Raw genomic sequence first — 70,885 nt, forward strand, 5'->3', positions numbered from 1 at the left:
TTAGATTAGATTAAACTTTATTGATCCCTTTGGGAGGGTTCCCTCAGGGAAATTAAGATTCCAGAAGCATCATTACAGATAAACAGAGAATAGAAATAGAGAAAATTTCTACATAAATTAAAATAAATTAAGTATTTACATATACAAATATAAAAGAATAAGATATGGGGAAGCAGGAAAGATATTGCACTTTATATTGCACATTATATTGCACATTGTCCAGTATTGCTTATTGTTAGGGTAGGCTACTGCTCTTTCCCTTCCTCTGTCCTCCTGTTACCCCTCCTCCCCCCCAGAGAGGAGTTGTACAGTCTGATGGCGTGAGGGACAAAGGAGTTTTTGAGTCTGTTCATCCTGCACTTGGGAAGGAGCATTCTGTCACTGAACAGGCTCCTCTGGTTGCTGATGGCAGTGTGCAGAGGGTGACTGGCATCGTCCATGATGTTCAATAGTTTGGCCATAGACCTCTTCTCTGACACCGTCACCAGAGAGTCCAGCTTCACGCCGGCCACAGAGCCGGCCCGCCTGATCAGTTTGTCCAGCCTGGATGTGTCCTTCTTGGATGTGCTGCCCCCCCAGCACACCACGGTGTAAAACAGGACACTGGCGACCACAGACTGATAGAACATCCACAGGAGTTTCCTGCAGATGTTAAAGGACCGCAGACTCCTCAGGAAATACAGCCTGCTCTGTACCTTCCTGTATTGGTGATTGGTGTTGCAAGTCCAGTCCAGCTTGCTGTCCAGCCACAGCCCGAGGTACTTGTTGGAATTCACAGCCTCCACCTTGACTCCCTCGATCAGAACTGGTCGTGACCTTGGTCTGGACCTCCCAAAGTCAATGACCAGCTCTTGGTCTTTGAGGTCTTGAGCTGCAGATGGTTCCTGTTGCACCACACAGCAAAGTCCCTCACCAAGCTCCTATACTCCTCTCTGTCATCACTGATACACCCAACGATGGCTGTGTCATCGGCAAACTTCTGAATGTGACACAGCTCCAAGTTGTAGCAGAAGTCCGCAGTGTACAGGGTGAAGAGAAGAGGGGCCAGCACCGTGCCCTGGGGTGCTCTGGTGCTGCTAATTACAGTGTCAGACATGATGTCCTTCAGCCTGACGTACTTTGGCCTGTCAGTGAGGTAGCTGGAAATCCAGGTGACCAGGCAGGGGTCCACTCGCATCCTGTTCAGTTTGTCCTGAAGCAATAGGGGCTGGATGGTGTTGAAGGCACTCGAGAAGTCCAAGAAGAGGATCCTCACTGTGCCATTTCCCTTATCCAGATGCAAGTGGGTTCGGTGTAGCAGGTAGAGGATGGCGTCTTCCACACCAACACCTGCCCGGTACGCAAACTGCAGACAGTCCTGGGCATGTTGCACCTGGGGTCTGAGGAGGCTGAGGAAGAGCCACTCCAACGTCTTCATCAGATGTGAAGTGAGTGCCACCAGTCGGAAGTCGTTCAGCTCACTGGGCCGATTCTTTTTGGGAACTGGAACGATACATGATGTCTTCCAGAGGGTTGGCACTCTCCCCAGCTGCAGGCTGAGGTTGAAGATGCATTGGAGTGGTTCACCCAGTTCAGCAGCGCAGAATCCTAGAGGTTCACATACTTTTGTCACTCACAGATATGTAATATTGGATCATTTTCCTCAATAAATAAATGACTAAGTACAATATTTTTGTCTCATTTGTTTAACTGGGTTCTCTTTATCTACTTTTAGGACTTGTGTGAAAATTTGATGTTTTAGGGTCATATTTATGCAGAAATATAGAAAATTCTAAAGGGTTCACAAACTTTCAAGCACCACTAAAATACAAGAATAAAAGTTACAGTGCAGGGCAAGGAATTAATCAAAAGCTTCAAATGTGATTTAATAAAAGGCAAAGAAGAAAGTATTCAGCCTTGATTTAAAAGAACTGAAAGATGCAGCAGACACAAAGTACTTTGTATTGATGAATATGGGAAATATGCTCAGTATAATATGTATTTATCACAAAAATACATGCGTGTATTTATTATTTTGAAAACCCACCAGCCAACTGATCTGGCACGTTTTAATTGTGCAACAGTAATGATGTAAATAACGGCGTGGCAGAGTAGTGTCCCAAAGTGGTGTTTTTTGGATTTTTTTTTTTAATTTGATCAGAATGAGTTCACTATATAGTCCTCTATATAGAATTCCCTAGATAGTGAGTAGGGAATAGTGAATGAGTGAGTGATTTCTGACACAGCCACAGTCACTCACTCACAAGGAAGTTTTACATCCCCGATGTGTGACGTCATGTTGTCTTGACAACCATGCAATACCGTAAACCATATTCAATGCTCATTCTCCATTGGGTCGAGTGATGTAATACACATAGGATAAGCGATATGCAAACAATGTTGTATGCTATCAAAGCAAATGAATGAAGCCTGATAGAAGGGAATAGAACACATGTTTTTATTCCATAGAAAAAGTATCCTGTTTGTAGAGTATTTCCCAATATTTCACTCCAATTACATCACTCCCAGTGTTTTCCCACTGAATTGATGTGCGTTGTTAAAATGGTGAACCTGTTCCATCCATCCATTATCTGTAGCTGCTTATCCTGTTCTATGGGTGAGAGGCGGGGTACACCCTGGACAAGTCACCAGATCATCACAGGGCTGACACAGACACAAACAACCAGTCACAACTACGGTCAATTTAGAGCCACCAATTAGCCTAACCTGCATGTCTTTGGACTGTAGGGGAAAGCAGAGCACCTGGAGGAACCCCATGCAGACACAGGGACAGGGGTGGAGCTAAAGGGGTGGGTGGGCGGGGCCATTGCCCCTGGGCCTTGGGCCCTCCCCCTAGCCGTACAGGGCCTCACCCTTTGACATTCAGGCCCTCCCAATAAATGTGCCTTATGCGATTTCATTGGAAATTCCTTGCAACCTACAAGTTTTCACATGATTACAGACTAGTTGACCTATATATCTCTCATTTTTGCTACACATTCTTATCATGGTTAAAAAAAATTAAATTTAAAAAAACCCTGTGAAATCAGGATAGTTGAGGCTTTTCTTGGATTTGAGATAACTGTGAACGCATCCGCTTCTGAACTGGAGGGCTGAATTATTAGCTGCATTGAAGGGAATGCCTTAGATCTTTCCAGATGCCGTGGACAGGGTTATGACGGCGCAGCGAACATGAGCGGAATTTATTCTGGTGTTCAGGCGAGAATAGCGGAGCGGGAGCCCCTTGTTTGTACATGCACTGTGCGGCTCATTGTCTGAATTTGGTACTGAATGATTGTCAAAACTATCCCAGAGATTAGACAGTTTTATGATGTGGTTGCCAACAGTGTTAAGAGATGGGCATTACTTGGCGACTTATTGAGCCCAGAGAGCAGGGACATAACCTTGAAACACCTCTGCCCAACCTGCTGGTCCTCCCGCTACGATGCGCTTGTTGCGTTAAAGTACAGATATGGAGACGTCATTAAAGCTCTCACTTACAAGCAAGAAAACAAATGAACGAGATGAGGCAGATGCACTTAAAAAGGCCATTACTAAATTTCAGTTCATATTTTTAATCAGCCTTCAGACAAAGATTTTGGAGTGCAATAATGCCATCTCAAAGTTACTGCAGGAGAAGACCACTGATCTCCTCAAAGCGTCTGCATTATTGCAGAATGCTGTACGAACTCTACAGGAGTACAGGGAGCAGTTTGATGAGGCAAAGGCTTCCACTCTGGCATTGGCTGTGAAATGGGGCAGTCAAACGCAATTTGTAGCCACCACGTTGAAAAAAGTGAAGCGCCACTTTGATCACCTTCCGATGCAGAACATTATTTTCAGGTGAATGTGTTCTATGCATGCCTTGATGTAATCATTTAGCAGCTCTCACAAACGTTTGTCAGTTTAAATCGGACTGCTCATTTGTTTGAGGCTATTCATCCAAATACGCTCCAGCATGCCAAGGACGAGGAGCTATATGAAGTGGCCCGTCGACTGTGTGATCACTATAGTCGGGATATTGACTCCAGCTTTCCTGGTCAACTAGTATCATTTAGGGCTTGTTTCAAGGAGCAGATAGCAAGACACACATCTGTACTTAGCCTGGCCAGATTGCTGGTAGTAGATCATCCAGCAGTAACTTCAACATTTAGTGAGGTGTGCACGGCCTTCTTGCTTTTTCTCACTCTTCCCGTCTCAGTTGCGACAGTAGAGCGCTCTTTCTCATCTCATTATCTCTAGTCACTTTATCCTGTTCTACAGGGTCGCAGGCAAGCTGGAGCCTATCCCAGCTGACTACGGGCGAAAGGCGGGGTACACCCTGGACAAGTCACCAGGTCATCACAGGGCTGACACATAGACACAGACAACCATTCACACTCGCATTCACACCTACGGTCAATTTAGAGTCACCAGTTAACCTAACCTGCATGTCTTTGGACTGTGGGGGAAAGCACAGCACCCGGAGGAAACCCACGCGGACACGGGGAGAACATGCAAACTCCGCACAGAAAGGCCCTCATCGGCCGTGGCGCTCGAACCCGGACCTTCTTGCTGTGGGGCGACAGCGCTAACCACTACACCACCGTGCCGCCCAAGCGCTCTTTCTCCAAATTAAAATTGATAAAAATTATCTCAGGAGCACAATGGGTCAAGAGAGACTCTATGGATTAGCCATTTTATCAATTGAGAATGAGCAAGCAAGAGCGCTTAACATCCTTCAAATAGTCGACGAATGCCTTTTTAATGACGAACGCAGTTTTCCGTGTCGGCTTTGTAGTTGAAGATGTGCTTACACAATGAGGGTGCATCATTCATGATTGCTGGATTTTGTTGTTGTTGTTGTTTAGTGTCCATTTGGAACATAATAAAAAATGAATGGAAAATACAGGCTATGTAGGCCTATAAAAAAAAAAAATAGAATAATAATAATAATAATAAAACAATTTGAGCAAGTTCTGTTCTAATATAGCCTGATTATATGCCACAGGCCTTCTGTTTGTTTGCAATTTCGCCATGGCTAGGTCCAAAGGCTATGTTCTTAAAAACTGCTTTTTGTTAGATATAGCCTGAGTAGGCCTATATGCCGCAAGCCTTCTAATTTGTTTGTTTGCAATTTCACCATGTGGGGGCCCTGATTGGTGTTTTGCCCCGGGGCCTTGTGTGCAGTTGTTCCGCCACTGCATGGGGAGAACATGCAAACTCCACACAGAAAGGCCCTCACTGGCTGCTGGGCTCAAACCCAGGACCTTCTTGCTGTGAGGCAACAATGCTAACCACTACACCACCGTGCCACCTGCAAACCGGTTCAAAATGAAAATTATTTTGCTTAACTTGCAGGTTTGTTTGTTTGTGGATGTGTCTATATAATATAAAGAACATTACATGGTGGGACAAAGATATGAAGTTCTCATGTTAAAAATGCTTTGTTCACTCATGAAATATATTCACCACTCAAAGACAAACTCCACACCTTCGTGCAACTGTGTAATATTCTCTTTGTAGAAACTTGTTTATTTCCTTTCTATACAATTACAGGGGACATTCCACCGAATGGGTGCCATTTGCTTGTTGTACCACTCCCAAATTAAACTTAATTTGTTATATCTTTTCAACACTGATTATAATAACACACATTTAACTATTCAAAATGTGTATTGGTCAACCTCAGGCTACGATATTTATTTTTTTTTACAAGGTTTGGAAGTCAAAGATGGCTGCATACTCTTTATATGAGTAACAGGACTGAAAGTAACAGGACTGAGTTTTTACCCTAGGATTAGCCAATACATGGAATTAAGCCACATGGCATCATCGCTAACAGCATGACCACACTTGGCACATTCTAGTGATTTACCAAAAATCTGTATTTTTAAAATAAATAAATATCATCTAAGAAATAATATAAGTAACAGGACAGTATGTTGACATTGACCTTATCAGTCAAAGTTAAAAAATCATCAAATATACAGAAAAGTAAATGAGAGAACTAACTGTTGGTCTTCCCATGGCCTTCAGAAGACACAACTGATGTAACTTCTTGTTGAGCATGTGATTTATGGAATGTTCCAAATTTGTCAGATGGGGTAATATGTTTGGGTAACAGGACTGAGTGAAAACCCAGGGACACGACTAAAATGTGTATTTTAACTAAGATATTGTGGATTTCTTCTCATCTCATTATCTCTAGCCGCTTTATCCTTCTACAGGGTTGCAGGCAAGCTGGAGCCTATCCCAGCTGACTACGGGCGAAAGGTGGGGTACACCCTGGGACAAGTCGCCAGGTCATCACAGGGCTGACACATAGACACAGACAACCATTCACACTCACATTCACACCTACGGTCAATTTAGAGTCACCAGTTAACCTAACCTGCATGTCTTTGGACTGTGGGGGAAACCGGAGCACCCGGAGGAAACCCACGCGGACACGGGGAGAACATGCAAACTCCACACAGAAAGGCCCTCGCCGGCCCCGGGGCTCGAACCCAGGACCTTCTTGCTGTGAAGTGACAGCGCTAACCACTACACCACCGTGCCGCCTATGGATTTCTTATGAAAAAATATATTTAAACTATGGATAGGATATGGAGTCACACAACAGTGCAAAAGAAATACTGTTTCTGAAGGATTTTAATAATAATATTTCATAGTTAAGTATAAAGTTAGAGTGTGGGGACAGGTAACACATGCTATTTTTCAGTGTTTTAGGTAGTTTTTATTAATCCTTACAATTATATATCTTAAATTTGAAATCAGATCAATGTGCAGGACATTCTGCGTAATAAGGAAATGTATTTTAAAGTACATTTTTATGTGCATTTATACATATAATTTTCTAGGGACGGAAATGGCACCGATTCGGTGGAATGGCTCACAGACAGACTTTATTGATCCTGAATGGGAAATTTGTAGAAAATATGAGTGAACTCCACCTCAGAGCTGTCAGGCCACAACTCTCTCTGGTTTACTGTTCTTTTTGAAACACAAAACCCCTCTTTAAAAAAAAAAAATCTTAACGTTACCTTGTTTGCAGGTGCAATACTCCACTCTCTCTCTCTACACTGAACCATTTTTCTTTTGACTCAGAACCGACTCTCGGCTCCCAAGAAAATGACTCACATGTCAATGAAATGTCCACTGTAATAACAAAACAAACACTGCATTGACTCGTGTTTTACTGATTGACGCTGTAACACAGGTGTGCGCACAACTGGTGCGTTTTTTATTCGAAAACACGTTGAAAAACGATCGTTTCAAAAAAAAATCGACTCACTTCTGAGTGACAAATCATCAAAATTCAGTCAAATGGAACCCGATGACGCCGAAGAGTTGCCAGGCAACCGCGGTGCGTAATAGAGCTGAGAGCGTGGGTGATGTTTTATTGTATAATAAGGTGTTTTTGGAGGAAGAAATCATCACTCAACTGAGAGATAACACGGACAATGACCACAGAAATTACTTCTTCACAGAGACATGTAAGCTCAGAAAAATTCAAACCAATTGAACATATAATCCATAGCGCGAATAATGGCATCTATAATTATTAGTAGTAGTAGTACTGCTGCTGCCGGCATTTCCTCGGACTCGCTTGCCTTCTTAAGTGCGCATGCGCGTGGACGCTTGCTAAGTTCACAGCGAAGTTTTTATTGATTGATGAGGAAATATAAATAAATAGATAGATAGATAATTTAAAATAAAAAAACAACATAGACATGTTATTTATCTAATTGTTGAGGAAAACAACACAAACTGGGCGTGTTATTTATCTAATTGTTGAGGAAAACAACACAAACTGGGCGTGTTATTTATCTAATTGTTGAGGAAAACAACACAAACTGGGCGTGTTATTTATCTAATTGTTGAGAAAAACAACACAAACTGGGCGTGTTATTTATCTAATTGTTGAGGAAAACAGCACAAACTGGGCGTGTTATTTATCTAATTGTTGAGGAAAACAACACAAACTGGGCGTGTTATTTATCTAATTGTTGAGGAAAACAACACAAACTGGGCGTGTTATTTATCTAATTGTTGAGGAAAACAACACAAACTGGGCGTGTTATTTATCTAATTGTTGAGGAAAACAACACAAACTGGGCGTGTTATTTATCTAATTGTTGAGGAAAACAACACAAACTGGGCGTGTTATTTATCTAATTGTTGAGAAAAACAACACAAACTGGGCGTGTTATTTATCTAATTGTTGAGGAAAACAGCACAAACTGGGCGTGTTATTTATCTAATTGTTGAGAAAAACAGCACAAACTGGGCGTGTTATTTATCTAATTGTTGAGGAAAACAGCACAAACTGGGCGTGTTATTTATCTAATTGTTGAGAAAAACAGCATATACTGGGCGTGTTATTTATCTAATTGTTGAGAAAAACAACACAAACTGGGCGTGTTATTTATCTAATTGTTGAGGAAAACAACACAAACTGGGCGTGTTATTTATCTAATTGTTGAGAAAAACAGCACAAACTGGGCGTGTTATTTATCTAATTGTTGAGGAAAACAACACAAACTGGGCGTGTTCTTTATCTAATTGTTGAGGAAAACAACACAAACTGGGCGTGTTATTTATCTAATTGTTGAGGAAAACAACACAAACTGGGCGTGTTATTTATCTAATTGTTGAGGAAAACAACACAAACTGGGCGTGTTATTTATCTAATTGTTGAGAAAAACAACACAAACTGGGCGTGTTATTTATCTAATTGTTGAGGAAAACAGCACAAACTGGGCGTGTTATTTATCTAATTGTTGAGAAAAACAGCACAAACTGGGCGTGTTATTTATCTAATTGTTGAGGAAAACAACACAAACTGGGCGTGTTATTTATCTAATTGTTGAGAAAACCAGCATATACTGGGCGTGTTATTTATCTAATTGTTGAGAAAAACAACACAAACTGGGCGTGTTATTTATGTAATTGTTGAGGAAAACAACACAAACTGGGCGTGTTATTTATCTAATTGTTGAGAAAAACAGCACAAACTGGGCGTGTTATTTATCTAATTGTTGAGGAAAACAACACAAACTGGGCGTGTTATTTATCTAATTGTTGAGGAAAACAACACAAACTGGGCGTGTTATTTATCTAATTGTTGAGGAAAACAACACAAACTGGGCGTGTTATTTATCTAATTGTTGAGGAAAACAACACAAACTGGGCGTGTTATTTATCTAATTGTTGAGGAAAACAACACAAACTGGGCGTGTTATTTATCTAATTGTTGAGGAAAACAACACAAACTGGGCGTGTTATTTATCTAATTGTTGAGGAAAACAACACAAACTGGGCGTGTTATTTATCTAATTGTTGAGAAAAACAACACAAACTGGGCGTGTTATTTATCTAATTGTTGAGGAAAACAACACAAACTGGGCGTGTTATTTATCTAATTGTTGAGGAAAACAACACAAACTGGGCGTGTTATTTATCTAATTGTTGAGGAAAACAACACAAACTGGGCGTGTTATTTATCTAACTGTTGAGGAAAACAACACACACTGGGCGTGTTATTTATCTAATTGTTGAGGAAAACAACACAAACTGGGCGTGTTATTTATCTAATTGTTGAGGAAAACAACACAAACTGGGCGTGTTATTTATCTAATTGTTGAGGAAAACAACACAAACTGGGCGTGTTATTTATCTAATTGTTGAAGAAAACAACACACACTGGGCGTGTTATTTATCTAATTGTTGAGGAAAACAACACAAACTGGGCGTGTTATTTATCTAATTGTTGAGGAAAACAACACACACTGGGCGTGTTATTTATCTAATTGTTGAGGAAAACAACACAAACTGGGCGTGTTATTTATCTAATTGTTGAGGAAAACAACACAAACTGGGCGTGTTATTTATCTAATTGTTGAGGAAAACAACACAAACTGGGCGTGTTATTTATCTAATTGTTGAGGAAAACAACACACACTGGGCGTGTTATTTATCTAATTGTTGAGAAAAACAGCACAAACTGGGCGTGTTATTTATCTAATTGTTGAGGAAAACAACACAAACTGGGCGTGTTATTTATCTAATTGTTGAGAAAAACAACACAAACTGGGCGTGTTATTTATCTAATTGTAGAGAAAAACACAAACTGGGCGTGTTATTTATCTAATTTTTGAGGAAAACAACACAAACTGGGCGTGTTCTTTATCTAATTGTTGAGGAAAACAACACAAACTGGGCGTGTTATTTATCTAATTGTTGAGGAAAATAACACAAACTGGGCGTGTTATTTATCTAATTGTTGAGGAAAACAACACAAACTGGGCGTGTTATTTATCTAATTGTTGAGAAAAACAACAAACTGGGCGTGTTATTTATCTAATTGTTGAGGAAAACAGCACAAACTGGGCGTGTTATTTATCTAATTGTTGAGAAAAACAGCACAAACTGGGCGTGTTATTTATCTAATTGTTGAGGAAAACAGCACAAACTGGGCGTGTTATTTATCTAATTGTTGAGAAAAACAGCATATACTGGGCGTGTTATTTATCTAATTGTTGAGAAAAACAACACAAACTGGGCGTGTTATTTATCTAATTGTTGAGGCAAACAACAAACTGGGCGTGTTATTTATCTAATTGTTGAGAAAAACAGCACAAACTGGGCGTGTTATTTATCTAATTGTTGAGGAAAACAACACAAACTGGGCGTGTTCTTTATCTAATTGTTGAGGAAAACAACACAAACTGGGCGTGTTATTTATCTAATTGTTGAGGAAAACAACACAAACTGGGCGTGTTATTTATCTAATTGTTGAGGAAAACAACACAAACTGGGCGTGTTATTTATCTAATTGTTGAGAAAAACAACACAAACTGGGCGTGTTATTTATCTAATTGTTGAGGAAAACAGCACAAACTGGGCGTGTTATTTATCTAATTGTTGAGAAAAACAGCACAAACTGGGCGTGTTATTTATCTAATTGTTGAGGAAAACAACACAAACTGGGCGTGTTATTTATCTAATTGTTGAGAAAAACAGCATATACTGGGCGTGTTATTTATCTAATTGTTGAGAAAAACAACACAAACTGGGCGTGTTATTTATGTAATTGTTGAGGAAAACAACACAAACTGGGCGTGTTATTTATCTAATTGTTGAGAAAAACAGCACAAACTGGGCGTGTTATTTATCTGATTGTTGAGGAAAACAACACAAACTGGGCGTGTTATTTATCTAATTGTTGAGGAAAACAACACAAACTGGGCGTGTTATTTATCTAATTGTTGAGGAAAAACAACACAAACTGGGCGTGTTATTTATCTAATTGTTGAGAAAAACAACACAAACTGGGCGTGTTTTTTATCTAATTGTTGAGGAAAAACAACACAAACTGGGCGTGTTATTTATCTAATTGGTGAGAAAAACAACACAAACTGGGCGTGTTATTTATCTAATTGTTGAGGAAAACAACACAAACTGGGCGTGTTATTTATCTAATTGTTGAGAAAAACAACACAAACTGGGCGTGTTTTTTATCTAATTGTTGAGGAAAAACAACACAAACTGGGCGTGTTATTTATCTAATTGTTGAGAAAAACAACACAAACTGGGCGTGTTATTTATCTAATTGTTGAGGAAAACAACACAAACTGGGCGTGTTATTTATCTAATTGTTGAGGAAAACAACACAAACTGGGCGTGTTATTTATCTAATTGTTGAGGAAAACAACACACACTGGGCGTGTTATTTATCTAATTGTTGAGGAAAACAACACAAACTGGGCGTGTTATTTATCTAATTGTTGAGGAAAACAACACAAACTGGGCGTGTTATTTATCTAATTGTTGAGGAAAACAACACAAACTGGGCGTGTTATTTATCTAATTGTTGAGGAAAACAACACAAACTGGGCGTGTTATTTATCTAATTGTTGAGGAAAACAGCACAAACTGGGCGTGTTATTTATCTAATTGTTGAGAAAAACAGCACAAACTGGGCGTGTTATTTATCTAATTGTTGAGAAAAACAACACAAACTGGGCGTGTTATTTATCTAATTGTTGAGGAAAACAACACAAACTGGGCGTGTTATTTATCTAATTGTTGAGGAAAACAGCACAAACTGGGCATGTTATTTATCTAATTGCTGAGAAAAACAGCATATACTGGGCGTCTTATTTATCTAATTGTTGAGAAAAACAGCACAAACTGGGCGTGTTATTTATCTAATTGTTGAGAAAAACAGCACAAACTGGGCGTGTTATTTATCTAATTGTTGAGGAAAACAACACAAACTGGGCGTGTTATTTATCTAATTGTTGAGGAAAATAACACAAACTGGGCGTGTTATTTATCTAATTGTTGAGGAAAACAACACAAACTGGGCGTGTTATTTATCTAATTGTTGAGGAAAACAACACAAACTGGGCGTGTTATTTATCTAATTGTTGAGGAAAACAACACAAACTGGGCATGTTATTTATCTAATTGTTGAGGAAAACAACACAAACTGGGCGTGTTATTTATCTAATTGTTGAGGAAAACAACACAAACTGGGCGTGTTATTTATCTAATTGTTGAGAAAAACAACACAAACTGGTCGTGTTATTTATCTAATTGTTGAGAAAAACGACACAAACAGGGCGTGTTATTTATCTAATTGTTGAGAAAAACAACACAAACAGGGCATGTTATTTATCTAATTGTTGAGGAAAACAGAACAAACTGGGCGTGTTATTTATCTAATTGTTGAGAAAAGCAACACAAACTGGGCGTGTTATTTATCTCATTGTAGAGAAAAACACAAACTGGGCGTGTTATTTATCTCATTGTATAGAAAAACACAAACTGGGCGTGTTATTTATCTAATTGTTGAGAAAACCAACACAAACTGGGCGTGTTATTTATCTCATTGTAGAGAAAAATACAAACTGGGCGTGTTATTTATCTAATTTTTGAGGAAAACAACACAAACTGGGCGTGTTCTTTATCTAATTGTTGAGGAAAACAACACACACTGGGCGTGTTATTTATCTAATTGTTGAGGAAAACAACACAAACTGGGCGTGTTATTTATCTAATTGTTGAGGAAAACAACACACACTGGGCGTGTTATTTATCTAATTGTTGAGAAAAACAACACAAACTGGGCGTGTTATTTATCTAATTGTTGAGGAAAACAACACAAACTGGGCGTGTTATTTATCTAATTGTTGAGGAAAACAACACAAACTGGGCGTGTTATTTATCTAATTGTTGAGGAAAACAACACACACTGGGCGTGTTATTTATCTAATTGTTGAGGAAAACAACACAAACTGGGCGTGTTATTTATCTAATTGTTGAGGAAAACAACACAAACTGGGCGTGTTATTTATCTAATTGTTGAGGAAAACAACACAAACTGGGCGTGTTATTTATCTCATTGTAGAGAAAAACACAAACTGGGCGTGTTATTTATCTAATTGTTGAGAAAACCAACACAAACTGGGCGTGTTATTTATCTCATTGTAGAGAAAAATACAAACTGGGCGTGTTATTTATCTAATTGTTGAGGAAAACAACACAAACTGGGCGTGTTATTTATCTAATTGTTGAGGAAAACAACACACACTGGGCGTGTTATTTATCTAATTGTTGAGGAAAACAGCACAAACTTGGCGTGTTATTTATCTAATTGTTGAGGAAAACAACACACACTGGGCGTGTTATTTATCTAATTGTTGAGGAAAACAGCACAAACTGGGCGTGTTATTTATCTAATTGTTGAGAAAAACAACACAAACTGGGCGTTATTTATCTAATTGTTGAGAAAAACAACACAAACTGGGCGTGTTATTTATCTAATTGTTGAGGAAAACAACACAAACTGGGCGTGTTATTTATCTAATTGTTGAGGAAAACAACACAAACTGGGCGTGTTATTTATCTAATTGTTGAGGAAAACAACACAAACTGGGCGTGTTATTTATCTAATTGTTGAGGAAAACAACACAAACTGGGCGTGTTATTTATCTAATTGTTGAGGAAAACAACACAAACTGGGCGTGTTATTTATCTAATTGTTGAGGAAAACAACACAAACTGGGCGTGTTATTTATCTAATTGTTGAGGAAAACAACACACACTGGGCGTGTTATTTATCTAATTGTTGAGAAAAACAGCACAAACTGGGCGTGTTATTTATCTAATTGTTGAGGAAAACAACACAAACTGGGCGTGTTATTTATCTAATTGTTGAGAAAAACAACACAAACTGGGCGTTATTTATCTAATTGTTGAGAAAAACAACACAAACTGGGCGTGTTATTTATCTAATTGTTCAGAAAAACAACACAAACTGGGCATGTTATTTATCTAATTGTTGAGAAAAACAACACAACCAGGGCATGTTATTTATCTAATTGTTGAGGAAAACAGCACAAACTGGGCGTGTTATTTATCTAATTGTTGAGAAAACCAACACAAACTGGGCGTGTTATTTATCTAATTGTAGAGAAAAACACAAACTGGGCGTGTTATTTATCTAATTTTTGAGGAAAACAACACAAACTGGGCGTGTTATTTATCTAATTGTTGATGAAAACAACACAAACTGGGCGTGTTATTTATCTAATTGTTGAGGAAAACAACACAAACTGGGCGTGTTATTTATCTAATTGTTGAGAAAAACAACACAAACTGGGCGTGTTATTTATCTAATTGTTGAGGAAAACAACACAAACTGGGCGTGTTATTTATCTAATTGTTGAGGAAAACAGCACAAACTGGGCGTGTTATTTATCTAATTGTTGAGGAAAACAACACAAACTGGGCGTGTTATTTATCTAATTGTTGAGAAAACCAACACAAACTGGGCGTGTTATTTATCTAATTGTTGAGGAAAACAACACAAACTGGGCGTGTTATTTATCTAATTGTTGAGGAAAACAGCACAAACTGGGCGTGTTATTTATCTAATTGTTGAGGAAAACAGCACAAACTGGGCGTGTTATTTATCTAATTGTTGAGAAAAACAGCACAAACTGGGCGTGTTATTTATCTAATTGTTGAGAAAAACAACACAAACTGGGCGTGTTATTTATCTAATTGTTGAGGAAAACAGCACAAACTGGGCGTGTTATTTATCTAATTGTTGAGGAAAACAGCACAAACTGGGCGTGTTATTTATCTAATTGTTGAGGAAAACAACACAAACTGGGCGTGTTATTTATCTAATTGTTGTGGAAAGCAGCACAAACTGGGCGTGTTATTTATCTAATTGTTGAGAAAAACAACACAAACTGGGCGTGTTATTTATCTAATTGTTGAGAAAAACAACACAAACTGGGCGTGTTATTTATCTAATTGTTGAGAAAAACAGCACAAACTGGGCGTGTTATTTATCTAATTGTTGAGAAAAACAACACAAACTGGGCGTGTTATTTATCTAATTGTTGAGGAAAACAGCACAAACTGGGCGTGTTATTTATCTAATTGTTGAGAAAAACAACACAAACTGGGCGTGTTATTTATCTAATTGTTGAGAAAAACAGCACAAACTGGGCGTGTTATTTATCTAATTGTTGAGAAAAACAACACAAACTGGGTGTGTTATTTATCTAATTGTTGAGAAAAACAACACAAACTGGGCGTGTTATTTATCTAATTGTTGAGAAAAACAGCACAAACTTGGCGTGTTATTTATCTAATTGTTGATGAAAACAACACAAACTGGGCGTGTTATTTATCTAATTGTTGAGGAAAACAACACAAACTGGGCGTGTTATTTATCTAATTGTTGAGAAAAACACCACAAACTGTGCGTGTTATTTATCTAATTGTTGAGAAAAACACCACAAACTGGCGTTATTTATCTAAATGTTGAGAAAAACAACACAAACTGGGCGTGTTATTTATCTAATTGTTGAGGAAAACAACACAATCTGGGCGTGTTATTTATCTAATTGTTGAGGAAAACAACACAAACTGGGCGTGTTATTTATCTAATTGTTGAGGAAAACAACACAAACTGGGCGTGTTATTTATTTAATTGTTGAGAAAAACAACACAAACAGGGCATGTTATTTATCTAATTGTTGAGAAAAACAACACAAACAGGGCGTGTTATTTATCTAATTGTTGAGAAAAACAGCACAAAATGGGCGTTTTATTTATCTAATTGTTGACGAAAACAACACAAACTGGGCGTGTTATTTATCTAATTGTTGAGGAAAACAACACAAACTGGGCGTGTTATTTATCTAATTGTTGAGAAAAACACCACAAACTGGGCGTGTTATTTATCTAATTGTTGAGAAAAACAACACAAACTGGCGTTATTTATCTAATTGTTAAAAAAAACAACACAAACTGGGCGTGTTATTTATCTAATTGTTGAGAAAAACAACACAAACTGGGCGTGTTATTTATCTAATTGTTGAGAAAAACAACACAAACTGGGTGTGTTATTTATCTAATTGTTGAGGAAAACAACACAATCTGGGCGTGTTATTTATCTAATTGTTGAGGAAAACAACACAAACTGGGCGTGTTATTTATCTAATTGTTGAGGAAAACAACACAAACTGGGCGTGTTATTTATCTAATTGTTGAGAAAAACAACACAAACTGGGCGTGTTATTTATCTAATTGTTGAGGAAAACAACACAAACTGTGCGTGTTATTTATCTAATTGTTGAGAAAAACAACACAAACTGGGCGTGTTATTTATCTAATTGTTGAGAAAAACAACACAAACTGGGCGTGTTATTTATCTAATTGTTGAGAAAAACAACACAAACTGTGCGTGTTATTTATCTAATTGTTGAGAAAAACAACACAAACTGGGCGTGTTATTTATCTAATTTTTGAGGAAAACAACACAAACAGGGCGTGTTATTTATCTAATTGTTGAGAAAAACAACACAAACTGGGCGTGTTATTTATCTAATTGTTGAGAAAAACAACACAAACTGGGCGTGTTATTTATCTAATTTTTGAGGAAAACAACACAAACTGGGCGTGTTATTTATCTAATTTTTGAGGAAAACAACACAAACAGGGCGTGTTATTTATCTAATTGTTGAGAAAAACAGCACAAACAGGGCTTTATTTATCTAATTGTTGAGAAAAACAGCACAAACTGGGCGTGTTATTTATCTAATTTTTGAGGAAAACAACACAAACAGGGCGTGTTATTTATCTAATTGTTGAGAAAAACAGCACAAACTGGGCTTTATTTATCTAATTGTTGAGAAAAACAGCACAAACTGGGCGTGTTATTTATCTAATTGTTGAGAAAAACAGCACAAACTGGGCGTGTTATTTATCTAATTGTTGAGAAAAACAGCACAAACTGGGCATGTTATTTATCTAATTGTTGAGGAAAACAACACAAACTGGGCGTGTTATTTATCTAATTGTTGAGGAAAACAACACAAACTGGGCATGTTATTTATCTAATTGTTGCGGAAAACAACACAAACTGGGCGTGTTATTTATCTAATTGTTGAGGAAAACAGCACAAACTGGGCGTGTTATTTATCTAATTGTTGAGGAAAACAGCACAAACTGGGCGTGTTATTTATCTAATTGTTGAGGAAAACAGCACAAACTGGGCGTGTTATTTATCTAATTGTTGAGGAAAACAGCACAAACTGGGCGTGTTATTTATCTAATTGTTGAGGAAAACAGCACAAACTGGGCGTGTTATTTATCTAATTGTTGAGGAAAACAGCACAAACTGGGCGTGTTATTTATCTAATTGTTGAGGAAAACAACACAAACTGGGCGTGTTATTTATCTAATTGTTGAGGAAAACAACACAAACAGGGCGTGTTATTTATCTAATTGTTGAGAAAAACAGCACAAACTGGGCGTGTTATTTATCTAATTGTTGTGGAAAACAGCACAAACTGGGCGTGTTATTTATCTAATTGTTGAGGAAAACAGCACAAACTGGGCGTGTTATTTATCTAATTGTTGAGGAAAACAGCACAAACTGGGCGTGTTATTTATCTAATTGTTGAGGAAAACAACACAAACTGGGCGTGTTATTTATCTAATTGATGAGGAAAACAACAAACTGGGCGTGTTATTTATCTAATTGTTGAGAAAAACAGCACAAACTGGGCGTGTTATTTATCTAATTGTTGAGGAAAACAGCAAACTGGGTGTGTTATTTATCTAATGGTTGAGGAAAACAACAAACTGGGCGTGTTATTTATCTAATTGTTAAGAAAAACAGCACAAACTGGGCGTGTTATTTATCTAATTGTTGAGAAAAACAGCACAAACTGGGCGTGTTATTTATCTAATTGTTGAGAAAAACAGCACAAACTGGGCTTGTTATTTATCTAATTGTTGAGAAAAACAGCACAAACTGGGCATGTTCATTCATTCATTCATTCATTCATTCATTCATTATCTCTAGCCGCTTTATCCTTCTACAGGGTCGCAGGCAAGCTGGAGCCTATCCCAGCTGACTACTGGCGAAAGGCGGGGTACACCCTGGACAAGTCGCCTGGGGCCTCATGTACAAAGCTTGCGTACGCACAAAAAAGCTACATACATCACTTTCTGCGCAACATTCGTATGTACAAAGATTGACTTGTCGTGGAAAAGTGCGGTACTCTACGCAAACCTCATGGCTGGCGTATGCACATTTTTGGTGCATCTTGGTACTTGGCGACACTTGGAGGCAGAGCAACGCAACTACATTTAGGCCTACTCAGTCAAGAGTCATGACATGGCGATAAGAGTCATCCAAAAATGCATCGGAACATCAGGATGCGTGAATTGAAATGTATGTCAGTCATACGACATTGTCGAGACACATAATGCGAGACTGTTGGGTAAATGCCAACAGATCCATCAACCATCCCTCCCATATTGTAATTACGGGAAATGAGAAACCCCAGCAATATCATTTCGATATTATTCCCATTGACTATTCGTTAATTAATTAAATTAAAGAATGCACATGCAGGACCATGCATTGCAGCTAGCTTAATAGATCTTCCTCGCGCATTTGCCGCGAGGTGTCAGACTGAAATATTATTAGTTGATGTTGCGTGGGGTGGCCTTATCACATAATTACCAAGATCAATATATGAAACGATTTCCAAGTGCGTACAAATCAGACACTACCGCGGTGTGTGGCGTGTTACACAATGTGGCGCAGCGGCACGGCATGCCAATAATGGAGCGAGACCTGCCGGAGGACCCAGACCCTGGGCCTCACAACGAGGTGCCACAGCGACATGGCATACAAACCCGGCAGCGCTTAATAGCCACAATGTGAAAAGGTAAGGACAGACGGGACACCATTCATTTTTTAAGATATTCTTTTAATGTGTTATTCAGTTCCTTCAATTCCTCGCGGATTCCCTCGAGGTTGTCGTTAATCGCCTCTATCCCCTTTAAAATTTCCCCCTGCGACTCAAGGACCGCGCGCGTCAGCACCCGGCCTGTGGACCCGGCGACAGGGGCAGGCGGTGGAGAAGGGGGGCAGGTGACAGTGATGCTGGATCCGCTCGGCTGGGGGTCCTCTTCCTGCTCGGGTGGGATGGACTGGGGGCCTCCTGTTGTTCCCTGGCACCCTGCTAGAATACATTTGTCATTAAAATCCTATTGTGGAAAATATGTGCACATGTTTTATTTCTGGTTACATGTGGCTAGGAATATTGGGCCTACTAAGAGAGGAAGATATTTCCTCAAATATAGGGTGTCCCTGAAAAAATGTACACATTAGAGCACTAAAGGTGTTTTTTTGTTTTCAAGACCCATGTAACTCAAATAGACAATCATTGTGGCGCAGGCACTGCGGACGATGCGAATCATACCGTTATCTTGGTATAGGCTACATTCACATTCAGTGGCATACAATCAGTGACCGTTGCATGTCTCATAGCATACACTTTGAACATCACTTTAATTGGAGGTGACAGAACAATTAAGTGATGTATGTGAATTCTATTACACTGTGCTAAAGGCAGGGATTAACGCGAATAACTGTTAATGTTAAATGTTAATAATAAATGTTAAATGTTAATTTGATTAATGCAAGATTTCTAACATTTAATTAACATTAACGCGTTAGTAAAAGTTGCCATGTCTTTTACCTAACGCGGGCCTTACTGCAGGTCTATTTATACTAATTAACATATTCAGTGTGGAATAATTGAGGGAGGAGACGGGGCGGGGAACGGGGCTCGTGCATGTGCGCCGAATTCCACGTTGATTGGGATGTACAACAGGAGAGTGCGTGGAAACCTTCGTACGCACTGATTGATACATCCGGATTTTTTTGGTCGTACGCAAAATTCCCGATTTTGACGTGCACACATATTTAGTGGGAAATCCACGCAGGTCTTTGTACATGAGGCCCCAGGTCATCACAGGGCCTCATATCATTTAGTTTACAGTTAAAACACATACACACACACACACACACACACACACAAAGTGTGCAGTATATTTTTAACCACAAGGTAGGGCTGGGAGTCTCTTTCAAAAAAAATCGATTTCATTATTCCAGGCATTTGGAAATCAAAAGTCGACTCCAAAAGCTTTGCACTCGAATCTACACAGTGTTGTTGGATGCAAACAAAGTGGAGAAAGCAAATATTGTGTGGAATTGATTCTTAGAATTGATTCCCAGGACTTGCAGTCAGTTTACTGTCAAAACACATCACCCACTGGACCGTTACTATATCAGATCAGTGGGTTTGATGAGTCCATTTCATATACAGTGTGTTTTCTGTGTGGTACCAGTGCAGTATCTTTTTCAACTCATGCTCCTCTATGTCAGCATAATGTTTTCTTTTTCTTGTTTTAGACTGATTGTACATATGCTAAAATGGCTTCTTTTGGTGAAACGTCACAAATCCACCCTTGCCACGTTTTTGGCATGTGCAAAGGAGTAAGGAACAACTTAATCTTTCCAGACGAGACGTCACTGATTTTCCCAAGTGGAAAGCAATGTGTCTGCTACAGCGTCCTCACTCAGCAATGCATCAATTTCTTTCATGGTAAGCCTGCTGAGAGCTTCACTTCCTGTAGGACATTTTTAAAAACAAGCTAAGCATTTCATTAATACAGTGACGGAAAAATATATTTGTATTTCAGACACATATTTCAAGTATAATGTAAATTTACCTTTAGAATGTACAATTTTGTAGAGTTCAGGTCGTAACGTTGCATCCACTTAGAAAAAAATGAAAAAGAAATTCAGTTACAAACTGAATACAAAGATTCAGTTCCCTTATTCAAACTTTATCCCACAGTTGCGAAGGAAGACAACAATTTGCAGGCCCTGGCTTTAAGCCCCGACCGGAATTACCTGGCCGTGTCAGAGGCTGGTAAATCTGGCACCATCACCATCTTTCAACTAGAGAACAAGAAGTACCAAAAGATATGGGTTGGAACTGGCAGCGACTTTGACGTGCAGGAGTTAGTCTGCATGGCTTTTTCTGCAAACTCCAAATACCTGCTGGTCCAGGCTGGAGAACCCACATGGACACTCTACTATTGGGAGTGGGAGAAAAATGTGATCATTGCTACTGTGAAGTTTGCGAAGAGTAGCCAAATCAATCAGGTAGAAATTCTTAATGTCTTGTCGGAATAAGCAAAGACAAGTAGACTTCATAATCCATCCAAAACATGTGTACAACTATCAATAAAGTAAAAATTCCAGTTTAATCATTATTCATTTTTTATTTATTCAGGCCTGAATTGCTGGTGTCTACACGAAAGAAAAATGTACAGAGTAGTTCACGGTTATGAACCCTTAAACCCATGGTCATGAAGACAAATAGGGTGCATCTGATACATATGAACATGTCCCCTTTTTTGTGGGCTTAGACACAATAACCATTTCATGTCTGCATTTTAAGAGTATACAGTGAGGCAAAAAAGTCAGCCACCAATTGTGCAAGTTCTCCCACTTAAAAAGATGAGAGGCCTGTAATTTTCATCATAGGTACACTTCAACTATGAAAGACAGAATGGGGGGAAAGAATCCAGGAAATCACACTGTAGGATTTTTAATGAATTAATTGGTAAATTCCTCAGTTAAATAAGTATTTGGTCGCCAACAAACAAGCAAGATTTCTGGCTCTCACAGACCTGTAACTTCTTCTTTAAGAGGCTCCTCTGTCCTCCACTCGTTACCTGTATTAATGGCACCTGTTTGAACTCGTTATCAGTATAAAAGACACCTGTCCACAACCTCAAATAGTCACACTCCAAACTTCACTATGGCTAAGACCAAAGAGCTGTCAAAGGACACCAGAAACAAAATTGTAGACCTGCACCAGGCTGGGAAGACTGAATCTGCAATAGGTAAGTAGCTTGGTGTGAAGAAATCAACTGTGGGAGCAATTATTAGAAAATGGAAGACATACAAGACCACTGATAATCTCCCTCGATCTGGGGCTCCATGCAAGATCTCACCCTGTGGGGTCAAAATGATCACAAGAACGGTGAGCAAAAATCCCAGAACCACATGGGGGGACCTAGTGAAAGACCTGCAGAGAGCTGGGACCAAAGTAACAAAGGCTACCATCAGTAACACACTACGCCGCCAGGGACTCAAATCCTGCAGTGCCAGACGTGTCCCCCTGCTTAAGCCAGTACATGTCCAGGCCCGTCTGAAGGTTGCTAGAGAGCATTTGGATGATCCAGAAGAGGATTGGGAGAATGTCATATGGTCAGATGAAACCAAAATAGAACTTTTTGGCAAAAACTCAACTTGTGTTTGGAGGAGAAAGAATGCTGAGTTGCATCCAAAGAACACCATACCTACTGTGAAGCATGGGGGTGGACACATCATGCTTTGGGGCTGTTTTTCTGCAAAGGGACCAGGACGACTGATCTGTGTAAAGGAAAGAATGAATGGGGCCATGTATTGTGAGATTTTGAGTGAAAACCTCCTTCCATCAGGAAGGGCATTGAAGATGAAACATGGCTAGGTCTTTCAGCATGACAATGATCCCAAACACACCGCCCAGGCAACAAAGGAGTGGCTTCGTAAGAAGCATTTCAATGTCCTGGAGTGGCCTAGCCAGTCTCCAGATCTCAACCCCATAGAAAATCTTTGGAGGGAGTTGAAAGTCCGTGTTGCCCAGCGACAGCCCCAAAACATCACTGCTCTAGAGGAGATCTGCATGGAGGAATGGGCCAAAATACCAGCAACAGTGTGTGAAAACCTTGTGAAGACTTACAGAAAACGTTTGACCTCTGTCATTGCCAACAAAGGGTATATAACAAAGTATTGAGATGAACTTTTGTTGTTGACCAAATACTTATTTTTCACCATAATTTGCAAATAAATTCTTTAAAAATCAGACAATGTGATTTTCTGGATTTTTTTTTCTTGTTTTGTCTCTCATAGTTGAGGTATACCTATGATGAAAATTACAGGCCTCTCTCATCTTTTTAAGTGGGAGAACTTGCACAATTGGTGACTAACTAAATACTTTTTTGCCCCACTGTACACCTGAACGTTCTCTTTTCTCAATCCCAGGTCAGCTTCAACCCTGAAGATGACACAGAGATCTGCGTGAATGGAAAAAATCTCTTCAGGATCTTCAAATTGGGGAATGAATCCCTGATTCAGGCCGACTCCTATCAGCTGGATAACGATGATGTCCTGTGCCACCTGTGGATGTCTAAGGACTGCATCATCGCAGGAACCGAGTCAGGGAAACTGCTAATGTTGGAGTCCAGAAACCTGCACACGCTTGGAATACCATATGAAAGGTAAATATATATATGAGAGAGAGGGAGAACCTCTCCAACACTCTCTTGCTTGTTCTGATGATCTGATTTACAGTAAGGTACAATATAATTTTTATGGGATTTTTCCCAAACCACAATGTTTTACATTCTCTCTTGACAGTGAAACGGAGAAGAGGGTCCCATTTTCATTACTGGCCCAAATGCCATCTGTGACTGGCATCACAAAGTATTCTGCTGGCTTTGCCTGTTCAGCTGGCACGGGGTTAGTTTGTCTCTATGAGCAAACTGATGACAAAAGCAGCTATAGGAAGACTGTGGAAATAATGGTGAGTAATTCATTTTTAACATTCGGAGAAAGCATTTATGCGAGGTAACTGTGCAGGTTGGTGGTGGTTAAGAAGACCTTTATTATCCCGCAATGGGTAAGTTTCCTGGGGTCTTGTTAAGGGTCTTGCTCAAGGTCCCATCTGTGCCTGAACCTTCATCATAATTCACTTTGTGCGAAAAGTTCAACTCAAGCACAAGTGCACGGAGAGGATAGCAGAGAGTGAACTTGTATATTTAAGATATATGTCATCTCGTTATCTCTAGCCGCTTTATCCTGTTCTACAGGGTCGCAAGCAAGCTGGAGCCTATCCCAGCTGACTACGGGCGAAAGGCAGGGTACACCCTGGACAAGTCGCCAGGTCATCACAGGGCCAACACATAGACACAGACAACCATTCACACTCACACCTACGCTCAATTTAGAGTCACCAGTTAACCTAACCTGCATGTCTTTGGACTGTGGGGGAAACCAGAGCCACTGGAGGAAACCCATGCGGACATGGCGAGAACATGCAAACTCCACACAGAAAGGCCCTCGCCGGCCACGGGGCTCGAACCCGGACCTTCTTGCTGTGAGGCAACAGCGCTAACCAATACACCACCATGCTGCCCCTCAAGATATCATATGCGAAAAGTATAAAAGCATGCAATGTATACTCCTGCAGGATCGAGATTCTGATACTCTGTACGTGTATTTTTTGCAGTTCCTTGTGAGGCTGAGCATCAATGTGTATAAGCACTGAGAACTGTTTTCCTCTGATCTGCAGATTCCTGTGGACCAGCACAGCAGTCATCCGCTTCAGGAAATTACCACGATATGCATTAGTTCAGATGAGACAATTCTGGCCATCAGCACAAACCAAGGCCAACTCTACTGCGTGAACCTCACGTCTACCGCGATTACTGAGGTAACAGAACAACAGTGTGATGAGGATACAGTAAGAAAGAAAGCCATAAAAATAAGAATGTGCTGACTTCTATTTCTCTCTTGCTGCTTTTTTTTTCAGAAGAAGAAGGCCAAATTCAAATTCCTGTCTCACTCTCTTCACTCAGAGAGCATCACTGGAATGTCCATCTGCATGTCGAAACCCCTCGTCACCACCTGCTCGATGGACTACACTATCCACATTTGGAACTTCCAGACAAAGTAGGAGCTGTTAATGGTTTGTTTGTTTGTTTGTTTGTTTGTTTGTTTGTTTGTTTGTTTGTTTGTGGTTTTTTTACATTGTGACTTTTTGAAACTCAAGGTCACTTCACAACAGCCACCAACAATCACCAATACTAGATATAAAAAGAAAATAAGATGATGACTAGAGCGGCGGCTACGGTACAATTATCGACACCTTAACGATCTTTTGGCCGTTGCAAAAGTAGAAAAGACTTTCAATACATAAATTGTGCATGAATAATTACTCAAACTTCCACTGGGAAAAAAAAGAGTTGATTCCTGATTACTTAGCATATCAGATCACGTGACACCATTCCATAAATATCGACACCTTTGTCCACAGTTATCAACACACAGATGATTATTTTTTTTTAAATAATAATAATTGAGGGTGGCACGGTGGTGTAGTGGTTAGCGCTGTCGCCTCACAGCAAGAAGGTCCGGGTTCGAGCCCTGTGGCTGGCGAGGGCCTTTCTGTGCAGAGTTTGCATGTTCTCCCCGTGTCCGTGTGGGTTTCCTCTGGGTGCTCCGGTTTCCCCCACAGTCCAAAGACATGCAGGTTGGTTAACTGGTGACTCTAAATTGACCGTAGGTGTGAATGTGAGTGTGAATGGTTGTCTGTGTCTATGTGTCAGCCCTGTGATGACCTGGCGACTTGTCCAGGGTGTACCCCGCCTTTCGCCCGTAGTCAGCTGGGATAGGCTCCAGCTTGCCTGCGACCCTGTAGAACAGGATAAAGCAGCTAGAGATAATGAGATGAGTTAATAATTATGTGGTATTAATTTAACAAAACATAGTTTTTATTGAAAATTTGTTTTACATAGACTTGTATTTATCACAAAATGCCTTTTATATAAATATCAATGTCGCTGTTTACGTAAATGAGGAAATAATTCTAATGTTTGTAAACAAATGAACTGATAATGTTTAACCTGTCAGAAAATCTTTTTGTTCCACTTTCTACCCACTTTCGAAGTATTTTTTGTAGATCACATTTTGTTCATCATTCGCTGTTATTTATATTAATTTCTAGTTTTGTAGTTTAGCAATAAATGTCAACAGGCAATTGACATTGTAACCACATGAGAATCCAGGTCAAAGGTCGCATGTCATTCCTCGAACCAAAATATAAAATGTCTACTGATATTGTAATATGTGGTCGATATTTACAACAAACTGCAAAAAAATATTTTCTGAATGGAATTGAAAATTCTGAATATTTCAAGCATGTTGTTGTGTTTTTTTTTTTAAATATGCTAGGAATTTGATTCTGGTCTAATTCTATTTATTGCAATAGGATTCCGAATACTCTATAAACATCCCATTCAGTTATGGATCAGAAAAAAATTTATTATAAATCACAGCACTTTTATTTTTTTTAAGTACTTCAACAATGTTACAAAGATCGATCCATAACAGTTATAAATGTCACGTAATTCCACAGGGTGTCAATAATGGTGGATACTGGTGAAAGTGATTACTATTATCGACACCTCACTTGACTTCTCAAACACGCGTTTAGACACAAAATGGCAACTGTCAAATGAAAGAGTAAGAAACAAAGTAGGTTTCAACAAGGAGATCATGAAATATCAGTGAATTTGAGAAGTAAAAACATGTCCATGATCTTTCCACCATGCTTACCTGCGATGATAACGTCCGGGTTTTCCTCAAATTGCTGATCATGTGGAAAAAAATGCCATCTCAGGTCATCAGACGGCAAGATCAAAGGGCGAGGAGGGTCTTCCAGTTGATTGATTAATCAATAATAACTGTTGTAACTGAAACTCACCTTTGTGAAATTGTTTTTATTGGAAAATCTGAAAAAGGTGTTGATAATTATAGACTGTCTAATTGTAGCTGTCGCTCTAGTTAGGTAAAAAAAAAAGTAGAGTAGAGTGGGGGAAAAAGCCCCCGTGGGGTAATACGCCCCCGGCCTGTTTTACCCAAAATAACCACCAGATGGCGCAAAGTTACATTTCTATTGTTGATATGGACTGGCTTGACAACGGGGATATACAAATATCCACTGTGGTTCGCATATCAGCAACGCAGGGGACAGAGATCAAATTTCATGGTAAGTGATATAATTTTCAGATATCAGTAAAACTGTATTTAGATAGCTGCTATTTCGTCAGATATCACAGCTGTGTATGTGGTATGAGTAGACAAGTCAGTACGTTAAAAATACATTAGGTATAAAAAGTTGAATCACATTTTGAAAGTAAGACCCTTTTTTGTAAAAGTGTAGTCTGTGGGGTAAAACGCCCCCTTAATGGCGGGGTAAATGGCCCCCAGGGGGCATCGTTTCCTTTTATCATAATTACTGTATTTCATACATTTCTGAATAGCAGATACATAGTTTTTAATAACATCTCGCTTACCTGATTGAGTAAAGCAAGTAATTTGAACTTAATATTAAAAAAATATTAATATTAGCATTATTTATTGATGCACTTGTTCTTTGTTAATTCATGTTCAATCCACACAAAATTATATTGAAATTAAAATGCGAAATATAATAAAATAATGCATCTATTCATTAATTCAGGGATATTTTCTTGTTTCTTTCACATTATAGGCTTAAGTAAACACTTTTGCTATCCAAATAGCTTTTTTTGAGTGAGGAGGCCTATTGCCCCACCTCAGGGGGCCTTTTACCCCACTGGGGGGTAAAAGGCCCCCTTGGCACAATGTTTTGTTTTTGTTAAAAAAAAAAATTAACTTTAGGCAAACTTTAGGTGGCATTATTGTTCATGTCACTGTTGTCAAAAACTATGATAAAACTAAACACACGGTTCATTTCAACTTGGAGAAAAACTGAATTTTCCTTAAGGGGGGCTTTTTCCCCCACTCTACTCTATTATTTATGCAGAAAATGAATATTGGGCCATCATAAATATTGGGCTATATAGTCCTAAGAGAATGCGTATATCCTGAGGCTTTACTAGAGGAAAAAAAAAGTTTGTTTTGCATCAGACTTAGCTACTATATATTTTATTACTTGAAGAGCAAATGTTACACATTTTTGGTACTTGTCACAACTAATGAGTAATGTACTTGGTATTAGCAGAGCAAAGCTCCAGACTTAACAGAATATGGTAATGCATCAACCTGATTTTTGATGGATTTTGTGACTGTACTAGGACCGTACGTATGAATGACATCCGTGTACCACTACAGGGTACCCGATTGTAAGTGCAAGGCATCATCTCATAAACACCTGACCACCTGGCAATGAAATTTGTATCCTTATTTACATAAGATGGATGGCTTTTTATCCGGTGCTTAAGTTTATTTTGCCTTTTTAAAAAATAACTTGATATTATTTACTCACACATTTTGCAGAAAATATTCGTGACAGTTTCATGTAAAACTAGTTAAAACAGTTTTATTAGTCCGCTAGCTTGTTAGATAATTCAGTTTCGTATAAAAGGGCAATGGATGGATGTAAGTGCAGGAAGAGTTTTATTGAAAGTACGCTAGCAAACAGATCCAAAACATAGACAAAGGCAGACTAGAAAAACAGGCAGTGGTTGAGTGAGGCACAAACAGGATATCAGAGGTAATACAATACTCACAGTCCAAAAACACAAACGGGGTCAAAACCAGAAAAGTGATACAAAATACAAGGCTTGGTAACGTCAGACGCAGAATCTTTGCAAAGTCTGCGTGCTACTAAGGGTCCTTATATGCATGTGCTGTGATTGCGTTCTAAGCAGGAACAAATGCATGGTAATTAGTCTTAATGGCGCTGGGTGCATGCATCAACATGCGTGGACATGACATGTAATCAGACATCTGTTTGACATATCACGTTTGATATTTGATCATAAGTATATACAGTAGTAATCATGTAAAATGAAAGTGCTGGTTCACTTCTGTCCACCAGGCACCCAGCAGAGTCACACCATAATAAATGTCATGGTGTTTTTCCTGGCGCATGGAATGCGGTGTCAAAGAAAGGAACAAATGTTTTTGTAACTGTAATACGTATCTCATTATTGGCAACGCTGTCACAAGATGATGCAGCAATTTATTGATGTGAAATACACGACACTACACAATTCAGTGGTTCATTCATGGTGCTATAATGTTATTATTCTATTTAGGTTGATTTTATGCCCTTGCAAATATTTTGCTCATACACTCTCCGGGAGCTCTGCTTTTAAGCAATGCCGAAATATACATATATAGATTAATCAATTAGCATAATGATGATCATCAAACATGGCTAATTTACTGTGACAATTTTCTGACTGTGTGGATGTGTCTTTTTGTTTTTTTTCTCTGCAGCTCTTTGGAGCAGTTTAAGGAGTTTGACGATGAGCCGCTCTGTGTGGCGATGCACCCAAACGGCCACTCCATCCTGGTGGGCTTCACCACTGAAGTCTGGCTCATGAAAATATTCAATTACAAAATCATCCCTGTCCAAACGTTTGCCATAAACGCCTGCACTGAGGTGCGTCCTCACTATCGTGACCTTAGCGTTATAAAGTTTATCTGGGTAAAGAGCTGTTTTGAGATATGGGACATGAAACATTTAACATTTCAAAAGTCTAAAATCCTGAATTCTCGATTTACAGTTCGACCAGACTTACACTATAAGATTACTTCAAATGTGCATGATTGAAATTTTGAGATGTTTAGAAAGAGGATTTTTTAAAGTGATCAAATGCAGATAGATTTTATTAGTCTTAATAAATGTCTAATAGATAATCAGTAAGTCAATACAGAAGGACATTTTGAGCTTATGAACACCTCATTGTAATAATGTATATTTTTCAGTAAGTTTTGTTTTGCTGAATATATTTCTCTAAAATACACATTTTTAAAAATTTCAACATTATTATTGAAATTTCATTGTAAAACCTTTGACAATGCTCGCATACTGTACATTAGAACATATAATGCATGTTTCTGTGCAACCACACAAATGCAGACAGTCCGCTAGCTGTAATATTTAACGTGAATGTTGTCTGGACTGAGAAAATAAAATTTTATGATTTTATAAAGGGACAATAAACTTATTGAACTCTGATATCTCCACAGTCTGAGATGACGTGCAATACATTGTTTTTCTATTCCATCCATGACCTGTATATATTGCTTGATTGACATATCGTTTCTGTTAAGTGAATTTATGTTCATTTGTATATATTATATTTATGACTTATCACCCTTCTTAGCTCTCAGGTATTTACTGTCTGTTTTTTTATTTTGCACCTTAACTTTTTGCGCCTTTGCACCTTTTTGCACCTTTGAGACCAGCACAAACAAAATTTCATTGTGCCTTAACAATGACAATTAAATGCTTGAACTTGAACAAATCCAAACAATGAATCCTAGTGGCAATAAATTATTCCTCCTCATATAACTATCTGCATTTATATGCATCTAGTGCTCAAAAAATGAAAGAAAAGACACTTGTGTTTGTCTGGCTTTATTGATTGTCTGTGTGATGTTTAGATTTTGTATTTGAAATCTGTGTGTTTGTACAGAAACTGTGCATAGAATTAAGGAGTAAAATAAAGCATGTGTGTGTCCACAGTGTGTGTTCAACCATGATGGCAATATGTTCGCCGCCATCGAGAAAAACGTGATATATGTTTACAACATCAGAACATTCGAAAAACTGGATCTGATGGGCCACCGTAAGAAGGTACAACCACTATACAGTACAAGGCTGGATTTCTGAGTCATATTCATAAATATTCATAATGTCCAATGGTTGCTGACTGGCTGACAAACTAACCTGTATGAGGTTGTATTCATATATCTGTCACACCATATCATTCTATATATTCAGCAATTATAAAATAATGAATTAAATGTATTGCTTTTTTTAATATTGGAAATATAGTTAAGACCATAAATAAAAATCCATGTCTCAGATATCCTGTTCTGACCCTTCAGGTGCAGTCGGTGAAGTGGAGCGAAGATGACCGTCATCTGGTGTCATGTGGGTTGGATGGCAACATATACGTGTGGAATACTCTGACTGGCGTGTTCGAGAGTAAGAACGAGACTAGATGTACCTACGCAGATTTGACTTTTTTGCCTAACACCGGGAACATCCTTGCTGTAGACCACGTCTGTCTTAAGGAGTTACGGAATGACAGAGTAAGTCTATTACATGGTTGTAAAACCAGCATACAATTGTTTTGACTCTGACAAAGAGGGATAAAGTTACAGTCACAGCAGCTCAACACATAATGAATAAGGGCTTTGTACAAATATTCACTGCAAGATTGGAGCAAAACAAGACAGAATTTACAATAATTTATGCATATTTAACTTGGAGATATATATAAACAAACAGTGGACCTAAATAACCAGCTTTTTTGATCAGCATGCATCTTATATTTTGGGTTTTGCACTGTGATCCTGGATATTTTCTTCCAGTCTATATGGACAGAGTGACAAGGTTTACTTGCATTGTGTGCATTTTTGTTTGCATTTAGCTCCTAAGCCAAACCACCCCAGTTGATGTGTCCTACACAGCCATCGCCGTGACTTGTTTAGGCAAAACAGTCTTCATTGGAACGGCCCATGGTACCGTCAGGATCATCAAATACCCTTTTAGAAAGGAGACAACCTGGACAGAACATCAAGCCCATTCTGGTCCCATCACAAAGGTATGTGGGAGTGATGATATGCCGGAATAAAGGAAACGGAAAGTTATACACACACACATTTAAATTGTAGAAAACCACATGCAGTGTAAGAGTTAATGACTGAAGAAGCTTCCTGATATCAGAGAATAATGGCCAAGGAAGTGACAAAGAACACAATAAGTCAGTTATATCCTTAGCTGTGTGTGCTTCCTCCTGACTGATTTATTTAGCGAATGATATCGTTATATCTGTTCTTGCTGCTTTAACGAACTTTTCCATTCTCTCCAATTCAGCATTTTTCCATTCATTGTGTGTGCAGATGATTGTCACGCCTGGTGATCAGTTCCTGCTGACTGCCTCAAAGGATGGCTCTCTCCTCATCTGGAAGATCACCGACCCAGAGGGCCGAAAGCTGGAGATGGTAAAATGTTTGGATTACAGTGAGGAGGTCCTCTGTACAAAGGCGTATCTGGAAGAAACGGTAAATATGACCATGTGTAAATACATTTGGGGGGGTGGGGTTGAAACTGATGAGATAATGTTTCACTTATAGTAATACCTTTCACACTGGTTAGAACAAGTGTATTTACAGATACTGTAAGTTGCCTTGAAACCTACAGTACAGCACTGCATTACTGTGTTAGGCATACTGGTAAAACAAAACACTCGCACTGTGGAACACTGCATGTTCGGGTTCTCTACTTAGCAATGGCTATGAAAGTGACCCAGGCCTTCGCTTCATATTTTATAGTAATAGAGCTGCAGGATAAAATGGTCAAAGTGTCATCATGAAACTTTGCATTGATGTCCAGCTCATTAGTTTTCCGTGTTCAACTTTTGTCATCATGCAGGAACAGAATATACATGAGCTCAAGACACACAACAAGTGGCTGGAGCTGGAGCGGTCTTTCCAGCTGAATGTGAGCAACCTGAACTCCAAAAAAAAGGCACAACAGATTATGCAGAATTACCTCGAGCAGACAGACGCTCTGAAAGACCAAATCCAGGTCAGTAATTGAAATCTCAGGCTGATAATGCATCTTTCTGTAGAGCCTCATTCACGAGATTAGGATAGGAGATAATGATAGTTTGATTAGGTCACATATTAGGCATCACAACTAGCATGAAAATATTCATATAAGCTCTGTTTCAAGTCATGTACATTGTGCAAGTTTCACTCTGAGAAACTCAGACGTACTCGAACAAATGAAGAAAAGTGTGGCACTTTCTGTACTTTCTAAGTACTACATACAGTGGTGCTTGAAAGTTTGTGAACCCTTTAGAATTTTCTATATTTCTGCATAAATGACCTAAAACATCATCAGATTTTCACACAAGTTCTAAAAGTACATAAAGAGAACCCAGTTAAACAAATGAGACAAAAATATTATACTTGGTCATTTATTTATTGAGGAAAATGATCCAATATTACATATCTGTGAGTGGCAAAAGTATGTGAACCTTTGCTTTCAGTATCTGGTGTGACCCCTTTGTGCAGCAATAACTGCAACTAAACGTTTGCGGTAACTGTTGGTCAGTCCTGCACACCGGCTTGGAGGAATTTTAGCCCATTCCTCTGTACAGAACAGCTTCAACTCTGGGATGTTGGTGGGTTTCCTCACATGAACTGCTCGCTTCAGGTCCTTCCACAACATTTCGATTGGATTAAGGTCAGGACATTGACGTGGCCATTCCAAAACATTACCTTTATTCTTCTTTAACCATTCTTTGGTAGAATGACTTGTGTGCTTAGGGTTGTTGCCTTGCTCCATGACCCACCTTCTCTTGAGATTTAGTTCATGGACAGATGTCCTGACATTTTCCTTTAGAATTTGCTGGTATAATTCAGAATTCATTGTTCCATCAATGATGGCAAGCCGTCCTGGCCCAGATGCAGCAAAACAGGCCCAAACCATGACACTACCACCACCATGTTTCACAGATGGGATAAGGTTCTTATGCTGGAATGCACTGTTTTCCTTTCTCCAAATATAACGCTTATCATTTAAACCAAAAAGTTCTATTTTGGTCTAATCTATCCACAAAACATTTTTCCAATAGCCTTCTGGCTTGTCCACGTGATCTTTAGCAAACCGCAGATGAGCAGCAATGTTCTTTTTGGAGAGCAGTGGCTTTCTCTTTGCAACCCTGCCATGCACACCACTGTTGTTCAGTGTTCTCCTGATGGTGGACTCATAAACATTAACATTAGCCAATGTGACAGAGGCCTTCAGTTGCTTAAAAGTTACTCTGGGGTCCTTGCGGCCTTGCTGACTATTACACGCCTTGCTCTTGGAGTGATCTTTGTTGGCCAACCACTCCTGGGGAGGGTAACAATGGTCTTGAATTTCCTCCATTTGTACACAGTCTGTCTGACTGTGGATTGGTGGAGTCCAAACTCTTTAGAGATGGTTTTGTAACCTTTTCCAGCCTGATGAGCATCAACAGCACTTTTTCTGAGGTTCTCAGAAATCTCCTTTGTTCGTGCCATGATACACTTCCACAAACATGTGTTATGAAGATCAGACTTTGATATATCCCTGTTCTTTAAATAAAACAGGGTGCTCACTCACACCTGATTGTCATCCCATTGATTGAAAACACCTGAATCTATTTTCACCTTCAAATTAACTGCTAATCCTAGATGTTCACATACTTTTGCCACTCACAGATATGTTATATTGGATCATTTTCCTCAATAAATAAATGACCAAGTATAATATTTTTGTCTCATTTGTTTACCTGGGTTCTCTTTATCTACTTTCAGGACTTGTGTGAAAATCTGATGATGTTTTAGGTCATATTTATGCAGAAATATAGAAAATTCTAAAGGGTTCACAAACTTTCAAGCACCACTGTACGTGTCATCAGAGGCCACTATGCTCTGAAATGTTTTAAATGGCTGACAATACCACTTTTTATTAGCTCATCTGGCCATAAGGCCGATGAGCTATTGCCATGGCATGGCGTCCGTTATTCATCCGTCGTCCACAATTCAGTTAAATCGTATCTCCTCCATCGTTTCTCCACGGATTTCCATTCCAGTTGTTTTGGTTGAAACAACTCATCACTCCGCGCAAAATTTGATCGTTGTTTTGTCCATTTTTTTTCCTAACAAGTTAGTAATTAGGCCAAATTAACGAATTTCCCAGGCCTCTCACTAGCATTTTATCTCCTCTTTCATCCAATTCCAGTTCTGATTGATGTGGGTAGATCTTCCCTTGAAGAACAAAACTTGGTTATTTGTTTGTTGATTTTCTTGTTGTAAACAATTTGTTTACAACTTAGTTTATTTTAAGTTAAATTGTGTCTTCTCCCAGTTGATAGCAAAAGTCGTGCAATTTAACAAACGCCATGCAGTGGGGTCGTCTTTTAGATGGCTCTTTGAGATTTGCAAGAATAAAATGCCTTGATGTACACAACGCTAATTGACACATTTAAGTACGTAATCAATGCACCATCCCAGCACCACCGATTTTATTATATTCTTGAGTAATGTGACAAATGAGTACAAAGTTATATTACATCTTGATGAATAATTTAATGAAAATGGTATACATCTCCCTGCAGTTGCTGAATAATGAGAAGAAGGCTCAGAAGAACTCTTATGAGAAGACGCTGACCAAGACGGAAGAAGACTATACCAAACAGCTGAAGGATCAGGGTCAATACACTAATTATATGTTAACACTGTTTCCTTGTATTTCACAGAATGGCTTGTTTATACTTTAAAATAGAGTTTGGGTGGACTTGAAGGTGTACTTGTAACTGCATTACAACAATTTATTCGAAAAGTATACCTATTTATTTGGACTACTCCTTCCTGTATGACAATATTACACAATTTAAAATGCATGGCTTATTTTGTTCCCAGAAATAAACTACTCCGAGAGTATGACTGTGCAGTACCAAAGGAACCTTGAGTTGCAGGAGAAAATGAAGATAATGCAGCAGAATTACGAGAGGTTGTTACAGGAAGCTGAGGACTGCCACCTACATGCCATGGAGGACAGTACACAGTCCTATGAAGCCAAGCTGCAGCAGGTGAGGATCAAGCACTGTTGGCATGCCCCTATTTTCATCATTTATTCTTGTTCTGGTTCTGCTCAGGGGATCATTATTTTTATCTGTATTTAGCTAGTATAGTAGGCATATCAGGCGCTCGCCGGTCGTGCTGTGAAAATTGTGCATGCAGACGCTCATCTAAGTTTCCAAATCTGTCATTGCTTAACTCTTGAATATTTTCTATCATGAATAGTATCATTAAAAAGCTTATAATTTCTGCTTTCCAAAGAAATGTATCTTGTTAAGATAGAAAGCTTATTTAATCTGTTCCCCAATCCACGCTACATAATCTCGCAACTATATGAGATACTGCAAAACATGTGTCTTCCCAAGATGGACAGGATAAAAGAGGAGTGGGAAAGAGAGTTTGGAGCCCTGATACCTCCCAATGTGTGGGAGGAGAGTTTGGAGCACATCCATGAATGTTCTATAAACGCTCGACACTGTTTGATTCAATTTAAATTATTGCACAGACTACATTACTCCAAAACGAAGCTGCATAGAATATTTCCTGAAGTCTCTCCTTTGTGTGAGAAATGTGGGTCCATGGAGGCTACCCTATCTCATAGTTTCGCTCTCTGCCCCAAACTTCAAAACTATTGGCATGAAATATTTGATTTCTTTTCGTATATTTTGGGGATTCAACTAGACCCAGATCTTATTTGAATAATTCTGGGAACATCTGAGGGGCTCTGGAAGCTAAATAGTGCACAACAGCACCTTCTGTCATATGGCCTTATAACAGCAAAAAAAAACTGATCCTACTTAACTGGAGGAAGAGAGAGGTACCCTCATTTAAGCATTGGTTGACTGCTTTGACAGACACCCTACATTTGGAGAGAATTCGGTTTATTTTGAAAGACAAGTTGAGGAACTTTGATGAAATCTGGCAACCTTTGGTCTCTCATCTCAAAAGAGAATCTGATTGAGTCTCTAGTTCGATGCACTCCTGGGGGGGGGGGGGGGGGGTCCTGTCCTTTTTGTCCGGTCCTTTTTGTTTCATCTGCTTTGTTGATGCAGGGCTCTGCTTGTTTACTTGTTTACATTTTTGTCATTAGTCTTTTTTGTCACGGATTACTTATTCTCACCTTCTGTAAAAAACAAACAAACAAAGGAAACATAACTGTTGACTGTTAATTTCGCTGTTAAATGATTGATTGGCTTCCTAATAAACATATTTGAAAACAAAGAAATTTCTCGTTAAGATCTGTTCAGTACTTTGGAAGTAATGGCAGGTTGAAGTTGGTACAACAGAGTACAGTCTCTGCTCGCGTGATGTCGAGAAACTACCAATGATTTTTGAGTCACGGGAAAGTGGTCAGGCTCTCTCTCTTTTGATCAGTTTGTCAATCAGATAACTTTTATAGGGATGTTCGCTCGCTCTCGCTGTTCCTGGTAAAGTATTCAGCAAAATTTTCCGTCTGCTAGTTTTGATGTTATGATTCACAGGAAACTTTGAAGTGAGTTTTCATAGCTTTACCTACTTTTTTTTTCAAATCAAACTGATTCATCTAAATAAACATTTTAGAATATAACTGTAGTTGTTTTGATGAAAAATTGAGATCTTCGTGGTCGGAATGATATTTTTAAAAAACGGAAGTCAGAAGTTAATTTCGGTTCTATTAACTGGAATTGTTTTTTGGACATGGCTCACACAATTTTTTTGAGGTTCGCCTTGAAAGCTATGAATATTAATTGAAATATTATTTCATATAAACAAAATAGGTTCCCTATGGGTACATGTGGCTACTGCTTATAAATAAAATTGTTTTCTGATACCATGTACATACACTAAATACAGTGCCTTGAAAAAGTATTCATACCCCTTGAACTTTTTCACATTTTTCCACCTTACAACCACGAACTTAAAAGTTTTTTATTGAGATTTTATGTGATAGACCAACACAGAGCAGCACAATTGTGAAGTAAAACGAAAATGATAAATGGTCTTCAAAATTTTAAACAAATAAAAATCTGAAAAAATGTGGTGTGCATTAGTATTCAGCCCCCCTGCGTCAATACTTGGTAGAGCCACCTTTTGCTGCAATTCCAGCTGCAAGTCTTTTGTGGTATGTCTCTACCAGCTTTGCACATCTAGACACTGAAATTTTTGCCCATTCTTCTTTGCAAAATAGCTCAAGCTCAGCCAGAGTGGATGGAGAGCGTCTGTGAACAACAATTTAAGTCTTGCCACAGATGCTCAATGGGATTTAGGTCTGGACTCTGACTGGGCCATTCTAACACATGAATATTCTTTGATCTAAACCATTCCATTGTAGCTCTGGCTGTATGTTTAGGGTCATTGTCTTGCTGGAAGGTGAATCTCCTTCCCAGTCTCAAGTCTTTTGCAGCCTCCAACAGGTTTTCTTCCAGGATTGCCCTGTATTTAGCTCCATCCATCTTCCCATCAACTCTGACCAGCTTCCCTGTCCCTGCTGAAGAAAAGCATCCCCATAGCATGATGTTGCCACCACCATGTTTCACAGTGGGGATGGTGTGTGCAGGGTGATGAGCAGTGTTAGTTTTCCACCACACATAGCACTTTGCATTTAGGCCAAAAAGTTCAACTTTGGTCTCATCTGACCAAAGCACCTTCTTCCACATGTTTGCTGTGTCCCCTACATGGCTTCTGGCAAACTGCAAACGGGACTTCTTATGCCTGTCTTTCAACAATGGCTTTCTTCTCGCCACTCTTCCAAAAAGGCCAGATTTGTGGAGTGTACGACTTATAGTTGTTCTGTGCACAGATTCTCCCACCTGAGCTGTGGATTTCTGCAGCTCCTCCAGAGTGATCATGGGCCTCTTGGTTGCTTCTCTGACCAGTGCTCTCCTTGCTCGCTCTGTCAGTTTAGGTGGACGGCCATGTCTTGGTAGGTTTGCAGTTGTGCCATACTTTTTCCATTTTTGAATGATGGATTGAACAGTGCCTCTTGATGTTCAGAGTTTGGGATTTTTTTTAACACCTAACCCTGCTTTAAACTTCTCCAGAACTTCATCCCTGACCTGTCTGGTGAGTTCTTTGGTCTTCATGATGCTGTTTGTTCTTCAGTGTTCTCGAACAAACCACTGAGGCCTTCACAGAACAAGTGTATTTATGCTGAAAGTAAAGTACACACAGTAGGACTCTTAACTAATTAGATGACTTCTGAAGGCAATTGATTGCACTGGATTGTATTTAGAGGTATCAGAGTACAGGGGGCTGAATACTAATGCACACCACATTTTTCAGATTTTTATTTGTTTCAAATTTTGAAGACCATTTATCATTTTTGTTTCACTTCACAATTATGTGCTACTCTGTGTTGGTCTATCACGTAAAATCTCAATAAAAAACTTTTAAGTTCGTGGTTGTAAGGTGGAAAAATGTGAAAAAGTTCAAGGGGTATGAATACTTTAAGGCACTGTATAGCATACTTTGAGGCAGTAGCCACAAAAATGAAGCGTAATCCAAAAATGAACAATTAAAAAAAAAAATCATAGAAGTAAAATATACCAAGTGTCTGTACTTTTATATATTATTCTACTCTTACCTCTTAGTTTTCGAAACCGAAACCTCCGAACCGAGGCTGACATGCACACGCTACCGCCATGACCCAAACTCTTATTTCCCAGAAAAGGCCTGGCGCTAGAGCTCAGTGGTCTCAATAATCTTTTCAACAACTTCCTATAACAACTCGGAAGTGCGTCACATCTACATCACACATGGGACCACTGGCCAAAGAAGGCGAGGAAAGAGGGACAACCTGGAGTATATTTTAAAATAGGAACGCACTTTCCCTCTGTAATAAGCAGAAACATGTCTGAAAGCGATTTCTTTAGTCGAGTCCATTTATTGTGAATGGTAAACCAAATTGTATACACTCACTCACTGGCCATTTTAATAGGAACACCTGTATGCGTATGCGCAGTGTGCGATTGTTACACTCATTCTTACAACATTATGATATAGTGGCTCCTGCCTCTTTGAGGCAGTAGCCACAACTAGTAGGCCGTACTAGTAGACTTGCAAAGGCCTACAGAGCAGAAAGAGGGTATTATAAATATTCTTTTATTAAGTTTTTATTTTGATAGAGAATGATAGATGTGAATGACATTCAATGCTTATTTTTGTATATTTTATAATTAACATTGATTTCTCCTTTGTGATGTATAAAAGTTAAGATCAGCTTTATATTGCACAAATAAAGCCATTTGGTGAAACTTTGAAGAGAGTGTACCAATTTAACATTTTGCCTAATGAATAGCCTTTTCCATAATTAAGACTAATTTGCATAATTGGTTTTAAAAAAAATTCAAACTTTGTATTCAGTATACAATGATGTATGTGCCTGCCAATTTTCATGTACAGGGGTGCTTAAAAGTTTGTGAACCCTTTAGAATTTTCTATATTTCTGCATAAATATGATCTAAACCATCAGATTCACACACAAGTCCTAAAAGTAAATAAAGAGAACCCAGTTAAACAAATGAGACAAAAATATTATACTTGCTCATTTATTTATTGAGGAAAATGTTCCAAAATTACATGTCTTTGAGTGGCAAAAGTATGTGAACCTTTGCTTTCAGTATCTGGTGTGACCCCCTTGTGTAGCAATAACTGCAACTAAACGTTTCCAGTAACTGTTGAACAGTCCTGCACACCGGCTTGGAGGAATTTTAGCCCATTCCTCCGTACAGAACAGCTTCAACTCTGGGATGTTGGTGGGTTTCCTCACATGAACTGCTCGCTTCAGGTCCTTCCACAACATTTCGATTGGATTAAGGTCAGGACTTTGACTTGGCCATTCCAAAACATTAACTTTATTCTTCTTTAACCGTTCTTTGGTAGAATGACTTGTGTGCTTAGGGTCGTTGTGTTGCTGCATGACCCACCTTCTCTTGAGACTCAGTTCATGGACAGATGTCCTGACATTTTCCTTTAGAGTTCGCTGGTATAATTCAGAATTCATTGTTCCATCAATGATGGCAAGCCGTCCTGGCCCAGATGCAGCAAAACAGGCCCAAACCATGATGATTCTACCACCACCATGTTTCACAAATGGTATAAGGTTCTTATGCTGTAATGCAGTGTTTTCCTTTCTCCAAACATAATGCTTCTCATTTAAACCAAAAAGTTCTATTTTGGTCTCATCCACCCACAAAACATTTTTCCAATAGCCTTCTGGCTTGTCCACGTGATCTTTAGCAAACTGCAGATGAGCAGCAATGTTCTTTTTGGACAGCAGTGGCTCTCCTTGCAACCCTGCCATGCACACCACTGTTGTTCAGTGTTCTCCTGATGGTGGACTCATGAATATTAGCCAATGTGAGAGAGGCCTTCAGTTGCGTAGAAGTTACCCTGGGGTCCTTTGTGACCTCGCCGACTATTACACGCCTTGCTCTTGGAGTGATCCTTGTTGGTCAACCACTCCTGGGGAGGATAACAATGGTCTTGAATTTCTTCCATTTGTACACAATCGGTCTGACTGTGGATTGGTGGAGTCCAAACTCTTTAGAGATGGTTTTATAACCTTTTCCAGCCTGATGAACATCAACACTTTCTTTCTGAGGTCCTCAGAAATCTCCTTTGTTCATGCCATGATACACTTCCACAAATATGTGTTGTGAAGATCAGACTTTGATAGATCCCTGTTCTTTAAATAAAATGGTGCCCACTCACACCTGATTGTCATCCCTTCCATCCATCCATTATCTGTCACCGCTTATTCTGTTCTATAGGGTTGCAGGTAAGCTGGAGCCTATCCCAGCTAACTGTGGGCGAGAGGTAGGGTACACCCTGGAAAAGTCGCCAGATTATCACAGGGCTGACACAGAGACAAAACCATTCACACACACATCTACGGTCAATTTAGACCCACCAGTTAATTTAAACTGCCTGTCTTTGGACTGTGGGAGAAACCGGAGCACCCAGAGGAAACCCACATACACACGGGGAGAACATGCAAACTTCACACAGAAAGGCCCTCGCCGGCCACTGGGCTCAAACCCAGGACCTTCTTGCTGTGAGGCAACAGTGCTCACCACTACACCACCGTGCCACCCCGATTGTCATCCCATTGATTGAAAGCACCTGACTCTAAATTCACCTTCAAATTAACTGCTAATCCTAGAGGTTCACATAGTTTTGTCACTCTCAGATATGTAATATTGGATCATTTTCCTCAATAAATAAATGACCAAGTATAATATTTGTGTCTCATTTGTTTAACTGGGTTCTCTTTATCTACTTTTAGGACTTGTGTGAATGATGTTTTAGGTCATATTTATGCAGAAATATAGAAAATTCTCAAGGGTTCACAAAATTTCAAGCACCACTGTATCTTGAAAAATATAAAAGTTAAGAAAAAAAAACTTCTGATCTCATTGGTTAATGAGGTCCATTTTGGAGCATGTGATCCTCATACAGAATATTACGGCAGTTTTCTAAAAAGTTAGCCTTTTTTTTCAATCTTTGATTTGTAATGTCTCAAGAATGGATAAACATGTTTTAATTCTGTAAAGAGTATGTTGTTCTGCATTCAATTCTGAATTCAGTGAGCACCATTTCAAGCAATTTGGATTGATTTTTTTCACCTGATAGCCTATATTTAGGCACGTCTTTTTTGTCTTGTCTTTCTGAAGCTGTGCATGTGTCAGTGCTGAATCTTTTACCTGGTTTTTGAGTTCCAGTGCCCCAGCTCCTCACCGTAGTATTTTTACTCGTTTTCTGGTCTTCATATTTTGTGGCCAATTTGATGTAGTGCATTAGATAGGGTGCCAATACGAAACCGAGGTACAGTAACCATTAATATTTTTAGAATAGTTTACATTGTACCCCCTTGTTCTATTTGTGGACCAGCTCTGTTTATAAAGTACACTTTGTGTGGACTTGGGATCCATTTTCAGTCCAACCTTGAATTATTAGGTATGGAGTTTACATTGTACATCTCTTTGTCCATCTCCACTTGACAGCTCCAGGCCAAGTTGGAGCAGCAAGTGAAGAACTCTGAGCAGAAGCAGATGAAGATGAAGGACAATGCTGAAGCTGAGCTCAAGGTACTCTGCTGCGACTATGAACATGATCTCCAGATGGCGAAGGAGGCCAAGGAGAGTGTTCAGCTTGATATGAAAATCAAAGAGAAGCAGGTGCGTGTTTTGGGATTTGTTGAAATCAATGTAGCTTACAGTGAACCACAAAGTGGTATTTTTCTACATTTTTATGACTTGTTATGCATAGAAATGTGTATAGTAAACAACCAATACGTTTTAAAATCCTTGTAAACATCACCACTGTCAATGATGCGATCTGACACACCCACACAGCGTAAGTAATATGTGTATGTGTTTGTTTTAAAGCAAGCACCTTTCTGTACAATGAAACGTGAGATAAATGATCAAGGCTTGAAGATCGTAAAGCTGGAGGATGAGGTACAGAACCTGACAGACCAACTCAAGCATGCGACAGACAGCGTTAAGGATCTGACAAAGGAGAAGCAGGAGAAAAGCAAGATCATTGGTGACCAGGTGAAACTCATGCAAGCACTGCAAGTGCTTCTTGGCAAACAAAGAGTGATTCACACCTTACAGCATGTTTTGTGGCATAATTCGCTGTTGCAGTATAATATGAATTTGTATGTGTATCAATTTAGAATATGATATCTGTGCAACTCAATACCCTGGTTTTCAGTACTCCATTGCATAAGCTAAAATATGGTGATCAGACTCAAAGAAGTCTCAGAAGAAGGTCTTTGCACATTTTTTTCAAAAAAATCTTGTGGCCTTTTTTAGGGAACATCTGAAAATAATATTACATTTAGATCAGGGCTCGATATTAACTTTTTAATCCACTTGTCCAGTCAAACAAGCAGCAAGATTTTTCACTTGTCCTGACCATAACCTTTTTATTACTATGTATTTACTAGTTAAATAAAAAAGTGGTTAACAAAGTTGATCAAAAAGCAGGTATTAGTTATGATAAATCATTATGTTTTAATGATTTAGAATTTCAATAAAACTCAAACTTTAACTGTAACAATAAACAAAGGACTATCCAATGCCCCATTATGGTGCATGTGTTATAACACATTACGTGGTCTGCAGTTTTAAGAGTCAGACTCACCCAAATTCAAAGCTTCTGGAGGAAATAAGGTTAAATCTTGATTAATCCAGTAAAACCTGAAGTATAAATTCATTTAAAGGTAGCCCGCCTTTCAGATTTTTCAAGTTTAGGTCATAAAAAGAATTTTCCCTACACCCAATTATTTTTGTTTAATGGACCGAAACCTACTGAATTCGAATCACAGACTTTCAATTTTATTCTGTTTTTTTTTTCTTTTTCATAGAACAATTAATGAATTTAGAGCCACATGGCCCTAAATTCTCCGCTATTTTTTTGTGCTTCACCATGACCCAATTCAAGATATTACATCATGCATCACGTGGTGGGCTTTCCCCATTCGCACAAGGCATTATGGGATACAAATTTGAAATAGGAGAGAACAATGGCAGACATGAGTGTGCAAATGAAACTGGAAAGACCAACTACAGTAACAGAAAGCGAGAAGAAAAGACGTTATGTTATATGCGAAGGAAAGGAAACGCAGGACCAAACTAATAAATATCGGCGGTCAGTGAGCACCTCGGTGTGATCAGCTGTTTGTTTAGTGACAGAATGATGTAACTGTCAGTGCATGGTCAAGGTAAACCTCTAGATGGCAGTAATGCAACACTGGATGCCAGCTGCCTTAAAACCCTAAAGATTAAGAAGATGACGATGACTAAAGTAAGCGTGCGCATACCGGACTTCCTCTGTCTGCTTGATTGCGCGAAGCAAACGATTTCATGCACATTATTTGCTAGGGTCTCCCCTCAAATTAAATAACTTCCCAGCCACATAATGGCCTGGGGTTTTTTTTTTTTAGATATTACAAAAATAAGTGTTGCCAGGCAAAACAAACCTCACCTGGTAGCACTTATGATGGATATGAAGAAAGATATCGCGAAAAAAATAGGTACCCTATGGGTACATGTGGCTACTGCTTGTAAATAAATTTGTTTTCTGATATCATGTCCATACAGTAAATATAGCATATACATTTACTCTATGAGGCAGTAGCCATAAAAATGAGTAATTAAAAAAATAAAAAATAACATATACCAAGTGTCTGTACTTTATATTATTTTACTCTTACATTTTTCAAAACTGGGTGGCACAGTGGTGTAGTGGTTAGCGCTGTCGCCTCACAGCAAGAAGGTCCGGGTTCGAGCCGCGAGGGCCTTTCTGTGCGGAGTTTGCATGTTCTCCCTGTGTCCGCGTGGGTTTCCTCCGGGTGTTCCAGTTTCCCCCACAGTCCAAAGACATGCAGGTTAGGTTAGGTTAACTGGTGACTCTAAATTGACCGTAGGTGTGAATGTGAATGGTTGTCTGTGTCAGCCCTGTGATGACCTGGCGACTTGTCCAGGGTGTACCCCGCCTTTCGCCCCTAGTCAGCTGGGATAGGCTCCAGCTTGCCTGCGACCCTGTAGCACAGGATAAAGCGGCTAGAGATAATGAGATGAGATTTTTCAAAACTGAAACCTCCGAACCAAGGCTGACATACAGCCTTGTCCATTTATAGACTTTAGCCTAGTCCATTTATTTCGAATGGTGAACTGAATTGTATACACTCACCGGCCATTTTAATCAGAACACATGTATGTGCATGCGCGATTGTTACACTCTTACATATGAGTGTATGAGGCAGTAGCCACAAAAACCTTGACCAGATGACTCCCAAAATATTGAAGGTTCTATTTGAGACCAATACTCATCTATCCTGTAAGTTTCATGAAGACTGGGCCAGCTGTTTTCCCGTAATATCGTTAACAAACAAACAAAGAAACCCCACCAAAAACAAATACCTCGCCCCCTGGTGGACTCCGTTCCAGGCGAGGTAAAGAGATATCACAATGACCAAATTTCAGAGGGAACTAAATTTCACCGATTTTACGAAATCGAAAGGCTGTCTACTTTTAATGAACTGAAACCAAAAGAAAACAAGCTGGACATGATAAGGGTGACAGAATCACATTGTGAATGAAAAGAAACCGAGAGTGAGTTCGGCACTGTCGTAAAATTCTCATGAAATATTCACCATTTTTAACCATCCCTAAAAGATATAAAAGCATAAGGTAAAGGCATACTACAGCGGTGCTTGAAAGTTTGTGAACCCTTTAGAATTTTCTATATTTCTGCATAAATATGACCTAAAACATCATCAAATTTTCACAAAAGTCCTAAAAGTAGATAAAGAGAACCCAGTTAAACAAATGAGACATAAATATTATACTTGGTCATTTATTTGTTGAGGAAAATGATCCAATATTACATATCTGTGAGTGGCAAAAGTATGTGAACCTCTAGCATTAGCAGTTTGAAGGTGAAATTAGAGTCAGGTGTTTTCAATCAATGGGATGACAATCAGGTGTGAGTGGGCACCCTGTTTTATTTCAAGAACAGGGATCTATCAAAGTCTGATCTTCACAACACATGTTTGTGGAAGTGTATCATGGCATGAATAAAGGAGATTTTTGAGGACCTCAGAAAAAGCGTTGTTGATGCTCATCAGGCTGGAAGAGGTTACAAAACCATCTCTAAAGAGTTTGGACTCCACCAATTCACAGTCAGACAGATTGTGTACAAATGGAGGAAATTCAAGACCATTGTTACCCTCCCCAGGAGTGGTCAACCAACAGAGATCACTCCAAGAGCAAAGTGTATAACAGTCGGCAAGGTCACAAAGGACCCCAGGGTAACTTCTAAGCAACTGAAGCCTTCTCTCACATTGGTTAATATTAATGTTCATGAGTCCACCATCAGGAGAACACTGAACAACAAATGGTGTGCATGGCAGTATTGCAAGGAGAAAGCCACTTCTCTCCAAAAAGAACATTGCTGCTCATCTGCAGTTTGCTAAATATCACATGGACAAGCCAGAAGGCTACTGGAAAAAAAGTTTTGTGGACAGAGGAGACCAAAATAGAACTTTTTGGTTTAAATGAGAAGCATCATGTTTGGAGAAAGGAAAACACTGCATTCCAGCATAAGAACCTTATCCCATCTGTGAAACATGGTGGTGGTAGTATCATGGTTTGGGCCTGTTTTGCTGCATCTGGGCCAGAACAGCTTGCCACCATTGCTGGAACAATGAATTCTGAATTATACCAATGAATTCTAAAGGAAAATGTCAGGACATCTGTCCATGAACTGAATCTCAAGAGAAGGTGGGTCATGCAGCAAGACAATGACTAAGCACACAAGTCCTTCTACCAAAGAATGGTTAAAGAAGAATAAAGTTAATGTTTTGGAATGGCCAAGTCAAAGTCCTGACCTTAATCCAATCAGAATGTTGTGGAAGGGCCTGAAGCGAGCAGTTCATGTGAGGAACCCACCAACATCCCAGAGTTGAAGCTGTTCTGTATGGAGGAATGGGCTAAAATTCCTCCAAGCCGGTGTGCAGGACTGATCAACAGTTACTGGAAACGTTTAGTTGCAGTTATTGCTGCCCAAGGGGGTCACACCAAATACTGAAAGCAAAGGTTCACATACTTTTGCCACTCACAGCTATGTAATATTGGATCATTTTCCTCAATAAATAAATGACCAAGTATAATATTTTTGTCTCTTTGTTTAACTGGGTTCTCTTTATCTACTTTTAGGACTTGTGTGAACATCTGATGTTTTAGATCATATTTATGCAGAAATATAAAAAATTCTAAAAGGTTCACAAACTTTCAAGCACCACTGTAGATATTATCATCTATTCTGGTATAATCTAACAGTATGTACATTCTGTAGCAATTTACTCACACTCCTAGTTTTATACCAAGGACCTTTAATTGCTAAAGGACCTTGGTATAAAATATGTTGAATAAGTCAGCCATTAATAAACTGACAGACTGACCTCAAATGTCCCTACAGGAAAAGTCCATCAAAAAGCTCCACAAAAAAATGGAAAAGATGGAGAGGATTTTGGAACAGAAGCAAGAAGAAATTAATGCGCTTTTCTCAGAGAAGAAGACATCTGAAGAAGAAAGTATGCTGAAGAATGACCAACAAAGGAGTGAAGCCCTGCAACTTAAGAGAAAATTGGAGGAGAGTAAAGAGGAGTGCGAATTGGTAAGGAGTTTAACAGGATGACACTATTAGATTTTATACAGCAAATGACTATTGTTATTATTAGTCGTAGTAGTAAGTTGATCAGAGGATGTTTTTATTTTAGCTTGGTGATGAATTCAGGAACGAAAAAGCTAGGACCGAGCGGATCATTGCTGAACTGACACAGAAGCTGAAAACAAAGAAGCATGAGTTATACACAGAGAGGCAGAGGGTTTGTTTCACCATGATACGCTTCATTTATGATGAATAATTTCTTTGAGTTCTTCGAATATCTCTGCTGCTATTCCAGTTCCAGGATTTGGCATTACTTTTATTATTGGCAATACGGATCATAAGCATTAATGAAGGATCATTTAGATAAGTTATATCTGTAAAATAATTATACACTTAAAATTAGATAATTAACTCAGGATAATTCAAATTTTACTACAGATACCATTGTTTGTGATGTCTTTGTTTCCACAGAACAAACAGAAAAATATCCAGGTGGAAAGGATGAAGTGCGACATCCACAAGTGCTCAAATGTCATCCATGACCCGAAGGAGCTGAAGAAGCATTTCAGAGAACTCCACAATCGCCATATCCATCAACCAGTTGTGAGAATAATACTAAAAACACACACACAGAGTCCACAGCCTAGGATGCTTATACCTAACTGAGTGTAATGACTGCCCTAGGTGACAATGGGAGTGGAGACTGAGGACAGAGACGTGGAAGAGACCCACGTGGCGTACCTCCAAAGGATCTTGAAAATGGAGAAGTCAAGATGGGAAAAGGCATTGAAGATTCAGAATACAAGAAACACCAGACTAATGATGGTAAGGAGGATTTCTGATCAATGTTTTTTTTTTTCCTGAAAAAAAAAGTGTTTAAAGAGTCAAGCATCTCAGCGATACAGTTCGTCTCTCACTCATCCTAAACAGACTGAGTCCTCCCTAAGGGGGCACGCGTCTGACAACAGCTTCTGCGTTCATCTGAGGACTGGAGGGATGGTTGTTTTTATTTTTAAATATTGCTTCTATAGGCGGCACGGTGGTGTAGTGGTTAGCGCTGTCGCCTCACAGCAAGAAGGTCCTGGGTTCGAGCCCCGGGGTCGGCGAGGGCCTTTCTGTGTGGAGTTTGCATGTTCTCCCCGTGTCCGCGTGGGTTTCCTCCGGGTGCTCCGGTTTCCCCCACAGTCCAAAGACATGCAGGTTAGGTTAACTGGTGACTCTAAATTGACCGTAGGTGTGAATGTGAGTGTGAATGGTTGTCTGTGTCTATGTGTCAGCCCTGTGATGACCTGGCGACTTGTCCAGGGTGTACCCCGCCTTTCGCCCGTAGTCAGCTGGGATAGGCTCCAGCTTGCCTGCGACCCTGTAGAAGGATAAAGCGGCTAGAGATAATGAGATGAGATGAATATTGCTTCTATATATAAAGTAACAGTTATATAGTGTATAAATATTATTAAATACTATATGAAGTTTCATTTATATAATTTTTCCTGTCATTAGATTACAATAAACCAAACAAGATAGCATGTTTTTGCTAATTTTATGCTCTAATTTTTTCTTGTTCTATTGGCAGATATTTTTATTCTTTCTTATTATTTTATAGAAACAAATGCTTAGAATTAGCAAAATTATTTGCCAATAGAACAAGACTGTCAGGGTGCAGGCACTTACAGATGTAATTGCAGGAAGAAGCAGCAAGTAAACAGTACAGAGACAAATCGTGAAGCAGAAATCATAGTCAGAAGGCAGGTGGGGGTCAGTCGATCAACAAACAGAGTGACATAGACAAAAACAGGAAAGAGTAAACATAGAAAGGCCAGCAAGAGCCACTAACAGAGAAACCAAAAGGCTTGGTATGGACTGGGAATACAGAATGATACTTCACAATGAAGCAGTGTCTGAGAGGGGTTTAAGTAGCGTGGTAGTGATTAACCAAATGAGCAACAGCTGAGTTCAATACTCTGACAGGGAGCGCTGTTAATCTTGGTTGTTGTAGTCCTGGGTGGCCATATTTGTAGTCTAGTTAGCGCTGTGGGTTTCAGCACGCCGATTGACAGACCCCCCCCCAAGGAACTCCCTCTGGGAGCTACAGTATATTCTTCTTGGGGCGCCGTCTGCCCCAGGTATGGGTTTGTCAGGATTTTGAGCATGGAATTCCTATTTCATCAGGGGATCCAGACATCCTTGGCACATACCCAGCTTCGTTCTTCAGGTCCATAGCCTTCCCACTCTACCAGATATTCGATTTGACCTCTGCTGTGTCTGGAGTCAAGTAGTCGATTTATCTGGTAGATGGGTTCACCCTCCAGACTCAGTGGTTGGGGTTCTTGGATGAGAGGGTTCTCGGCTAGTGGGCCTAGAACGGCAGGCTTGAGACAGGAAACATGAAATGTTGAAGATATCCGACTATGAGGGGGGAGCTCTAGCCTGTAGGAAACCTCATTAATTCTCAGAACCTTGAATGGGCCAATGTATCGGGCTTGAAGTTTTCGGCAGGTGTTAGATGGTCTGAGATTTTTGGTGGCGACCCATACCCTGTCACTAGGAGCGAAGTCTGGGTTGTTACCCCTGTATTTGTCAGCATATTCTTTGTATTTAGTATTGATTGTTTCGATGCATTTATGTACTTCTTCCCAGATTGCTTGGCTGTGTGAAAACCAGTCCTTGATGGCTTGGACTTGTGTTGGAGTATCATCCCAGGAGAACAAAGGGGGCTGATAGCAGAGTATGCACTGGAAAGGGGTCAGTTGCGTCGCAGAGTGCTTCAAAGAGTTTTGTGCATACTCAGTCCATGGAATGAAACATGCCCAGTCCCCTGGGTTCCTCATGCAAAAGATTCTTAGGAAGCATCTGATTTCTTGGTTGGCCCTTTCCCACTTGTCTATTTGATTGAGGATGATAACCTGATGTGAGACTGACTGACACTCCAAGTCATTCCATGAAACATGACCATAGTTGAGAAATGAACTGTGGACCTCTGTCGCTAACTGTGTCCTCAGGAATGCCAAAGTACCTGAATATGTGCTGGAACAAAAGTTTGGCAATCTGCAGTGCAGTCGGGATGCCTATTAATGGAAAGAGTTTCAGTGCTTTGGAGAATCTGTCTATGATCACAATGATGGTGGTGTTTCCCATGAAAGGCGGCAGATCCATGATAAAACCAAGGGTTATGTGTGACCAGGGCCTCTGTGGTATTGGGAATGGACAAAACTTACCCGCTGGCAGGGTATGAGGCACCTTTGCTTGGGCACACTCCGAGCAAGATGCAATGAACTGATTGATTTCTGTGAGCATGTTTTCCCACCAGTACTTGTTGCTTAGCAATTGGTGAGACCGTTGGCTACCAGGATGTCCTGTGGCGGGAGACGTGTAGGCCCAGGTGATGAGTCTCCCTCTAAACTGCTTCGGGATGTAGAGTAGACCAGGTGGAAGGCTCACAGGAGTTGTTCTGGGCTGAGCATTTCTTATTTGCTGGTCTAAGTCCCAAGTGATGGATTGCACGAAGCAGTCAGGGGGAAGAATTGAATGAGTGGTGGATTCTTGCTGTGAGGAGGCGAAAGTGCGTGACAGAGCATTTGCCTTCATGTTCTTAGATCCTGGGCAGAATGAGATGGTGAAATTGAATCAGGTAAAGAAGATGGCCCATCTGGCCTGGCGTGGATTGAGATGCTTAACCTTCTTGAGGTATTCTAAGTTTTTGTGGTCAGTGAGTGTTGTGAAGGGGTGACTAGCTTTCTCTAGCCAGTGTCACCACTCCTCAAGTGCGAATTTGATGGCTAAGAGTTCACAGTTACCTACATCATAGTTTCTTTCTGCAGATGTGAGCTTCTTTGAAAAGTAAGCCACAGGATGAAGTTTGTGCTTCTCTCCACAATGTTGGGATAAGATCCCTCCAACACCTGTGTCAGATGCGTCGACCTCTACGACGAAAGGTTTGGTTGGGTCTGGATGCTGCAGAACCGGGGCTGAGGTAAACATTTTCTTAAGGTGGTTGAAGGCTTCTTCTGCAGAGGGATTCCATTGCAGCCGTTTGGGTCCCTTCTTAAGCAAGGCCATTAGCGGTGCTGCAATTGAGCTGAAACCTTGAATGAAGCATCGATAGAAGTTTGCGAAACCCAGAAAAACACTGAAGTTCCTTGATCGAGGTGGGTACTGGCCAGGATGTGACTGCGGACACCTTGAAGGAATCCATGCTGACTCCTTCTGAGCTGATGATGTATCCTTAGAGTGAGATTTGCTTCTTGTGGAATTCACACTTTTCAGCTTTAACATAGAGGTGGTTCTCCAGTAAACATTGGAGAACTGCTCTGACATGTTCTTGATGGCTCTCTTCATCAGGGGAATATATCAAAATGTTGTCAATGTATACTATGACGTAGCATCCCAGTGTGTCCCTTAGCATGTCATTGATCAGACACTGGAAAACACTGGGAGCTGAAGAAAGGCCATATGGCATTACCCGGTATTTGAAGTGACCCATGGTCATGCTAAATGCGGTCTTCCACTCGTCACCCTTCTTGATTCTTATCAAAGTTGTAGGCACTGTGGAATTCGAGCTTTGAGAATACTTTTGCTGAGCAAAGCTGCTCTAGAGCAGATGGAACAAGAAGCAAGGGATAAGGATATTTAACTGTGACTTGATTAAGCCCTCTATAGTCGATACAGGGCCGAAGGCCGCCACCTCGCTTTTCAACAAAGAAGAAGCCTGCTGAGGCTGGTGACTTGGAGGGACAGATGTATCCCTGGTTGAGGGCTTCTTGAATGTATTCCTCCATAGCAGCACATTTCTTCTGGAAGAGGGGATAAATACGACCACAGGGAGGTGACATACCTGGTAAAAGGTCAATGGCACAGTCATATGGTCTGTGAGCAGGTAGCCCACAAGCTTTCCCCGTACTAAAGACTTCTTGCAGGTCAAGGTAACACTCAGGGACATTCTCGATGGAGTCTGGCTGGGGACTCTCCACCAATGTGGAAGCGATCCCTAGTTGTGGGTGTGCAAGACGGTGTTGGAAGCAAGTGGGTGAACACTGCAGAATTTCTTTGTTATGCCAGGAGATCAAAGGGTCATGAAGTTGTAGCCAAGGATATCCCAGAATGATATCGTGATGTTCAGTAGAGGTTACGTAGAGAGAAATTTGCTCAGAATGGAGTGCTCCCACCTGAATGAGAATGGGAGCGGTTCTGATGATTACCATCATAGGCCATCACCTATGGGTCGTCCATCAATAGTTCGGATGCTGAATAGACTTTGCAGAGGGATTGTGGGTAGGTCGTACTTCTGGATGATTGTGCTGTTGATGAAATTCCCCTCTGCCTCTGAGTCCATGAAGGCCGACAGAACATGTGTGGAAGATACTGGCTTTAACAAGACAGGGACTTTAAATGACTGTGCATTAAATTTTCAATCTGGACTCATCGTCTGGGTAGTGGGTTCCATGGGCTTGGAGCATGCAGAATGGATGGCACATTGATTTATTTTATGTGCTGAATTCCCACAGTAGAAACAGAGACCCTCTTTTTTCCTCTTTTCTCACTCCAATCTTTTCAGGTGAGTGTGAGACACTTCCATAGGTGCACTTTCTTCAGGGTGTTGAGCAGACTCGGAGGTTTGCTTGAGAGAGGGTCAGCTGGTGAGCAAATGATCCAGCCGGATGGCTAGGTCAATAAGGGAGTCCAACATCATGTTAACATCCCTACATGCCATTTTGCTGAGTATCTCAGGGCGGAGGCCCTGACAGAAAACTGCCTTCAATGCCAGTTCATTCCATCCACTGGCTGCAGCAAGAGTCCAAAATTCCAGGGCATATTCTGCAACCTTTCTAGAGCCTTGCTTCATATTGAGGAGACTCTCTCCAACTTCAACACCTTCAGGTTCATGATCAAATACTTATTTGAAAAACTTGAGAAAATGCTCATACCGTATAAAATCGTGTGTTTACCTCCTTTGCTCTATACAACACTAGCCCATTGTAGTGCCTTACCAGTGAGAAAGGACAAGAATTTGGTGATCTTGTGTTCATCCAAAAGACGGGGCATAGTGGAGAAATACAGTGAGCACTGGAGCAGAAACCCCTTACAGGCGGTTGTATCTCCGGCATACTTCACAGGAACAGGAAGCTGTAGCAAGGCACTCGAAGTTGTCTCAGGGTGTGGAAGGAGGGCCTGTGACATGACAGTTGTTAGCTGTGTCATCCACGTGTTGAGATTAGCAAGCATCTGTTGATGTTCTCCTAACAACCTTCCCTGCACGTTTAGTGCAGCCTGTTTTGCTTCCTCCGCTACAGTAGGTGAAGTATCCTGTCAGGCTGCAGGCACTTAGATGTAATTGCAGGAAGAAGGAGTGAGTAAACAGTACAGAGCCAAATTGTGAAGCAGAAATCGTTGTCAGAAGGCAGGCGAGGGTCAGTCGATCAGCAAACAGAGTGACGTAGACAAAAACAGGAAGAGTAAACGTGGAAAGGACAGCGAGAGTCAATAAACAGGAAAACAGGCAGAGATAATAAAAGGCTCGGTATGGACTGGGAATACAGAACGGTACTTCACAATGAAGCAGTGTCTGAGAGGGGTTTAAGTACCGTGGTAGTGATTAACCAAATGAGCAACAGCTGAGTTCAATACTCTGGTGACAGGGGGCACTGTGAATCCAGGTTGCTGTAATCCTGGGTGGCCATGTTTGTAGTCTGATTAGCGCTGTTGGTTTCAGCACTCCTACTGACAAAGATTAAGCTTAGAATTACTCAAAAAAAACATAAAGGCATATAGAAATGGATTCATTTTGACATGTTTTTGCATATGTGTAGGAGAATAAGTTTCTGAATGAACAGCTTAAGAAGCACAAGCAACATCACCAGAAGCTTCTGACCAACCTAATGAAGAGGAATATCGATTTTGTTGACAGTAAGTCACAATATATATTTTATAATACACATTTTGTCATTGTAGAAAGTAGTCTTCAGGGAAATGCTTGTGTTCATTCAGCATGTTGTGTTATATTCAAAATGTATTAAAATATACAACATAGATACAGTTAAAACACCTCAGGCTCATTATAAGAATTTATATATAAATAATATATTAGACACATGACCATACACCTCCATACACTTTATTAGAGGAACATGCACAACATGTGAGTCATTTCTGAAATCATGTACAGCATTCTGGACAAGCCGAAAATGTCTTCAACGGGTTAAAAGCATTTAAAAAGCATATACACTTTCTTTTTATTTCAACAGCTACATCCGCTGCAATCCTAGGGCCCATGCTCCAGCCTCAGCGCCCTGTAGAGCAAAGGCTAAACAGGAATCTCCTGGATACGAGACAAGGCCAAACCTTTGCGCTGCAGAATTCACCAGGTGCTGTCAAATTACCACCAATTAAGAGCAACAAATAAACCATGCAACCTCCTAATTCTAAGCCTAAGTCACGCCAAAAGACTCAATATATCACAAGAAAGACAAAATATCAGCATAATATAGAGGTCTTATTAAGTGAGCCTCCAGCCAGTGAAGGTTCTAGATTGTACCACCCCCCACCACACACACAGATACACACCAACAACAATTGTGTTTATCCACAAGCCACCCTAAACCCAATAATAAACAACAATAAAAAGCTACAAAATGTCAGTATAATACAATGTATTTTAAGTTTGTCTAGAGCAGGGGTGTCCAAACTGATCCATAAAGGGCCGTGTGCGGCTGCAGGTTTTCATTCCAGCCATGCAGCAGCACCCTGATTTGGCTTATTCAATCAACTGACACACCCACCCTTTAATCAAGGGTGGGTGTGGCTGCAAGTATTTGACTATGTGAAGACAGTTCAGTTGATTGAATGAGCCAAGTCAGGTGTGCTGCTGCATGGCTGGAATGAAAACCTGCAGCCACACGGCCCTTTATGGATCAGTTTGGACACCCCTGGTCTAGAGCAGTGTTTCTCAACCACTGGGCCACGAAGCGCCATCTAGTGGGCCGCAATTTTTTTTTCAAGTTGAAGCTAATTTTTAGGAGGGTACAATTGCTGTGTTATATCCGATGTCACATCCGCCTCATTAGATAAGCAAGACCTGAAGTGGTCAGTGAAGCTCACTGTTCACAAAGCGTTACAATCACTGGAGCACCTTGCTAGTCATTAAAATACCCTAAGCTTTCACTGTTTTGCACTGTTCGAATCAAACAAACCATGAAACTGATAAAAGTTTCTTCCGGGTTTCCCGTGAAGTGATAAAAAGGGTGAAAGAGCAAAGGATTTTACCAAAAGACAACGAGAAAGGTGTCTCTTGAACCTTTTGCTCCGATGGAAGGGAGCCAAGTCGAAGAATGCTTGAGTTTGCAGTGATCACTTTGTGAAAGGTTTGTAAATTCCTCTGATTTATTTTGTTTGGATTCACAAATTACTTTTCTCACCATTTTTCGCTATTTCATGATGTTTTGAAGTTCAGGAGATGCTTAAGTCCTCATGTGTTTTTGTTTACTGTTTGATTGTGGTTGCCATATTGTAAGCTAACGTGTATATAATACGCATAATACCGAGGTCTTTAAAGGGGTTTCTGTGGATCTTTGTGAATGAGTTACCTGGAAAAGAAGAGCAAGGAGAATTGAGAATTGAGTGGCTGTGGTTTCTTTATACCCGATACTAAAACTTGTAGTGTCCTAGAAATTGTCACAAACATGTACAAAAAGCCCAGAAATTCCTACTGACCCAGAGATAAACGATACAGGATTTATCTTGTAGTGTCCGGATCTCCAGATCTTTAACCCAGACACATGTTAAAAAGTTGTACACCTCCATGCTCTTCCAGGTTTTTAATCCGTTTGTCCGTGTAGAATGATGTCTGCAGCACCAGGTAGTTTGAGATGTCGATGAACTCAACGGATGGATAATTTTTCAACTCGTAGGAAAAATCCTTCCTTGTTAACGTGTAAGGATCTTGCCCACTAAGTGGTTTCTATATCCACTTCTTTTGAGTGTACTTCTTGGTTTTAATAACTTGCTTGTTTGCTATACACAAACATGGCAATAAGTTCTTGTGTTCATCAACCAGAGTCCACTTTTGGATCATTAATCCTTTTTGACTGAGAATGCCCTTCATGTATGGTTTTATGTTGGCTTCTGGCACATCCATGCAGTTTTAAATACAATGTCTACAATTAAAAACAGTTTGTTTTTATTGCATTTATTTAATTCCTGGGCTCCCCTCTGTAACAGGGAGTGATGTTGCATTCCATTACTACACTTTACAATAGATTATTAGAATCCAATAGAACAGATGAGCCAAAACTAATTAGGGATCTTTTTTAATGAACCCTGACTTGTTACAAGTATGAAGAGGTGGGCCTTAAAGTAGAAAAGGTTGAGAACCCCTGGCCTAGAGCACTGGAAATTCCCTTTACTGAAATCAGATTCTAGTTAATACAGTCACAGAAACCTCAAAGTGGTTTTTTGGGCTTTTATTCAGCAAGTAATCTGATTATGATCATGGTGGAAGCAAAACAGGGATGTAGTCTAGATACACTGACATGTTTTGTATGTTTGTAGGAGAATCACTTTCTGATTCAATGGATTAAGGAGCACAAACTAAGTCATCAGGAGTTGCTGATCAGCCTAAAAGAGAAGAATGTCCAGTCTTAGGTACAGCATTCTGAACATGCCTAAAATGTCTTCAACTGGTTGAAAGCACTCAAAAAGCATATGCACTTTCTTTTTATTTCAACAGCTACAGCTGGTGCGATCAAAGTGTCCAGGCCTGTCTTCCAGTTTCAGTGCCCAGTAGACCAATACAGAGAGACAGACAGCCATTCACACTCAGGGACAATTTAGAGTAGCCAGTTGAACTAATCTGCATGTCTTTGGACTGTGGAGGAAACTGGAACACCCAGAGGAAACCCATGCAGGCACGAGGAGACCATGCAAACTCCACAAAGAAAGGCCCCAGTCAGCTGCGGGGCTCAAACCCAGAAGCTTCTTGCTGTGAGGCGATAGTGCTAACCCCTGCACCACCATGCTGTAAAGAGGACAGTAAAGAGGACAGTAGAACACTTTAGTCATTTTTTAAAATCCTCTACATTGAGGGGAGATACACTAGTTGGCAGTAGTAGTCACATCTGGTGATTGTTGGTTTGTGTACTGTTAATCGTCAATCCTTGACTGCTTTTCAGTGAATGAAAGGTGAGCTGTTTGTTTTTACTATCATCTGTCAATCATTGATATGGCACATTGTTTCCTAGTGCTTTTCACACTTTTTGTGGCTGTGTTCACCCTGCGTGGGTTCAACCATCCTCATGAACTGAAGTACAGTCTGTGATTGGATGTAAAACTTCCTGCTTCAAATGCAAACACTAATGTAACTCATTTTTACTGTTAATGGTGGTCACCCTTCCCCGACCCCCTTGACAGAAACTGGTCTGGTCATTGTAATGGCTCAGACTTGCCCTGCATTTGTCTTGACATGGTGTCAGCTCCTCAAAAACATGGCCTTGTCTCTTGGTCTAGGTTCAGGTGATCTTGACTACAACACTATGACCCAATGGATCTTTTCAGCACACTCTCTATGACGCCTCTGTTGAAAGTGGTGAGGATGAATGAATGGAAAAATGTAAAGCATCATCCAGGAAAGAGAAAATTAAAATGTTAATTTTAGTGCCAGATAGCTGGAGAAAACAGAAGACCCAAGACACATTTAGTGTAAGTTAATATTTGGCGAGATGTGCAAGGTTGTTGAAGAAAAAGAAAAGCATTTTAGCTGAGCCAGACAGAAAGAAAGGGCATCCAATTTTACAAGACACTAAAGCGAAGTTTCAGCATTTTTTTTTTTCCTGAAAAAAAAGATTGTGTCAGTCAGTACAGATCAAGGAAAAAAATCAGAAGAAGAAATGTTTGTTAGCTAACCTTAATAAGCTGCAGATGATGGATGGATGGATGGTGGATGGATGGATGGATGGCTTTCAAAGATTGCAATGGTGAAAAATAGGTTTTCCAAATGTGAATTAAGGACAAAATATTTTGTTGTTGTGGGTCTAAAGGTACACAATATGTGTATGTCTGTCAATGCCATCATAACCTTTTTACTTTTTCTTTGGCCATTTCCTTTTTTCTTTTATGACCTACTCCTTTAATTGTTTTCCAGTTGCCTGTAAGACCTGCTCTGGTGCAGTATGCAGGAACCTCCGGTAGCTCAGGCAACAGCATGAAGAGTACAGCCTGGAGACTACAGGTATGATTTATTAGATTAGACTCACTGGATATCATTCAACTGTAATGTCATTGTTGGTCAATGTGACATTTTTTTAGTTACATTAGTCAGTGTATTGTGTCAGCATGCAGTGCATTACACAGTACTGATTGTGTTTACAACTGCAGGAAGCAAGGCAGAGAGTACTGCAGATGAATGGCCTTCTGGAGGGGCATCACAACTGACAAGGTCTTTGTGCATGAGCCATTGCTGCTATGTATAAATAAAGCTTCTACTTTTAATCAACATTTTCTTCACAAATGTTTTTCCCCCTTTCCCCATTAAATTATTATTTGTCATTGATTATAGTGCAGTCCATAGGATAACAATATTACATTGCATTACATTACATTACATCGCATTTAGCAGATGATCTTATCCAGAGTGACATACAAGAAGTGCAAAAGTCAGGTACAAGAAGTGCTGAACTTTTAGACAAGAAAGTTCTAGTGCCAACTGAACAAGTGAAAGAATAACACTGAGTGTAAAATTGTGTTGAAGTAACAATACTCGGCAGCCAAGGAAAGCAATTCAACCAAACAAATGAGCTGACAAAGTACAACTAAATAGAGAAAAATAAAACCCCAACAGCTAACCCCAGACTAGACAGTACACAGCCTGGGTTGGTCAAGACCGATACATGATTACACAGTGGGTGTCAGTAATGGCACCAACAATCCGAGTTCGGAGCGGCCTCCAAACATGGTCATCACAGACTATAATCCCCAAGCACCACAGCACCTGCCGTCTCCCGAATATTGAGGACACACCTGTTGCACATTTCCTGATAATCAGCTCCCCCATTTAAGGACAGCAAACACACACGCATTTTGTGAAGTATCGCTCAGTGTTAGCACACCTGATCATACCAATCCGTTGTTCCTACTTATTGACTTTCTGTGACTTTGACCCAGTTTTCTGTTTATCTCTGACTTTGAACTTTCGCCTAATCTCTGACATACTGTCTGCATATATATCAACCCTTGCTCAACCCTGACTTTGTCATTTGTCTCACGGATTTGGCTACCAGTTTACGACACGCCCACTGTCCCCTGCGCTTGCATCCGTAAGTGCCTGCACCCCAACAGGATACTTCACCACCATGGATGCAACAGAGGAAGTGAAGCAAACTGCTCTTAATGTGCAGGGATGATTCTTGGGAGAATACCAGCAGATGTTAAGTGAATTAAACACTCATATATCACAACTAACAGCTGTTGTTTCACAGGCCCTCCTGACATGCCCCACGTCCTCCATGAGTGCTGCTGCAATGGTTCCTCAACCTGAAAAGTTCTCCAGAGAGGTATCAGAGTGCAAGGTTTTCCTCTTACAATGCTCACTATACTTCACAACCCTCACAGGAGTTACTGAAGAACAGAAGATAGCTCAGTTCATTAATCTCCTTACCGGCAATGCTATGAAGTTGGTCTAGCACTGTATGGGAGCATGATGGTGAGCATACAACATCCTATGATCATTTTGTGGAACTATTCAAATGAGTGTTTGACCATCAGCCTGAGGTCATTGAAGTAGGATAGAAGCTACTCATGATCCAGCAAGGACAGAGGAGCGGTGGCACAAATGGCCCAGTCGAGCTGCCACAGAATGGCTGGCCTCATGAGCTCTCACATATGAGTCTCCTCTCCTAATGGAGCACCTTGCACAGTAAGGTAAGACAAACAATGTCATGTCCCCATTGTGTTGTCTTTCTGGACCTCCAGACCTGATGCCAAGTGGTGCACAAAAGTGTCACAGACCTGACAGGTATGGAAGTTGCCCCACAGTGACAACTGACTTGCTGAGTGATGCCAGCCATTGGCCATTTCAGTGGCTCTTCCACATGCCATCTGGTGGTGTGCCATTGATCCTGTTGGGTTCATCTGCCACAAAGCACCAAAAAGCACCCTGCTGCCAGCGTCTTATTGGTGATGTACTATTTAACCCATAGCTGGAACTCAGGCAGGTGCTACCACTCTGGGTCAGAGCAGACCTGGGAGCAATGGCGATTCAGGGGTAACTCCACTTTCCCCAATAGTCAAGTCCCCCTGGACCTGAGACTCACCACCGGTTGCAGTTTAAAGTCATACTCAGGAACAGGTGTATATCCATCCATCCACATCCCCAGCATCTTCAGGCTTCTTTTTCATGGAAAAGAAAGGAGGGGGTCTCCACCCTTGCATTGATTACCAAGGATTGAACCAAATTACATTTAAGTGTCCTTATCCACTCCCAGTTGTAGGTACAGTCACAGTCTCTTTTAGAACTACATATCCCATCAACCAACTTCCGCGATGACCTACGTCACACCTGAGCGGGATTACCTACGTCACATCCTCCCTGAAGCCATAAGTGGCTCAACCACACTTCCGTCTTCCTCTTTGGCTCTGTGAACTTCGTCTACAGACGTAAAGAGGCACTCTCTCCGGACTGTCCGAAATCACGACTTCTGCCTGGCAAGAAAGAAACTCAGCACGTTTTCGTTTACCACTGGCCACAGTAAAACTACTTAAATCACGCTATCTCACTCAGATTGAGTTACAACCAGTTTTTATTTGTTCATTATAAGTAACATTATGACTGCAGCCCAAAGCAGTTAATTAAAAGTTAGAAGCGACCGGATTCCTTCTGACTTAATCGCTGTGCACATTATTGATTATTGATACTTTTCCTCACGAACGCTGAAGTTTGGACAAAGAAATTCTCTGCGCTTTCACAGAAGCCTCCACGACCTCTGTGAACTCCAGAAGTTTCGGAACATCTCTGCATTCCTACATAGGAACAAAATACTGGAAGTAAGACTGGCATTTTGGGCAAAAACTAGTCTTAGGAATTAGCTTTATGAAGTGGTGTGAATTTAAACTCAGGAACTGTTTAATTGTGCACACTGTAGATACTCAGAGTGTTGAATTGATCATTGTTCTATGTTCTCTCAGTTGTTTTTTTTTATAGATAAGCTGTTGCATGCTATCTCTGTCCTTCCTAACACCTTTAATTTCATTATTACACATATTTTGACCTCATCAAGATTTCAGTGAATTTGGTAATGTTATAAGTAGTGGGTTAGAATACCACGAGGTGGGATTCCTTTGTCTCAACCACGAGGTGGTCACCTCCCCCAACACAAACACACCTTAGATAACATTCCAAGGCCTGATTCATTTCAAACTTACAGAGCATTCTCCCGCGCTCACATTCAAACCCTCTTTGTCTCCTCCTTCCCATACTGCGCAGTCGCGCACAGGACACACCCCCTCTGCTCTCTGTCTCCCCTCACACACACACCCTGTGCTCTCTCTCTCCTCTCGCACACACACACAGAGACGCGCGCGCACACACACACACACACACACACACACACACACACACATATATATATATATATATATATATATATATATATATATATATATTGCTGATCATATTTGAATATTTCAACTGCTATTACTCATTTTTATCATTGTTATAATAAATTCAATTATTCTGTACGGAAGCGTATTGCTTTCACTTGGAAAAAAAAGCGTATTGCTTTCACTTGAAAGAAAAAATCCGGTTTTTCTGAGTAATTTATTTTTTGGTTTGTTGCTTTCACTTGGAAAAAAAAATCCGGTTTCTCTGAGTAATTTATTTTTTGGTTTGTTTTTCAGGGTAATTATTTCCAGTTTTTCTGAGTAATTATTTTTCTGTTTTTCTGAGTAATTATTTTTCTGTTTTTCATGGTAAGTTTTTCTTTTGTAAGTAATTTTTTTTTTTTTTTAATTATTGAGATACTTCGAATGGAAGCAAACATGGCCGGCTTGTTTAGTTTAATCAAGTTTTACTTTGATCTGGGTTTAAGACACTGGGAGATAGTCCTGTCTTTAAGTCATATAGATGGTATTACTATTAGTTTGTCAACTTTACGCAGGCACCTGAAGACTTTGAGGTTGTTCAGAAGGAAAGCCCATTCAGATCTCTTAGACACAGCAATGTTTCTCCAGGATCAGCTGGACATATATGGCATGCTCCATGGATACAAGATGATGCATTTGAAATGCATTCAGGCTGGCTACATGGTGACTCAAGAGACGATCAGGAGACTGCTGAAAATATTGGATCCGCACGGTGTGCAGCTGAGGTGCCGGAATCGCCTTCGGCGGCGTATGTACCAGAATCCAGGCCCAAACTTTTTATGGCATGTAGACTCATATGATAAACTCAAACCATACGGGATCTGCATCAATGGTGCAATAGATGGATTTTCACGAATGGTGATATGGTTACATGCCTACTCTACAAACAGTGATCCCAGAATAATCGCGCAATACTTCATTGATGAGGTGTCATCAAGGAATGGAACTGCTGCCCGAATTTGTTCGGACCTCGGAACCGAGAACTGTTACATTGAACAAATGCAGATGTTCTTGAGGCACGATCATCTGGACAACTTTTCGCACAGATGTTATCTGTATGGATCGAGCAATCACAACCAAAGAATAGAGAACTGGTGGGGCTTTTTAAGGAGGCAACACGCACAGTTCTGGATGAACGTGTTCCAAGATTTAAAAGACTCAGACTCCTTTTCTGGTGACTTCCTGGACAAAAGTCTCATTCAGTTCACATGTCTTGAAATAATAGAGGTAAGAACTGCAAAACATTTATGTTGTTTTTTCCCATAGTGCTATATATGTCAGAATAATACTGTGACACTTGCTCAGCTTAGTGCTTAATATATAGGCCTATTATTATTAGTGAAAAAGAGCTCACTCCATGTAGGCTATATTCAAAACCTTAGTAAAGTAAGCTTTAAAGTCAACAATATTCAAAGTACTTAAAGTATGAAAAGTATAAAATGCAATAAAATGTTCCTGTCAGTGTTTTGATGTTTTTAATTGCATAATACAGTTTATTATTGCAGATGTTTAAGTTGGAGCTGATTTGAACTACATTACTGGCTAATTTAATGATCGTGTGAACTGAATTTCTCACTTTCTATTTTTATTTATCTTTAGAGAGAACTGCAGGAAATTGTTCACCTCTGGAACGCTCACAGAATTCGCCCATGCAGAAATGCTGTGTCTCCAGGTGGGCGTCCAGTCATGATGTACACCCTACCCCAACTTTTTGGTGCCAGAGAGTACCTGAAAGAGGTATCCCAACAAAAGATAGAAGCCTGCAGAGAGGAATGCCTTCAGAGAGGTCCGTATCCCTGTGATGATACAGTGTTTGACATTTGCTGCCTTGCCATGGCAGAAAACAGTCTTCATCCACCCACCTCTCCAGAGGAAGCCATTGAGCTTTACATGTTTTTACGTGCTTACATACGAGCTCGAATTTAATGATCACAACCTGCTCTACTGGATTAAATGACTGGATGCAAGCCTCCACATAAGGGTAGAAAATCTTATGGACCATGAATTTCTAACTGTGAACTCTTTACTAATAGACATCTGCCATTTGTGCTTTGTATATCTTTCTATTCATTATGGAAAAATTACACATCATAAGTGCTGGCAGTCCAATAGCTGCATATGAAATATCGCATCACATGTTACATGTTGTGAAAAAATGGAAAATCTTGGGTGCATTGTAAAAAGAGCAGCCATCAAACAGGTTATAACATCTTGTCCTTAATGGTGTGTATGCTGAATTTCAAATGTAGCGCTTACAGACACAATACCTGTTAAAACTGAGCAGTGAAACTCTTTTCTCTTTTGATATTTAGTTATTGTTTATCGTAGCATTTAGGAAATATACCTTCCTGTTTTTTTGTTTCTCTCATGAAGTTACTATATGTCCATTTGCAGCCAAACAATTACATGTAACAATATTTGGTGAATATGTGTGTATCTAAAATTAGTTGGTGATTGTGAATGAATGTCATCTCTTAAACTTAACTGAACAGTTTAGATCAACTATTCTTATGTATTTGAATGAAATGTCACTCTATAGATTTATGTTGAAATGCAGTTGTCAATAAACTTTCAGCAAATGAAGCATACAATTATCTTTTATTAGGGCATGCATCTTTCCTTGAATTTACACATTTGATAACTTTAACATTTCACAATAGAAGCACCCCATAACAAAAGGAACATGTCTAATTTTATGATTGTGGATGGAAACATATCATGTCTCACAGAGCAGGACTCCTGAACTACATGATTCAACAGTAAAGACAATCTGTTTGAAGACAGTACAAAACAAGACAGAGAGCTGTGATTCTATTTGTAAAAAACACACCTCAAAGTACCTTTTAATGTAACGAGCAGATTCACAAACACTGTCAGTATTAACATCTGACATGAGGTAGAGATTCAAATTCTGTTATGATTTAACAGTGAAAATATAACAGAAGTATTTTTAATGCCCAAACATCATTATCCTAGACTGATAACAAAAGTGTCTTAAATCAAAGTAAATTGTTAACTGTTTCTTGGTATGATAGAAAGAAAATATCCAAAATAAAAAAATTAATCTGTGCCCACACAGCCCCTGAGCTAGTCACATATTCTCCTTACATGCTCTGATAACAAAAAGTGTCTTAAAGCAAAGTAAGTTATTGTTTCTTGATATAATAAAACCAAAATCTTGAAATGTAATAACTATTTTGCACTGTTCACACAGCACCTGAGCTACTGTAATCACATTTTCTCCTTATATGCTCTATCCCACATTCACACAGTCTAAACGTACATCACTGGCACTGAAGGGGAAGAGAAAATTGTGTATGGTGTTCATAAGTCACTTATGCAATGTCCATTGCATAAGTGTTGCTGGACAGTATAGACACCATTTCAGCTCGAAGCTCAGGGTAGCTGCTGTAAGTTGATGGCAGCTCCACAGTTGGGCCACAAGTATGGGCAATTGGCCGCTGCGCTAGCCCTTCCAAAGAGGTAAATGTGACTTGAATTTCTTTTACACAGATGACATCAGACCCAGTCAGAAATCTCATCAGCTTCCGGAGACCTATTTCATCCAATCCCCTTATGTACTGATGTAAAAATCGCAAACTTTGGTTCTCTGCTGAATTAGCTGGAGAAGCTGTTATCATCTTAATCACCTTTCGTGTTGTTGGTTTAATGTCCTCATACAGCTTCTTCATATCCTGTAGACTTGGGAAAAACTTCCTGAGTATTGGTCCTGCAACCTCTGCAATATTATCCAATGCATATTTTGGGTGCTGGATCATTTGCTTGTGGGCGACCTGGACAAGCACAGCTCTCAAATTATCTGGTGTCAGTACTGTTCTTACTCCCATGCGATCCATAAGATCAAGAAGCTCTTCCTTGTCATCGCCGACAACAGCCTCTTGCAAAGCAGTGGACAAGAGATCACGCTCAGACTGACTAAGATACAACATCAGGGAGTCAAACAGTAAATCAGGTGAAACAGAGTGTTCACCAAATATGACTGCTGCTGTAAAGGCTTGTGCCAGCCGAAATGGAAAATACCCCTGGTCCTTCAGTCCCTTGGCCAGTATCCTGCCAACAGACTTCCATTCCTCCTCTTGCCATTTTGGGGATAGTGATGGCACCCTCACATCTGCACCTTCTGCTGCACAGTCTAGGAATTCTGTCCAGAAGGCAGCATATACATCCCTTGACACACCATCAGCATCTGCCCCCATTTCATCAATGAAGCTGTATTTCACAGAGTAGGTCATCATTGCTTCATCTTTGAATTGAGCAATCAGTTCATCTAAGGCTACGTTCACACTGCAGGCTGAAGTGACTCAAATCCGATCTTTTCGCCCATATGTGACCTGTATCCGATCTTTTATTGACAATATGAACGACACAGATCCGATTTTTTCAAATCCGACCCAGGCCGTTTGGATATGTGGTCCTAATTCCGATTCCTATCCGCTCTTTTCATATGCGACTTCAGTCTGAACCGCCAGGTCGCATTCATCCGACTTACACGTCATCAACAAGCCACAAACGTCACTATTCTGCGCTGAAGTAGGCGGCGGGTCTCTCAAAAAAAGTTACAACAACATGGCGCATAATCACAGGCGCAGATAGAGGGTGGGACTCGTCCCACCCAGATTTAAATTCACCTCGCTCGGTCCCCCCCACTTGTAGGGAGGAAAAAACGTCTATGCTGTCTTTCTTTGCATAAGGCAAACCTCACGGAAAAATCAAAAGACTAATTACCATTCGGTTTATTGAGGTGCACAGCAGTGTATACATAGTTGCAACAACTCACATAAAACAAAACAAAGACTGATATTCGGTTGGTTGAGCTGCGCAGACTGCACAGGTTGCGAGCTCGAGCTTGGTTGCTATGGTAACCCACAACAAGTTTGACAGGCATATCGGGGTTGGGGTTGGTTTGCCGGCAGCTTTGTCCCCCCCAGTTTTTTGTCCCCCCCAGTTCAAAAAACGTATCTGCGCCCCTGCACATGACATCAATGCGAGGGACGCTTCGGGCTGTGAAGGTTCTGAATCTTCTCAATGGAAGGACGCAGAGGTTAGGGAGCTGATTTCCATTTGGGGGGATGCAGCTATTCAAGCTAGATTGGATGGGTCATACCGCAACCGAGCGGTTTTACTTCCGTAAACACGCCATGCTCACTGCGTGTGACGTCGTCGTATCCTGCAATGCGCATGCGGAACACTTTTAGGTCGCTTTTCGTTCATACTGAGGATCACATACAAGTCGCATATATTTGTTAATGTGAACGACCTCACAAAAAAATCGGATTTCACAAAAAAATCGGAATTGAGCATTAAGCCTTGCAGTGTGAACGTAGCGTAAGAGAGTCACTCTGTGAAGTTTCACAGTCACATGCAAAAGTTCACTTGCTGGAGTTGGTGGTCTAGCAGAAGCTGTCTCAGCATCAATAGGAGTTGAGGTGTAGGTGGGGGTGTTTATTTGTGCCTCTTCTATTGTAAGGATTGGCTCATGTATGAGTGTATCATCAAGATCACCTAAAAACGGCCCACCTGTCAAAGGACCAAAAATGACCTCTGATGTATTACACAAAGATGTAAGATCAATAACCTGAAGAGCTGCAGTAGAGACAACAGCTGATATTGTGGCAGTGCTTTGCTCATCATCTTCGACTGTGTGCATTTGATTTTCACTGTTATGTCTTTTCAGTGTCAGCTGCTCGACCTCTTCCATTGTGTGTTTATCTTGTCCAGATTCTGTTGTGTTTTCATGTTGCTCATCTGTCTGTACATCAGCTCCTTCCTCTTGGTCATCACCACTGGTCAGGGTCTTTGTGAACAAATAAAATCTTAACAACCCCAATTTGTGTGTCTCATAGTAGTCTCCCACACTAACATCCTCATCAACTTGTGCTTCTTGAAAGTTAACTATATCATGACTGAACTCTTCCCACTTTCCCATCGTTGACTTTTCATTAGGGAAGAACAGTTTTTTAGCTTGTGACAGAATCTCAGTTTTAGTGGCATTCTTGTTCATATCAAGAACTCTGGTTCCTCCACCACTGCGTTTTCTGACCTGTCTGTTGTCATGTATCCACCCTAATTCTATTTTTCTGGTTGTCTTCCAGGCTCTCTTATTACGTTTTAGATGTACATTTGTTGGTTGCACTGTATTCTCCCCCTCAAAACCTTGATCGCTGTCTTTGTTGCTCATTGTGCCCATTTTCTTTTTAAGTTTTTTAAATAAGGACAGTCTTTTTGTATCATCTCCACCTCTTCTCTGTTTTTCCATACAGAAACGCCTTGTGGCAATCCTGTCACCATAGGCTGGAATGTAAGAAGCCATAGTGGCATCATCTATTTCTCCAATTACCGAGCTATCAATCTGCAATAAAAACAAAAAGTATAAATTAGACATGACAAAGCTTGAAATATATTATCGCCAAGACTAGTTACTTCTGTGCCAAATTCCAGGACAACCAATTATAAATGCCTAATGTAGATGATAACATAATGGACAGTATGAGACAGTACAAAAACAGATTTTGAAGTTGTGACTTACATGATCCTGCTGCATTTTCTGAATACTCTCCTCAGGAACACCTCTGCTGCGAAGAAATATCCACAGACCATTATCTTGTTGGAGGCCGGGGGTTGAGGATGTAGCCATTGCTGGCACTGCAAAAATTTAGGAAAAAGGCAGAACCTATATAAAAATTTGTTGCACCAATAAATAATATGTTTAAAACTGTCAAGGCCAATTGTATCATGATATTATCATGATATATATGGAAGCACAAAATAATTTTGTTTAAAATGGATGTTTCAGGTCTTGACTGTTGACCTATAAATACTCTGTATAATCAATTGAAAGTGGACCTGTCATTAAACATTTGAATACACTCACTTAAAATACCCCCAAAATTGATTTGTGTAGTGTCCTTTGGTGATGAAAGCCTTCACTGGTTATTCATAAACAATAACATTACTCTGATAGTACAGAAGACTAAACTCAGCAGCTCAGAGTGGGCTTTTATTAGTAGTATTATTGTTATTATTATGATTACTATTCAAATAGTCAATAAAATCCAGATTGGGGCTTTGCAACATAGGGCATGAGTAACTTGTACTTTACTAGTAAGCAGGTGCAAAAACGTTTTAAATTTTAAATTGTTTTATTCAACATATGGGCCTATTCAAATAATTATGTGCATGGACGTTTCATGCAGGATCCTTCCTCAGTGTGTTTCAGGTATGCATGCATGTATTAAATAAATAGGAAATAGCAAAGGAGAGGGAGCCCATGAGCAAGCCACAGCAACCTCAGCAACTCAAAACACTCGTCATGGTCCGTCAATGGTCAATATAGTGACTAGTCTACTGGCAACGTTCTGTTTGTTTAAATGTTTACGTGCCCCATGTTAAACAACTTCTATGTTAGTATTCTCATGTTATGTCTCTACAGTGTTAGTGTATACTAATAGCATTTAACCTAACGTTATAACGAATGGCTCGTCCTATTTGTGCCAAGCCAATATAATGAAAGAAAGGCGATTCATTTTTGATGAGCAACAATGTCCAGCACGATGGAAACAAAACTGTTGGCTTACCTGACATCTTAAATCATGCCGATAGACACCATTCGAACTATGGGGGTAGGGGAGAGTGGGGAGGAGTGAGCCGCTTTTTTTATTTTTGGACCCCTAGCCAAAATAAAAGGGCTGAAGTTAAAATGATCCTATGCAAATGAAAGGTATTCAGAGTAGTTGCAACACGAACCAAGTTGTACAACTAATCGTGCAACCATCAGTTCTACAGATGGGAGAAAAAGCCTGTTAATTTTATGGCTCACTCCTCCCGATCTAAGGGAGGTGTGAACCACCCCATGGGGAGGACTGGACCACTGGCTTGAAATCATGAACAAATGACATTTGTCATGAAATACAAACTTTTATTTGAACTGTAACAAATGAAACATATTAAAAAAAAAACAAATCAGACTGTAAAACTTGTAAAACAGTAAAGATATCAAAAAAATCTAAAATCTTAACAAAAAAAGTCCAGCTATTATAAGTTTTTTTTGTAGGAACACGCGTTTGCACAGCAGCATTACAGTCTATAAAACATAATTAAACCTGAGGCCTGTCTTTAGCCGAAACACCAAAATAATCTGAAATGAGATACTAGTAATGGGCACGCTTAGCCAAATAACCAACTAACCTGAAATTGGAACTCAAGGCTTCTTAAAGCCTACAACAGAAGTATAGGTACCTCGTATGCCATCCCAGCATACAAAAATTA

The 70,885-nt window shown here is 39.9% G+C and overlaps 1 protein-coding gene across 1 annotated transcript; it reads left to right on the forward strand.

Annotated features, from left to right (window-relative positions):
- The first annotated feature begins 7,297 nt into the window (after nt 1–7,297).
- Nucleotides 7,298–60,642, forward strand: LOC132869096 (cilia- and flagella-associated protein 57-like). The gene is made up of 23 exons (XM_060902450.1): nt 7,298–7,327; nt 20,768–20,960; nt 21,216–21,526; nt 23,456–23,691; nt 23,831–23,996; nt 24,765–24,905; nt 25,005–25,144; nt 29,462–29,627; nt 30,717–30,827; nt 31,082–31,288; nt 31,630–31,803; nt 32,102–32,263; nt 32,634–32,789; nt 35,353–35,446; nt 35,657–35,826; nt 42,799–42,976; nt 43,187–43,374; nt 47,786–47,983; nt 48,087–48,194; nt 48,449–48,580; nt 48,662–48,802; nt 59,106–59,192; nt 60,439–60,642. The coding sequence occupies exons 1-23, from the start codon at nt 7,298–7,300 to the stop codon at nt 60,640–60,642; spliced, it is 3,693 nt and encodes a 1,230-aa protein (XP_060758433.1).
- The last annotated feature ends 10,243 nt before the right edge of the window (nt 60,643–70,885 follow it).

This window comes from Neoarius graeffei, chromosome 2, assembly GCF_027579695.1.
Source record: "Neoarius graeffei isolate fNeoGra1 chromosome 2, fNeoGra1.pri, whole genome shotgun sequence".
Taxonomy (NCBI): Eukaryota; Metazoa; Chordata; class Actinopteri; order Siluriformes; family Ariidae; genus Neoarius; species Neoarius graeffei.

Excerpts from the sequence above, each read along its gene's own strand:
- LOC132869096 (XM_060902450.1), top strand. The coding sequence starts at position 7,298 with ATGACGCCGAAGAGTTGCCAGGCAACCGCG. Across the intron at positions 7,328-20,767 it reads AGAGTTGCCAGGCAACCGCG|ACTGATTGTACATATGCTAA; the intron begins GTGCGTAATAGA and ends TTCTTGTTTTAG. Across the intron at positions 48,803-59,105 it reads GAAACACCAGACTAATGATG|TTGCCTGTAAGACCTGCTCT; the intron begins GTAAGGAGGATT and ends ATTGTTTTCCAG.